This window comes from Grampus griseus (genome assembly GCF_964374135.1).
Source record: "Grampus griseus genome assembly, chromosome: 6".
NCBI lineage: Eukaryota > Metazoa > Chordata > Mammalia > Artiodactyla > Delphinidae > Grampus > Grampus griseus.
Window position 1 is genome coordinate 111,803,006 of NC_139000.1, and position 72,089 is coordinate 111,875,094.

The 72,089-nt window shown below is 40.7% G+C and overlaps 2 protein-coding genes across 4 annotated transcripts; both read left to right on the forward strand.

The window, feature by feature from the left end:
* Positions 1–9,573: 9,573 nt before the first annotated feature.
* On the forward strand, positions 9,574–36,221 carry LOC309824479 (kynurenine/alpha-aminoadipate aminotransferase, mitochondrial). The gene is made up of 13 exons (XM_082657407.1): positions 9,574–9,882; positions 10,451–10,619; positions 11,597–11,729; positions 14,950–15,024; positions 18,481–18,690; positions 19,956–20,021; positions 21,262–21,344; positions 21,755–21,851; positions 26,645–26,706; positions 26,974–27,038; positions 28,612–28,718; positions 34,679–34,780; positions 35,710–36,221. Exons 1-13 carry the CDS (start codon positions 9,816–9,818, stop codon positions 35,749–35,751), a joined length of 1,278 nt encoding a protein of 425 aa, XP_082513533.1. The 5' UTR covers positions 9,574–9,815; the 3' UTR covers positions 35,752–36,221.
* A 6,866-nt stretch (positions 36,222–43,087) lies between these two features.
* On the forward strand, positions 43,088–69,055 carry LOC309824394 (kynurenine/alpha-aminoadipate aminotransferase, mitochondrial-like). Of its 3 annotated transcripts, none has more exons than XM_082657269.1 (13): positions 43,088–43,355; positions 43,918–44,086; positions 45,279–45,411; positions 48,656–48,730; positions 53,745–53,954; positions 54,524–54,589; positions 55,830–55,912; positions 56,342–56,438; positions 57,656–57,717; positions 57,986–58,050; positions 59,346–59,452; positions 67,539–67,640; positions 68,552–69,055. In XM_082657269.1, the coding sequence occupies exons 1-13, from the start codon at positions 43,289–43,291 to the stop codon at positions 68,591–68,593; spliced, it is 1,278 nt and encodes a 425-aa protein (XP_082513395.1). In that variant the 5' UTR covers positions 43,088–43,288; the 3' UTR covers positions 68,594–69,055. The 3 variants fall into 3 exon arrangements, with proteins under 3 accessions (XP_082513395.1, XP_082513396.1, XP_082513397.1); XM_082657271.1 differs by lacking the exon at positions 43,088–43,355 and adding an exon at positions 43,459–43,561; XM_082657270.1 differs by lacking the exon at positions 48,656–48,730.
* Positions 69,056–72,089: the final 3,034 nt, after the last annotated feature.

A 72,089-nucleotide genomic window follows, 5' to 3' on the forward strand; every position in this document is an offset into this window, starting at 1 on the left:
CACTGCTCTCTCTGCCCCATGGTGGCTTCATCAGGTTCCTCCGCCCCGCCATGCTGCCCCCTCTCTGTACTCCCCTTCTGGTGCCCCACATGCTTAGTCATGTCTCTAACACGTAAATCCCTCCATCACATCCACCAGCACGTGTCCAGCACCAGATGTGTTCCTGGAAGATACCAAGTGCTCAGTAAACACTCTTTGAAATAATGATACAATGTAATCAAATTTCCTCAAGTCACATCAGACCAAATGTGATCAGATACATCTTTTCAGGAATCCAAGTTTCCACTCAGAATCCATTTTAAGAGAAATAATGTTTGAAACATCCAGTCACCATTCAGAACATTGTTTCCAGGGGGACAAAATGTTGTTTCGTTCAATCAGCCAAAAGATGAACTCCGGCCCACAATCTCTTTAAAATTAGGAACTTGCTCACCTCAACGCTTGTTCGTTAATCGCCACTTGCCTTTCCTCAAGCCAAATCTTCAAGCAAAACATGCACCCACATGTGCTCTGGGGATGCCAGGGGGAACCACAGGTCCCAACCCTTCCTGAGAGAGGCTGCCACACCCAGAGAGAGTAACGACAGGAAGGACAAGGGAAAGAAAATCAATATTCTCTGCCTGCCCGGGGACCCCTCTACTCCATCTCCCCTTCCTCCCATTCAGCCGGGAGCTGCGCACAAGCCCAATGCCCGCTGGTAGCCTTGAGGACAAGTTCATCTCTGCAGTTGAATGTGGTCACACTCCTCCTCTTCTTTACCACCACCATTCTAGGACTTGCCCAAATTAGCAACAAAAACCAATGGAAATCCACTTCTACCTTCTCCCCCAATCCATTCAATACATTTGTGATTGCAGTGTCCACCACCATTCTTTCCTCTGGGACACTGATTTATGTAAAACTAATAGGAGTCCTGTCATTCCTTCTAGACCCACAATCGTCCCACCTGAATCTAAGCCTCTTCCCATGATCCCTACCTCAGTAAACAGCACCACTGTCCACCTACCTCTGCCAACCAGAAACCTAGGAATCACTTGTGTCACTTCCTTCTCGCTGGAACCCATTTCCAATCCATCAAGTACTGTCAGTTTTACCTCCTAGTTTGTCCATTCCTCTCAATTTCCACCATCATAATTAATTCTCATCTAGATTATTATCGTAACCTCCTAATTGGTCTCCCTTCACCCACTTTTGCTTCTTCTAATTCATCCTGCGTGTCAAAGGCAAAAGGCACTTTCTGCAGCCCCACCCCACCGCCATCCTAACCTGTATCCTTCAACTTGAACCTTTCAATAGCTCCCTTATTCTTGGGATAAGAATGAAGATGTTGCCTGTAGCCAACAAGGACAGTATTATTTGGCCTCTGCTCTTTCCTAGTTTCATTTCTTCTCACTCAGCTCTTCAGCCTCTAGCCTCCCTTCCCCTCCGTGAATTCACCGTGTTTCCTTCCTCTGGGAAATCTTTGCACATTCTGTTCCTGCTGCTGGGAGTGCTCTCCCCTCATCCACTCTGTCTGCACCGACTTCTACTCAGCCTTTCGACCTCAGTGGAAAGATATCTTCCTCGGAGGACTATACCCCCCAAGACTGCACCCCTGTGTCATCCTATATCCTCAGGCACTGAGTGCCTTTCTGCTCAGCTCCCACCACTGCATCTCAAAGCACCAAACATAGGAAACGTAAAACAAACCTTGTCCAATTCAGTCTTTGCCCTGGAGGCTTCAACTTGCCAAGAAGAATAATACCTTGCTGCCCATCTTGAATCTTTTTTCCACTGCCACCTGCATACTTCTTCTTGCCCTTTCAACCCCCCACCTCCCCAAAAAAAGGCAACGGTAGGTGAGATAGTATCACATACCGCCCTTTACTACAGATATTAAGCCCAGAATGCTCACCAATAAGCTTGGTTGTCTAAAACTTAAATCTCTCTCAGATCATGGATAGATTCTGGGATAAACATGTTGGTGAGAAACAAGGATCTCTTTTAAAATTAAGCACTTGATCTTTGTGCTTTATATGTGCACTATGCTCAGACAATTTATACATTTCACTTTGTTCTCTCATTATTTTTTGACTTTTGGAAACCACACATATATTTACTCATCAATAATAGGAACTGTGTGTTATTTGTCTTAGTAAAATCAGTCCACAGTTTGCACTTGGTAAACATTTAATTATCATTTTTAATATAATGGATTTAGTCCCCTTAAGCTTGAGGGAAGAATTTGAGATACATCCTTCTTAAGTAGGATTTCTCAGAATATTCTGAGTTTCCCCTTTTATCATTATTAATATTGCTGATAAGAATGAAAACACCTGCCATTTATTAGCACTTATATATCAGACACTGCAAAGCATATTATGCATTTAATATTCATAATAAGCCTATGAAATAGGTAACATTTTTCACCTATTTTACAGCCTAGGTGATATAAAGAGGTTAAGTAATTTGTCCAAGGACACACAGAGTGTAAGTGATAAAGCTAAGATCTGAAACCAGGCAGTCTGATTCCAAAGCCGTGATCACTCACCACACCACACTGCCTTCTATCACTTTAAAAAGGCCACCACCATAGTTTTCCACTTTGGATAAAACCAACTATGCTCTTAGCTGACCCAAACTTCCTACAGATAACAAATATGAGTACTGTCCAAAGTAAAAAAGAGAAAGAAGGAAGGAAGGAAGGGAGGGAGGGAGGTGAATTCTACCAAACATTTAGAGAAGAGTTAACACTTATCCTTCTGAAATTATTCCAAAAACTGCAGAGGAAGAAGCACTTTCAAACTCATTCTATGAGGCCACCATCACCCTGACCCCAAAATCAAACAAAGATATGAAAAAAAGAAGAAAACTACAGGCTAATATCACTGATGAACACAGATGCAAAAATTCTCAACAAAATACTAGCAAATCAACTCCAACAATACATTAAAAAGATTGTACACCATGATCAAGTAGATTTATCCCAGGGATCCTAGGATTTTCAATATCTGGAAATCAATCAATGTGATATATCACATTAACAAATTGAAGAATAAAAACCATATGATCACCTCAATAAATGCAGAAAAAGTTTTTGATAAAATTCAATATACATTTATGAGAAACACTCTTCAGAAAATGGACATAGAGTGAACACACCTCAACATAATAAAGGCCATATAGGACAAACCCACAGCTAACATCATACTCAATGCTGAAAAGCTGAAAGCATTTCCTCTAAGATCAGGAACGAGACAAGGATGCCCACTCTTGCCACATTTATTCAACATAGTTTTGGAAGTTTTAGCCACAGCAATCAGAGAAGAAAAATAAATAAAAGGAATCCAAATTGGAAAAGAAGAAGTAAACCTGTCACTCCTTGCAGCTGACATGTTACTATAAGTAGAAAATCCAAAAGATGCTACCAGAAAACTACTACAGTTCATCAATTAATTCAGCAAAGTTGATGGATACAAAATTAATATACAAAAATCTGTTTAATTTCTATACACTAACAACAAAATATTGGAAAGAGTAATTAAGAAAACAATCCCATTTACCACTCCATCAAAAAGATTAAGATACCTATGAATAAACCTACTAAGGAGACAAAAACCTCTACTCTGAACACTTTAAGATGCTGATGAAAGAAACTGAAGACGACACAAACAGATGGAAAGATACACCAGATTCTTGTTTTGGAAGCATCAATGTTATTAAAATGATCATACCATCCAAGGCAATCTACAGATTCAATGCAATCTCTATCAAATTACCAATGGCATTTTCACAGAACCAGAACAAAAAATTTTTTAATTTATATGGAAACACAAAAGACCTCAAATATCCAAAAGAATCTTGAGAAAGAAGAATGAAGCTGAAGGACTCACGCTCCCTGACTTCAAACTACATTACAAAGCTACAGTCATCAAAAAAGTATGGTACTGGCAGAAAAACAGACATATAGATCAATGGAACAGAATAGAAAGCCAGAAATAAACCCACTCACTTATGGTCAATTAATCTGACAAAGGAAGCAAGAATATAAAATGGAGAAAAGACAGTCTCTTCAACATGTGGTGCTGGAAAACCTGGACAGCTACATGTAAAAGAATGAAATTAGAGCATTCTCTAACACCATACACAGAAATAAACTCAAAGGCACATGAAAAGATGCTCAACATAGCTAATTATTAGAGAAATGCAAACCAAAACTACAATGAGGTATCACCTCACAACAGTCAGACTGGCCACCATAAAATGTCTACAAATAATAAATGCTGGAGAGGGTGTGGAGAAAAGGAAATCCTCCTACACTGTTGGTGGGAATGTGAATTGGTGCAGCCACTATGGAGAACAGTATGGAGGTTCCTTAAGAAACTAAAAGTAGAGCTACCATATGATCCAGCAATCCCACTACTGGACATATATCCAGAGAAAACCTAATTTGGAAAGATACATGCATCCCAATCTTCACAACAACACAATTTCCAATAGCCAAAACATGGAGGCAACCTAAGTGTCCACTGATGGATGAATGGATAAAGAAGATATGAGATATATATATATATATATATATATACACACACACACATACAATGGAATATTACTCGGCCATAAAAAAGAATGGAATAATTCCATTTGCAGTAACACGGATGGACCTGGAGATTATCATACTAAGTGAAATAAGTCAGACAGTGGGTGACAAATATTATATGATATCACTTTATGTGGAATCTTTAAAAATTACACAAATGAACTTATTTACAAAACTGAAATAGACTCAGAGACATGGAAAACAAACTTATGCTTACCAAAGCAGATAGCAGGGGCATAGATTAGGAGTTTGGGATTAAAATATATACACTACTATATACAAAATAAGTTCCTACTGTATAGCACAAGGATCTATACTCAATATTTTTTAAAACCTATAATGGAAAAGAATCTGAAAAGAATATATATGTTTAACTGAATCACTTTGCTGCACACTTGAAACTACCCAAAATTGCAAATTAACTATACTTCAATTTTAAAAAAAGATACTTTGGAGTCTTAACTCCCAGTACCTAGGAATGTGACCTTATTTGAAGATAGAGTCCTTGCAGAGGTAACCAAGTTAACATGAGGCAATGAAGGTGAGCCCTAGTCTAACGTGACTGGTGTTCTTATAAAAAAACAGAAGTTTGAAAACAGGGACCTGCACACAACAGGGAGATGCCAAGTGAAGATGAAGACAGAGATCAGGGTGAGGCAACACAAGCCAAGGAACACTAAAAATTACCAATGGGCTTCCCTGGTGGTGCAGTGGTTAAGAATCTGCCTGCCAATGCTTCTTGAGCTAATTTCTAGGAAAATTTAGAGGCAACACTTTTTAAAATAGATAAACTCACAAAGATTCTTAATTGTGTACACGAATTAACTAAGGACATAATTTGCCTTAAAAATTTCCATTTGGAGGCTGAGTCCTTAAGTTTTGCTAAGAACATTGTTACTATTTGTAACAACAGCTAACAGTCACTGAATGCTTTTACAGTGAGCAGGTCACTGTGCTGAGAAGCTTCAGAGATTCTCTGATTTAATCCTGCTCACGGCCCTGTGAGCAAACGGATGCCCAGAAAGATTAAGTACCTTGTGCAAAATACCCAGCTGGCAAATCATTAAGCGGGATTTAAAACAGCAGTCCCCAACCTTTTTGGCAACAGAGACAGGTTTCGTGGAAGACAGTTTTTCCACAGAGTGTGGAGTGGGGTGGGAATTGTTTGGGGATGAATCAAGTGCATTACATTTATTGTGCACTTTATTTCTACTATTATTAAATTGTAATATATAATGAAATAATTATACAACTCACCATAATGCAGAATCAGTGGGAGCCCTGAGCTTGTTTTCCTGCAACTAGATGGTCCCACCTGGGGCTGATGGGAGACAGTGACACCCGAAGTGTGCTGTTTATGTCCAGTCTACTCCATGATCTCATTTTGGTTGCTGTCACTGCAGAAAACCCCGCTTCTCAAGGATAGGGTGCTGGAAATGGAAGCAGGCTTTTCAGTGCTTTTGTGACAATCTCAGGATACTCCACCTTGACTTTAATCCAGAACATAATGGAGATTTGACATTGTCTCAAACATACTTTTCAGGCAACCGTCACTTGCGATCTCAAGCAGTTGATCCTCTTCTAGCACGGACAAAGTCGATTCACCTGGCTTATTCACAAATGGGCCGCGGATCCATTCCTTCCCAGTTCAGGGGTCTATTGTGGTTGGGAGGTAAGGCTCAAACTCTTCTGAAAGCTGAGATAGGTGATCACGCACCAGGTGGGAGAAAGAAGGCCCTGGCTCAGTCTCTTTCAAAATCTCTGCTCATGTTTGAAACATGTCAAAAATCCCCGTGTTCACTCGCCGCCCCCATAATTCCAGCTGGGCTTTGAATGCAGCCACTTTATCTGCTGACTTGAACACAGTTGTCGTTCTCCCCTGAAGTGACAGATTGATGTCGTTGAGCAGGTGGAATATGTCACACGAGTAAGCAAGTTTTGCGACCCATTCTGTGTCACTGAAATGTGCTGCCAGTGGTGACTGTTCTTCTAAAAGAAATCTCTGGAGTGGCTCTCGTAACTCAGAAACTCTGGCCAGTGATCTACCTTTAGGAACCATCTCACTTCTGTGTATAAGAGAAGACGTGTGTGTTCTGTGTTCAAATCCTCACAGAGCTGCATGAACAGACATGAGTTAAGGGCATGTACTTTAACGTGGTTGATAATTTTAATCACATCCTGCAAAACGTTGTTAAATTAAGGTGACATTTTTTTAGCTAGCCGGCATTTCTCTACGATGACACGGTGTGTGGACTCACATTCAGAAGTGACCTCTTTGACCCGAGTAGTGAAACCAGAAAGCTGTCCAGTCATGGCAGCCGCTCTGTCCATACATATACCGATGCAAAATGACCCAATCAGTTTTCCTGTAATCATTCAAAGACTTGACTAGTTCTGCAGCTGTGCTGTGGTGTTGTTTGGCAACAAAAGCGCACATAACACATCCTCAGGCACATCCTCCTGAAAAATATATCACACAAAAGCAAGCATTGTTGCCTTGTTGTCAACAGCGGTAGACTCGTCAACCTGGATTGCGTACCACGGTGACTCATTGATCCTCTCTAACAATTGTGCCTCAATATCCTCTGCTATTTCATCAATTCGTCTAGTTACGGTGCTAGCCGAAAGAGGAACACGTGCCACCTTTTGAACTGCAGCCTCTCCTAAAAGTTCACGACAAATGTCCTTAGCGGCAGGCAGGATCGACTCTTCACCAACAGTAAAGGGCTTCTTAGCTTGAGCAATGTGGTTAGCCACTAAGAATGATGCTCTCAGGGCAGACACATGGGATGAAGGGGTGGCCTTCAGTAATTGCTTCTGTTCTTCGTGTTCATGTTTTTTTCTTTTGAAAAACTCCAAAGCCTTGTCTTTTAATGCAGGGTGCTTGGTCTCCATGTGGCGAACCAGTTTTGAAGGTTTCATGGCTTCGTTGGATAGCAGGTCACCACATAATATATAAAGCAGGCTTGGAGAATGTGAATCACCTGTTGCGATGAACCCGTAATGTAAGTAGGACTCTTGGTATTTTCTTTTAAATGCAGCTTTCTTTTTGTTGGCAGTCTTAGAGTCTTCTGCTGTCTCATCATCGGTTCTTTCCCCCTTTTCAAAGAAGCTCTCCAGTGACATTTGTTTTTTACTCATTTTGGCTAGGATTAGCTTGTGGGCTTACCAAAACTGTGACTGAGACAAGTGCGCAGTGCAGGAAAGAGGCACGGATGGAAGTGGTAAATAAAATAATGGGCGGGCCACACACGGACTCAAATAAGTGTCGGATTCTGACTTAAAGCCTGCCACCAGATGCAGCTGAACAACTGAAGTACATCAACTCACCTGCCACTATAAAGCCTGCCACCGGATGCAGCTTAATTGTCACTTGCCACTCACTGATAGGGTTTTGATGAGTCTGCAAGCAGTTGATTTATGATGGTCTCTGTGCCGTCAGACCTCTCTGCTAAGGATAATCTGTATTTGCAGCCGCTCTCCAGCGCTAGCATCACCGCCTCAGCTCCACCTCAGATCACCAGGCATTAGATTCTCATAAGGAGCGCGCAACGTACATCCCCCGCATGCGCAGTTCACAGTAGGGTTCGCGCTCTTGTGAGAATCTAATGCCACCACTGATCTGACAGGAGGCGGAGCTCAGGCGGCAATGAGAGCAATGGGGAGCGGCTGTAACTACAGATGGAGCTTCACTCGCTGGTCCGCCGCTCACCTCCTGCTGTTCCTAACAGTCCATGGACCGGTACTGGCCCGTAGGGAGTTGGGGACCCCTGATTTAAACCACTTGAAGTCTCTGAATCCAGAACTCCATCCCCGCTTGGGTTTCCAGTAGCTTTACTAATGATATTCCCTGTGTTCCTCAGCTGGGGGCATAAAGATTTCCCTGGGTTATCTTATCCTGTGGTTGCCAGGACCTACTAAGGGCAGAAGTGTCTCCAAGACCAAATTATTTATGTCTAAGAAAGCCCTTGGCCGAGGGTCAGTACTCACTCGTGCAGGAAGAACTCAATAATGCTTACCGAACGAATGAATCCAGGGTGGAATTTGGTGAAAAGAAATGATTCTTTAATACCCATTTAAGAATTAAAAAAGAGAGACTGTCTCCAAATCTTCTCTCATTCAGGGCTCACGTGGAACGCTGTGCATTCCAGCTGGATGATTCAGGAAGGAGAAATCACGGCTAAAACTGGTGTGAGTCTGAGGAAAAGGATTATTCTGTGAGAAAAGGGAACAAGGCGCTATTAGCCCCAAAGACAGGCATCTTTTTGGATGGACGCTTGCAACCTAAATCTACACTGAGTGGTCAAAAAAACCCAAGCGGAGGAAGGACGCTAAAATGTGAGGACAGCCTCAGAGTGATTCTCCCAAAATTTCTATCAGCACTCCATCCTCACTCTAAAACGCTCAGATCTTGAAAACAGGGGCTCTGGAAATCACCCGCGACGCTTTGGTGACTCCCCAGGAGACTGTCTGTAGTTATCCTTCTGAGAGGAGAGTTTTGCGCCCTGTTGCTCAGGCACCCAGGCCGTGCGGCTGGCCCTCCAGGACCTGGGCACAGAGGACTCAGGCGCCTCCACCAGCTCCTCAGGGAGATCCGCCAACCCGACGCTTTCCTGCGGCGACTCCAGCTGCAGGGTCAGGAGTCAGACCGGGTTTTGAATTGCCTCAGGCCCTGGTTCAGGCAGGCGGCCAGCCTCCCCGCACCTCCTGTGCCAAGACGGATGGCCAGGTTGGAGGCTCGTGGCCAGGTCTCCAGGCGGAACCGAGGCCTGGGGCGGAGGCCAGTCTGCAGGCGTGGAGGGCGGGGCGCGCCGTGAGGCGCTGCTGGGGGCGGGGACGCGCTGGATGCCAGGCCGGGGGTGGGGATCGGCCAGGAGGGCCGAGGCCAGTGGGTGTGCTGAAGGGCCTTGGAGGCGTGGTCACAGGGCTGGAAACCCGCCGGAGGGGAGGCCGGTGGCCATAGGCCGCGTCGCGCAGGGCGGGAGGGGCACGCATCCTAACCTGCCAGTGGACTTTGCCAGTCCTGCTACGCGCCAGGCCGGATCCTAACCAGGCTCTCGCGCAGCCAATAGCCGGGCCTTCGGCGGCCTCTCCTAGCTCCGCGCGCCAGACCACACGCGGGGGACAGCAGAGGTGGCCTTTCCAGGGCAGGGATTAGGGGGCAGGATTGACGCGGATCCTTGGTTTTCCCAGGCTTCAACCACATAAGGCGGGGCCTGCCGCTTGGAATCCGAGAATGAATTACACACGGTTCATCACGGCTGTGAGCGCGGCCAGAAAGCCTTCTGCCATTCGAGTCATGAGTGAGTGCGGGCCCTGCTCTCCCACTGGAGGGGGCGGTCCCCGCAGAGCTGCTCCGGGCGGCCTGAGCCCAGCTCTGCGCAGACCTGGCACAGAAGGCGCGCTGGAACGGGCACGAGTGTGGGCCATCAGCAGTAGAGAGAGGGCAGGCCGCCGTGGACACGTCCTGCTTAGGCTCCAGAGGGCTCTTCCGGGCACAGGAGTCGGGGTTCGGCTCAGCGTGCGGGCGCGTGCGGAGTGGGGAGGGCGGGTTCGCCGGAGAGAGAGGGGTGCGCGCGGAGCCGGGCACGGACGGGCCGAGTGGAAGCCCGTCTTCTCCTACTGTGACCCTTGGCTTGTCTGCCTGATCACTCCGCCTTCTTAGATGCACGTGTCTATTCCTTAGTTCCTCCACCGGTGAGGTCGGCCCACAAAAAAGGCATCTTCTGTGTTTCTTTCGGACTAGCATTCTATCACTAGAAATCGTTACACTTTAAAGTTTTACTGACTTTAATGCAGCATGCTGAACCATCTCTGTTTAGGAAAGTCTTCACTGAAAGTGTTTCTTCTTCTCCTCCTTATTTGTTGTAGCTGAGATATTGGGCAAGTCATCGAAATCTGTCCTCTCCCTGGCGACTGGAGCACCAAACCCCAACACGTTCCCTTTCAAGACTGCGGTTATCACCACAGACAACGGAGAGACCATCCAATTTGATGAAAACATAATGAAGAGAGCACTGCAGTATTCTCAGAGTGCTGGGTACTGATCAGTAGATAATGTAACCTTGTTGGTTCATTTTCATGAGCAATATTCTACAGCTCGCTGATAGAGTGACGTGTGCGTTTTTTAACTGGGTATTCAGCAGTGAGGAAGGTTTGGGGAAGAGTTTTAGAAGAAAAAATAATTGCAGCAATGATACTGAATGCCTAAGATGCCAGGGACTGCTTCTCAACCTTACACGACTAGGAGAGGGAAAGAAGGCTTTTGAAAGTAGGTACCATTTGAGCTGAGACTGGAACAAAAGAGAGAGAGAGAATATAGCTTGGTGAAGCAGCAGGGTAGGAGAAAGGAGGAAAAGGATGACCCAGGAAGCAGCCAGTTTAGGTCCTGGGGAATTTTTTTAATGATTATGTTCCCTTTCTAAACAGGCAGCTATGTAAGTGTGTTGCCCTCAGTTCAGATGTGTTTAATTTCATAAAGGCAACTGGAACACATATTCTAAGGCTTTCCTCAGCTGGTCTTCTTCCAGTGATAAAGGGTAACTTGCAGAGTGTCTATGAATTATACTTTATTAAAGCCTGTTTGCTCTGTGATTGAAGAATAATGCATGTTGGGTGCATAAAAATTGTATTGTATATAATGTATACCTAGGCTTTTCTTTCCATGATGCAAAGAACTTACTGAACCTGCACTTCTAGGTATCCTACAGAAATCTCCCTAAGGGAAACAAAAACTGAATTACGCAGTGAGAGCTCTAATGTAAAAGAAGAAGTACAGGCTTTGGAATGAGAAAGCTGTAGATTCAAATCTCAGCTCTTTTAATCACCAACTGATTAACTTATGTGGATTTCTTAATCTCTAAGTCTGTTGCCTTGTCTTTTAAGTAAAGATATTAATATTGGCAAAAAGCATTTGAGGACCTTTACAGTGCCTGCTATAAAGCCACCATCTAGTCCCTGTCTACTATTATTATGATTTTCACTACTCTCAATTTTTACGTGCATTTTATGCTTTAGACTCCCAGAGCTGTTATCCTGGCTAAAACAGTTACAAGTAAAATTGCATAATCCTCCCACCATCCATTATCCACCCAGCCAAGGACAAATGGACATGTGTGTCACCTGTGGCAGCCAAGAAGGTCTCTGTAAGGTAAGACTGGAAGGAAAGGCACCCGCGGGAAGCATCCAATACTACGTTCACCCATACGGCCATCTCTCCCTTAGCCACAGAGCATCATGTTCTGTGGGTTATGAAGGCTTCCTTGTCTTCACCTAGAATCATAAGTGGAACTTAAAGACATTCACCAACCTGATTTCTCTTAAACAGAGATCGCACCATCAATGACCTGGAGTTCTGAGTCATTAGGACAAGATTCCCATTCAGGAAGAACTCAACCCCTACCTGCAGCTTAGTGAGCACTGCTTACTTTCATCTAGCTCGGAGATTCAGGCTACATTTCAGTTATGTTTGTGGTTATGACATTTCAACACATGACTTTTAAATTCTTTGAGGGTGTATCCTGATACTCCTGAGATGAAACGTCATTCCTTTGTGTGTCTGCTGGTGTCATCGTCTGTGCCGGCTGCCCGTTGTGCCCTGACTCCCTCTTGGCTGTGCTTCTCCAGGTCTACGTATATGTCTGTGTCTGTGGCTGACTTCTCCTCTGGGTTACTTTCTCTCTCTCTTTCCCTCTCTCTCTCTCTCTGCCTCTCTCCTGGGTTCCAGGAACTCCACAGAGGTAACCATCACTGGGGGGTCCCCCAATAAAGAGACTGCATATATGGTTCTCAGCTTCATCTATTTGTTTCTTTTCTTTTTCATGAATAATTAGTCCTGGATAAGGAGGCTCTACATTCAGTCCTCACACCTAGATGAAAGTATGACTCTTGTTTATCTCAAAGCAGAGTAGCTTTCTTGCTCTTCTTTTTTATGTAAATGTGAAAACTGGTTAGTTTTCATGAATTTTCATTAAATTATTATTACATAATAATGTATTAAAGTAATAAGACTATAATTTTCCTCCTTCTTTTTGGACTTAATTAGGAAAAACAAAAGGATTAGCTGCTGTTTCAATTTTATTGTTGAAGAGAAATATTTGTGATGCCCCAGACAAGTAGGGAAAAAAAGGACTTTAGTGAATTTCTTTGCTTAGGTGCCTTTTTTTTTTTTTCCAGAAAGATGCACAAGAAAGTTTCTTCTTTGTCTCTTGCAACATCAGTCATATCAAAGAGGAAGAGAGCATAGATGGCCAAATGCATCAGTAACTCACTGGCTTATAGCCATGCTTGTTCCAGAGGCCTCCTGGGAATCCGGTTTACTATTTCTCCCACTTTGTTCCCCAGGATGGATATTATTTTAGGTGTCCGTGTCTCAGATAATAAACAGCCCTCCCTCCTCATTTAGGATATTTGACTTTCTCATGTCCCCTAACTGACATGGGAAATGAATGTGATGAGGTTTTCATCTGATCCACAGATGATACACAAGCCACCTCAGCGATCTGTTTGGTCCTAGGATGTCCTGTAAATCCTGAACCAATGAACTTGTCAGAGGAAGATACTGGTTGTCATAAAAGGCCAAAAGCCCATAAGGAAAAGTAAATCGAACATCCTAGTCCAAATTGGAAAAAGATGTCACATCTTCTGTCTCAATGGATAATGGCCGTGCTGTGTGTCAAGAGCTCTAGTTTGTTAAAATGATATAGGGAGGAGAGGCTTGACCTGGGGACTGTGAGATGTCACAGGCTGGGAAAGGATTATTCTCTGACTCATGTAAGATTTAGTCAGAATGGACCCCTCTGACTTAGGCTGGAAAAATCTCTTGTGTGGCTCTACTGATGTCACAAGGCATCATACTGTCCTCAAGATCCCCCGAGACTGTGGGCCTTGTCCTCCCTGACCTCTGAGTCTCCTTTACCCTTGCTGAGCCCCCCTCCTTTCTGGAATGCTCCCCTTCCTCCTTGCCCTGCCCCACTTGCAGTGTCCCTTATGTATGGGAGCCCCATGAGGCTGGGCCCCCAAACCTCTTTCCCCTTCACACACACACCCCTTCCCTGGGCATCACACCTCGGCGATCACGTCCATGCCATTAACTCCAGGCTCCCTGCACATCCACGCGTCCACCAATCCACCTGATCCATCCCAGGCTGTTTCAAAGGCACCTCACACCAAAACACACTCATCTGCTTCTCCCTCAGAACAGACAGCATCGGAGGTGTTTTTCAGTCAGTGGCACTCCTCCCCCCACCTCCCCACCTGCACAGTCAGAAATCCAGGGGTCCCTCCTGACACCTCTCCTTCCTCGCGCCCCCTCAGTCCACAGTTAGGTCTGCTGGTTCTGATTTCCTAAATGCCGCTCAGTTCTCTCCAGCCCCACCATCATCAACCCATCCAGACCACCCTTACCTTTCCCAAGGACTGCAGCAAATACCTCCCAAATGAGCCTGAAAACTTCCCAGACTCCACCTGTACTCTCATTCCTTTTTGATACTTTGAGTTGCAGCCAGAATGACTTTCTCAAATGCCTGTCTGGTCACCTGACTCCCCGGTCCCGCCCTCTACTTAAAATTCTCCCTGGGCTCACTTGGCCCAAAGGCCTCCCTGGGATGCTCTCTGCCCACTTCCCTCTGAGTCCTTCCACTCTCCTCTTCACACTCCACCTCAAGCCACAGGATTCTTTCAGTTTCTCAAATTGTGTACGTATTGTCACCCCTCCTCCTACTCATCACTTCCTCAGGGAAGCCCTCCCTGAATGCTCTAAGTTCCCTGAGTGCCCAAGTCCTCCTATAATGAGCACGTAGAGCCTTGGCATCTATACGTAATAGCGCGTATCACCGATTTTACATATGCATTTATCTGAGTAGTTATTTGATTAGAATCTAGCTTTCAATGAACTAGCACCTCCACGAGGATAAAAACCATCCCACTATACTCATCAGTTTGTCTCCATAGGTCCTGGCTTATAGCAAAGATTTTTAAATTATTCAAAGAAGGAATACATGAATTTTAGGAGCCAAACCAGTTATGTGTATATATATATATATTTTTTAAACCCAGAACGGAGGTTTGCAAACTGTGGCTTGAGAGCCAAGCCAGCCCTTGTCTGATTCTGTAAATAGAGTTTTATTGGAACTCAGCCACACCGTCGGCTGATGTATTGTCTACAGCTTTCTCACCATAGAGGCAGAGATGAGTAGTTGCAATGGAGACACCAGGGCTCACAACATACGTCCCATCTGGCATTTACAGGAAACTTGCCAACTCCTCTAGAATCCTAGTGAGCCCAAACTAAAACAAAAAAAGGGGGGGGGGAGGTGTTTTCTAAGAATGGAAACCAGACTAATGAAGTTAACCTATGCTTCTTTTGTTAGGTATTTGAGATGATCGTTAATCCTGGAGATAATATCCTCGTAAATGAACCTATTTATTCAGGAACAATTCATGCTGTGAGTACACATGTCTACAAAAGGCAACTCTCTTTTCTTCTAACAAATAAGAAACCACTGCACCTTGAGAATTCTCTGCCCACTGAAACATAAAATAGCATCTTTCTTCTTAAACAGGAGAATCATTAATATATGCAAAATATGTGAAATGTACCCTCTGCTTTATACATTTCTCCTTACAAGGTCTAAATGCAGAGGTGCTAAAATTGGGTTGTGCAAAATCAGGTCCAGATTTGTTAATATTCCACCTGAAATGTGACTTAATTTACAAAGACATTTTTTCACTACCATCTATATGACCACATGCCTGCTCTGCTGTGCCCTGGTCAGAACACACCACTGTCGGGGGCACAATACTTTTGGGTCGATGTGAATACAGGCTGGAGCACAGTCGGAGAAAAGCGACCAGAGTGAACAAAGAAATGGAAATAATACCATAGGTTGAATTGTTTTAGGAACTATGCTCTTTTCCGCAGAGAGACAAGACTCCACGGGGGCATGAGAATTGTCCTCAAGTACATTAAAGCTAGCCACGTGACAGAGGAGTTAGATTTGTCTGTGCATGTCCTCAGGTTCATAGAACTTTAGCCAAAGGGTGGAAACTACAGGGAAACAATTTCAACTCAATGTAACAACTGTCTAACCATCAGCCTTACCAGCTCTCTGAGGAGTAAAGCACTGCCCATCACTGCAGGGGCTCAAAGAAAGAAGCCAGACACAAAAGGACAAATATTGTATGATTCCACTTGTACTAAATACCAAAAATAGGCAAATTCATAGAGACAGGAAGTTGATGAGAGGTTACCAGGGCCTGGGGGAGGGGGAAATGGGGAGTTGTTGCTTAATGACTACAGGGTTTCTGTTTAGAGTGATGAAAAGGTTTTGGAAATTGATAGTGAGAGATGCACACATTATGAACGTAATTAATGCCACTGAATCCCACACGTTAAAATGGCAGATTTTTTGTTATATATATTTTACCACAATTTTAAAAACTAAAGTAAAATAATGGCCTTAATCATTGGCTACTAATTATGCATTATTTTCCTGAACTCCAAAGATGTAAGATTACGCAATGCCTGTAAATGTGAAACTTGTATCTATGTAAATAGCACGATTAACACACGTTTTCACATGCCCAAACAGAAACCAGTGCCACGCTGTGAGGGAATACGCCAACGGTCTTGGGTGTTTATCTCGTGGCCCAAGATGAACTTGCTTTATTCATGTACCTGTGTTTTTAAAGTCTAAGGCCTTTTAAATTTGCCACAAGTAGGGTCTGGATTATTCTCACTTAGTGCATAAGTCTACGTTTGAGGACTAATATGAGTGTTTGCATATTCTTTGAAAAATTTTTTTCTGAGAACTTCACTCAATTATTGGTTTTTTTTTCTTAATTTTTATTGAAATATAGTTTACTTACAATGTCATGTTAGTTTCAGGTATACAGCAAAGTGATTCAGATATATATATATATCTGTTCTTTTTCACATTCTTTTCCATGATAGGTTATTACAGGATATTGAGTATACACTTCCCTGTGCTATACAGTAGGAACGTGCTGTTTATTTATTTTATATATTGTAGTGTGTACATGTTAATCCCAAACTCCTAATTTATCCCTCCCCACCTTTCCCCTTTAGTAACCGTAAGTTTGTTTTCTATGTCTGTGAGTTTGTTTGTTTTGTAAATAAGTTCATTTGTATCCTTGTCTTAGACTCCACATATAAGTGCTATCATATGATGTTTGTCTTTGTCTGAGTTACCTCACTTAGTATGATAATCTCTAGGTCCATCCATGTTGCTGCAAATGGCATTATTTCATTCTTTTTTATGTCTGAGTAATATTCCATTGTATATATGGACCATATTTTCTTTATCCATTCATCTGTTGATGGACATTTTAAGTTGCTTCCATGTCTTAACTATTGTCAATAGTGCTGCTATGAACATTAGGGTGCATGTATCTTTTTGAATTATACTTTTCTCCATATATATGCCCAGGAGTGGGATCACTGAATCATATGGTAACTCCACTTCTGGTCTTTTAAGAACCTCCATACTGTCTGTTCTCCATAGTGGCTACACCAATTTACATTCCCACCAACAATGTCAGAGGCCCTTTCCTCCACACCCTCTCCAGCATTTATTATTTGTAGACTTTCTGATGATGGGCATTCTGACTCATTTGAGGTGGTACCTCATTGTAGTTTTCATTTGCATTTCTCTAATAATTAGGGATGTTGAACATCTTGTCATGTGCCTGTTGGCCATCTGTATGTCTTCTTTGGAGAAATGTCTACTTCAGTCTTCTGTCCATTTTTTGATGGGGTTGTTTTTTTTTTGTTTTTTGATATTGAGCTGTATGAGCTGTTTGTATACTTTGGAAATTAATCCCTTGTCAGTTGCACTGATGGCAAATATTTTCTCCCAGTCTGTAGGTTGTCTTTTCATTTTGTTGATGGTTTCCTTTGCTTGTTGTTAATAAGTCCCAATTTTTTCTTTATGAACATAAAACATAAAAATACAAGACTTTTATAAAACTATGTCTATAAGCAAGGCCACTACTTTCAGCTTCAGCCTCTGCAATTGGTACAGTATTGAAACACTTCCACATGCCTTGATGAGCCACTGCCACTATGCTCCCTGGCTCCTCTCCTAAGACCACCCTGAACCCCGCATGGTACAGAGCTAATGCTGACCTGGCATGGGGCCTACAGAATGCACCTGAAGTGCCCGTGCTACACCACCTGTCCAATATTTTGAATATCACCTCTGCTTATAACTATTTTATGTATTAGCATCACAGATGCTGTATGTGATGAATTTACTTTGTAAAAAAATTCCTTAATAAACTCCTATTTTATGAAGCAGTCCTAACCATAATTATAAAGATGATACAGTCAGAAGAGGCTGGGTTATGCTGTGGAATAGCTGACTCCTTATCTCGCTGGCCTATGGCTGCAAAGTCCTGTCTTTCTCTCACACACCGTGTCCACGGTCAGGCCACCAAGCTCTGTGCCATGCCATCTTCATCCCAGGCCCCAGAGTGACAGAACCAGCCTCATCTGGACCGCTGACAGTCTTAGAGCAGAGGGAACAGGGAACGAGAGACCCAAGCTGGGATTTAAAGCTTCTGCTTGGAAGGAACACCCATCACTGCTGCACGCAATTTATTGACCAAAGCCAGACCCCTGGCCAAGCCTGACATATATGAGCAGGGATGTCTACCCTTCCTCTAGGAATTGACAGGGAATATTTTTGAACCATAATGGAAGCTTAACCGGGGCAACAGTGGAATCAGAAAATACCTCCTCAGCCCTTGGGTGTAGGGCTGAGTGCAGGTTTGTGTTTAAGGGTGTAAATGGTAACATTTTCGTTACTGTAAGAGCCAGTGACTATGATATTTGGTATCATGTCTGAGTCTTGGGTTTTCTTTTTTCCTGTCCTCCACAGGTGCAACCACTGGGCTGCAACATTATTAACATTTCCAGTGATGAGCACGGGATTATTCCAGACTCCCTCAGAGAAATACTTTCCAAATGGAAACCAGAAGATTCAAAGAACCCCAAGAAAAACACCCCCAAATTTCTTTATACTGTCCCAAATGGCAACAACCCTGCCGGGAACTCATTAACAACTAACCGCAAAAAGGAAATCTACGAGGTATTTTCAAAGATTGTGTTCCGTGGCTGTGTTCTTGTTTCTTTCTGACCCTTTAGAAGAGTGCTCTCAAGTTCCTTCTCTGATTAGCCTCTTGCTCTCAAGGAAGATGATTTTTTTATTTTATTTCATTTTTTGCGGTACGCGGGCGTCTCACTGTTGTGGCCTCTCCCGTTGCGGAGCACAGGCTCCGGACGCACAGGCCCAGCAGCCATGGCTCACGGGCCCAGCCGCTCTGTGGCATGTGGGATCTTCCCGGACCGGGACACAAACCCGTGTCCCCTGCATCGGCAGGCGGACTCTCAACCATTCGCTACCAGGGAAGCCCAAGGAAGATGATTTTTAATAAAAGGGTCCCCATAAATTTAAACTCAAGAAACTATTACGCTCTTGCTATGAGGTTTTCCTTTCCCTTTAATTGATATTTTGGTTGAAAGAGACGTTACTGTTGGTGTAGTGTTAAACTCACCTCTTCCTCCCCTCTCTTCCTTCTGTCTTCCCCTCACCCCCACCTCCAATGCATCCCGTGGCTCCCACCACCAACGTTATCCAAACCCACCGTCTCCTTGGCCGCCCGCCCGCCCTCCCGCCCTCCCGGACCCCGTGACTGCCCCCCTCCTCACAGCTCCCGCCCCCGGCTCGTGGCGTCCTTCCTGCTCAAGTGTAGATCTACAACCCCTCCTCCAGCTGCTTCCCTGCACTTAAAACAAGATCAGAGTCCTTCACCTGCCACGCACAGTTATGCGACCTGGGCCTCGGTTCTCAGGTCTCTCTCATCCTTCTTGTTGCAGCTACAGAGCCTTCCTTCTGTCCCTGACACACCTATGCCTTCTATAAACGTCTATCTCTTAAACATGCCAAGTATTTTCTCACCCCCAGGGCCTTTGCTCCTGGTCCCTCAGTCTAAAATCTTCTGCCCTGTCATCTGCACGCCTGGTCCTTCCTGCCGGCCTGAGCTCTCCTGGAGCTTCCATGTCACTCTCTCTCTCTCAGACATCCACCCTCTTTAACCTTCTGCCCAGCCCTCTAAACCTCCCTCCTGACCCTCTGTTCACTATCCACTGGCTCACGTTCCTTCTGTCTTTCCCACCAGATCGTAAGTTCCCTGAGGACAGAGCTTTTAGGGCTGGCTCCTGTCCTCCTAGGACACGGAGTCCTCAGTAGCTTCTTGGATGAATGAATGAATGAGTACAAAGAACTGTGGTTCCAAGTGATTTTCATCTTCGAGCGCTCTGAAGAAATAAACATGCTTCTTTAACCTTTTTTAGCTCGCAAGAAAATACGACTTTCTCATCATAGAAGACGATCCTTACTATTTTATGCAGTTCAACAAGGTAAGTGCAGTGTCAACTCAGCCCACAATCAGTAGACAAGTGGCTGTAGGTTACTGTGCTGATGTGAGTTTAGCCGGGCTGCCGAGCATTTTCATCTCTGGTATTACTGCTCTTTCCAGAAATTCCTTTCCTTTAGAATAGCGGCTGGCTCTCTGTGCCAGGCACGTGGAGGGTCGAGTGAGTCAAGGGTGAGGGTCGTCTGGACTCCAAATCCAGGTCGTGGCTCCTTAGACATCGTGCCAGGGTTACGGAGTGGGTGTCTCCTTGGATGTCAACCTCAGTCTCTCGGGGGTGGCTGACGGGCGGAGGACTTGGGAGGCGTGTCCAGGCGGAAGGAGAAGGACGGCCGCGCTCGGTCATGAGGCGGTGGTGGGCAGAGGAGGGGCGTGCCTAGCATCATGCTGCCCGCTCGCCATCCCTGTCACTTAGGGTCGGGGACTTTCCTGCAGAATCATGGGCTTTTAGATCCTTTCCCACTATATATGTACACCACTGTCCACGAGCACGGTTTCCCAGGAGACAACAGTAGTGGTACAGACTCCCAATGCCCAACTCCGCAAAATCCAACACTGTATTTGCTCTCAGGCCTGCACAGAACAAACACACGCACTCAGTCCCCACTCTATATCTACGGAGAAGAAACAGAACTCTTGGCTTTTTATCTAGTTTGCCTGAATACCATGTCTGCCTGCCGCGCACCTTCAACACGACCATGGCCCCCTTTCTTGTTGGCATTTACGTTTGAAGTAAATATGGAAGTTTCAGCATTGCAGACCGACTACTCTGCTCGTCTTCCCTTGCACCTTTGTTGTGTTTCTAGTTGGTCTAAGGCTCAGCATCTCTTCCTAAACAGCCCTGAATGCTGACGGCCCTCTACGTTTTGGTCTTTTCCAAACTAGTTTTTCTTAAATCCTTCCTCGAAATCTGTTCATCCTGGATCTCAAGCTTTGGGACGAGGAGGTCCTGTGTGAGGTTCCTCTAAACTCACGGGAGTGGCAGCGTGAGCAAGTGCGAGGACGTGTGTGTGTATTTGGCAGAAAAGCCGTGAAGATCGGCAGATACGAATAGAAGAACGTGCATCTCTGGTTCTTACTCCATTTCAAAGGGCTGAGATGAAGACAAGGAAAAGGATGTTTGTCCTACTGTTTTCCAAATCCATTCCTCCCCAGTCTCTGCACAAAGTAGGGATACGGGCTCTAACAGACTTCCCAAACCAACAGTATTTTTCTTCCATTTCAAGCCCCGGGCACCGACTTTTCTCTCCATGGACGTTGATGGGCGTGTCATCCGAGCTGACTCTTTTTCCAAAGTCCTGTCCTCTGGGTAAGGCCCTGGCTGTGCCTGCAGGCTGCATCTAAAGGTGACAGAGGCTGCACCTCAGCTAACAGTTCTCATTTAAGATACCTGTATTCCCGTTTGATTTTATCTATTAATACCAGGCTTTTCTCCCAATCTGTCCCCAGTGGTCAAAGATAGTTGGCCATTAAATTTACAGCTGTAGGGGGACTGGTCAGGTTTTTGGTTACATATATGAAAGAGCACATTTAGAAATACGTGGTCTATTTTAAGTGTACAATTAAGTTTAAATGTGTATTTTAAATAAGTAGTTTTATTAGAATGTGTTAACTAAGTGTGTTTGTCCCCAGGTCACAACTTTCTTCCCCATGAAATCACTAACAAGGTATTAATTGTTAATGCAGGGTTGGTATTGTGCCTTTTCTCTCTTTGTGCAGGTTGCGAATAGGGTTTATAACTGGTCCAAAGCCCTTGATCGAGAGAATTGTTTTACACATACAAGTTTCAACGATGCACCCCAGCACTTTTGCCCAGGTATGGACAACTTAGGAAATAGGAATTTTTTTGACTCAGATCATAAAACAAAATAGATGTTGGCAAATAAGACTGAGTGAACATGACAGGGAGAGAAATCACTGATTGCATCTCTAGTTCCGCATGCACTGAATTAGGAGACCACGCACAGCAGATGTTTGCTCTAAAAGCCAAAAGAGATTTGAATGGACCTGGTACTGTTTCACAGTGTAGACCAAACTCCTTGAGGGTCAGAGATCTTATTCAGCTGTGTCCTGGCATCTAGCCCAGGAATCCCATGAAAACTGTGTTGGACTCGACAGAAGAGTTTTGGTGAAGTAACACACCGTTAGCTTCGCTGTCCTGGAATCTGAGAGCAAGGGTTCCAAACCCACATCGTGGCCCGATCTCTCCCTTCACTGCCCATGTGCTAAGCTCCCTACAAACAGAGGCTGGAATGTATTTTAATTAAATACAGTAAAATTATTTGTGGCGAATGTATAAATTTCTTCACAAGCTTTGAGAAATGATTGGAGCCATCCCTAAGGCAATCTTGAGAACCAACCATGAGGACAGGACTGCTACCTAACAACTCAAAAGGGGTAGTTTATGTAGAATGGACATTTCTTTGACATTATGCATTCCACAAAGTGCACGTGTCCCCGTGTTTTATCAAGTTGGGGACTTTTCCATATTTTCTGTATCTGTTATCAAACAAATTTCACTATCCATTTACATTTAGAACTTCCATTTTGGATAGAAAATCTCTGAATATATTGTATAACTTCATGTATCGACTGTACATGGGGGGGAGTTGTTTATTTTTTGTCAATTTTTCTCTTTATTTTGATCATAACATTTGTTCAATTTCTGGAACTAATTTTTTTTTAATATCTTTATTGGAGTATACTTGCTTTACAATGTTGTATTAGTTTCTGCTGTATAGCAAAGTGAATTGGCTATATGCATACGTATATCCCCATATCCCCTTCCTCTTATATGTCCCTCCCACCCTCCCTATCCCACCCTCTAGGTGGACACAAAGCACCGAGCTGATCTCCCTGTGCAATGCGGCTGCTTCCCATTAGCTATCTATTTTACATTTGGTGGTGTATATATGTCCATGCCTCTCTCTCACTTTGTCCCAGCTTACCCTTCCCCCTCCCCACGTCCTCATGTCTATTCTCTATGTCTCCATCTTTATTCCTGTCTTGCCCCAAGGTTCTTCAGAGCCTTTTTTTTTTTTTAGATTCCATATATATGTGTTAGCATACGATATTTTTTTTTCTCTTTCTGACTTACTTCACTCTATATGACAGACGCTAGGTCCATCCATCTCACTACAAACAACTCAATTGCATTTCTTTTCATGGCTGAGTAATATTCCATTGTATATATGTGCCACGTCTTCTTTATCCAGTCATCTGTCGATGGACACTTAGGTTGCTTCCATGTCCTGGCTATTGTAAAGAGAGCTGCAATGAACATTGTGGTACATGTCTTTTTGAGTTATGGTTTTCTCAGGGTATATGCCCAGTAGTGGGATTGCTGGGTCATATGGTAGTTCTATTTTTAGTTTTTTAAAGAACCTCCCTACTGTTCTCCGTAGTGGCTGTATCAATTTACATTACCACCAACAGTGCAAGAGTGTTCCCTTTTCTCCACACCCTCTCCAGCAGTTATTGTTTGGAGATTTTTTGATGATGGCCATTCTCACTGGTGTGAGGTGATACCTCATTTTACTTTTGATTTGCATTTCTCTAATGATTAGTGATGTTGAACATACTTTCATGTGTTTGTTGGCAATCTGTATATCTTCTTTGGAGAAATGTCTATTTAGGTCTTCTGCCCATTTTTGGATTGGGTTGTTTGTGGGGTTTTTTTGATATTGAGCTGCATTAGCTGCTTGTATATTTGGAGATGAATCCTTTGTCAGTTGCTTCATTTGCCAATATTTTCTCCCATTCTGAGGGTTGTCTTTTTGTCTTGTTTATGATTTCCTTTGCTGTGCAAAAGCTTTAAGTTTCATTAGGTCCCATTTGTTTATTTTTGTTTTTATTTCCATTCCTCTAGGAGGTGGGTCAAAAAGGATCTTGCTGTGATTTATGTCAAACAGTGTTCTTCCTATGTTTTCCTCTAAGAGTTTTATAGTGTCTGGCCTTACATTTAAGTCTTTAATCCATTTTGAGTTTATTTTTGTGTATGGTGTTAGGAAGTGTTCTAATTTCATTCTTTTACATGTAGCTGTCCAGTTTTCCCAGCACCACTTATTGAAGAGGCTGTCTTTTCTCCATTGTATACTCTTGCCTCCTTTGTCAAAGATAAGGTGTCATATGTGCATGGGTTTATCTCTGGGCTTTCTATCCTGGTCCATTGATCTATATTTCTGTTTTTGTGCCAGTAACATACTATCTTCATTACTGTAGCTTTGTAGTAGAGTCTGAAGCCAGGGAGCCTGATTCCTCCAGCTCCATTTTTCGTTCTCAAGATAGCTTTGGCTATTCAGGGTCTTTTGTATTTCCATACACATTGTGAAATTTTTTGTTCTAGTTCTGTGAAAAATGCCATTGGTAGTTTGATAGGGATTGCATTGAATCTGTAGATTGCTTTGGGTAGTGTAGTCACTTTCACAATGTTGATTCTTCCAATCCAAGAACATGGTATATCTCTCCATCTGTTTGTATTATCTTTAATTTCTTTCATCAGTGTCTTATAGCTTTCTGCATACAGGTCTTTTGTCCCCTTAGGTTGGTTTATTCCTAGGAGTGTAAATTGGAGTGTTTCTTTAATTTCTCTTTCAAATTTTTCATCATTAGTGCATAGGAATGCAAGAGATTTCTGTGCATTAACTTTTTATCCTGCTACTTTACCAAATTCATTGATTAGCTCTGGTAGTTTTTTGGTAGCATCTTTAGGATTCTCTATGTATAGTATCATGTCATCTGCAAACAGTGACAGCTTTACTTCTTATTTTCCAATTTGGATTCCTTTTATTTCTTTTTCTTCTCTGATTGCTGTGGCTAAAACTTCCAAAACTATGTTAAATAAGAGTGGTGAGAGTGGGCATCCTTGTCTTGTTCCTGATTTTAGAGGAAATGGTTTCAGTTTTTCACCATTGAGAATGATGTTGGCTGTGGGTTTGTCATATATGGCCTTTATTATGTTGAGGAAAGTTCCCTCTATGCCTACTTTCTGGAGAGTTTTTATCATAAATAGGTGTTGAATTTTGTCAAAAGCTTTTTCTGCATCTATTGAGATGATCATATGGTTTTTCTCCTTCAGTTTGTTAATATGGTGTATCACATTGATTGATTTGCGTATATTGAAGAATCCTTGCATTCCTGGTATAAACCCCACTTGATCATGGTGTATGATCGTTTTAATGTGCTGTTGGGTTCTGTTTGCTAGTATTTTGTTGAGGATTTTTGCATCTATGTTCATCAGTGATATTGACCTTTAGTTTTCCTTCTTTGTGACATCCTTGTCTTGTTTTGGTATCAGGGTGATGGTGGCCTCGTAGAATGAGTTTGGGAGTGTTCCTCCCTCTGCTATATTTTGGAAGAGTTTGAGAAGGATAGGTGTTAGTTCTTCTCTAAATGTTTGAAAGAATTCGCCTGTGAAGCTATATGGTCCTGGGCTTTTGTTTGTTGGAAGATTTTTAATCACAGTTTCAATTTCAGTGCTTGTGATTGGTCTGTTTATATTTTCTATTTCTTCCTGGTTCAGTCTCAGAAGGTGGTGCTTTTCTAAGAATTTGTCCATTTTATTGGCATAGAGTTGCTTGTAGTAGTCTGTTAGGATGCTTGTATTTCTGCGCTGTCTGTTGTAACTTCTCCTTTTTCATTTCTAATTTTATTGAGTCCTCTCCCTCTTCTCCTTGATAAGTCTGGCTAATGGTTTATCAATTTTGTTTATCTTCTCAAAGAACCAGCTTTTAGTTTTATTGATCTTTGCTATTCTTTTCTTCTTGTTTACTTGAGATTTTTCTTGTTTCTTGAGGTGAGATTGAACTTAGTATGATTTTAGGCAGCCTCTCTGCTAATGGGAGGGGTTGTGCCCCTGTCTTTCTAGTTGTTTGGCATGGGGCATCCAGCACTAGAGCTTGCTGGCCATTGGGTAGAGGTGGGTCTTAGCATTGAGACAGAGATCTCTGAGAGAGCTCTTGCCAATTGATATTACGTGCAGCCAGGAAGTCTCTGGTGGTCCAATGACCTGAACTTGACTCTCCCATCTCAGAGGCTCAGGCCTGACAACAGGACGGAGCACCAAGACCCTGTCAGCCACACAGCTTAGGGAAGCCTTCAGCCAAACAGAAACATGGTGAACGGAGCACATGCCTGTAGAAACCCTCTGCGACTGTATGTGTTTTATATTTAGAGACCATCCAGGGCGGCAGTTATTGGGTGGATCTCAGACTGGACAGTCTGACTTAAGTCCAGGCTCTTTGACGAGCAGTGACCTCAGGAAAGTTAACTTCGTCTCGTGCCTCAGTCTCTTACTCAGTATATTAGAAATCAAGACCTGCCTAATAAGGGTATTACGAAGATCAACTTAGCTTAAATACGTTCATATGGTACAGCAGTTTCCGGCACATAGCAAGGACCACATAAATACTTTGTTATTTTTACTATTATTCTTGTCATTGTTAATAATCAATCTTATTATAAATCGCTGGCTCTACAAAGCTTGGTACAGCCTGTAGCATCCTCTTAGGGTGGTTTGCACATGATCAAGAGTGGTTTGCTTTTACGTTTGGGCAAAAAACACATTTCAGAGGATGAATGATGACCTTATTACTGTCTCATCCCGTTTAGCTCCTGGTATCACAGCTTCTGTACCAATGGGGAGAAGAGGGCTTCCTGGCTCATGTAGACAGGTATTGTATTTTAGGTTCCATACTTTACATAGAAATGGACTTCACTCTATTAATTTTCATTTTTGAATTATTCCAAAATAATGGAAAAACCACAATGGTAAAAAGTTTACCACCCAACAGATCAAATAAATATGCTCTATTCCCTCATCAAGAATTCAACATTTTCATCAAGATAGAAAATAGATTCTTACAGAATGGACTCCAGAGCCTTTTAGTGTCTGCAATCAATGTAGCAAACACATCCTTTTCATTGTTTTCTTCTTCTAGGGTTACTGATTTCTATAGGAAGCAGAGGGATGCATTATTGGCAGCTGCAGACAAGTGGTTAAGTGGTGAGTGGAACTTACATCCTGTCCTGGGATGAACAGTAGCCCTTATATGAGTAAGTGATACACACCACAGAGTATTGTTAATAACCCTGGGGAAGGAAACAGGGTCCAGGAGTATTCTTGTCAAGAAAATGTTACCCTATGAATGATCTCAGAAGTAAGAGCACAAACCCTGGCACGATTCTACGCGTTTCTACTATAACTGACTGCTGCAAAGTAACTGTGGTTTGAAGAAAAACGACCAATTAGTCTAACATCAGCAATAATCTACTTAAAGCTAAATAATACCTGTACTCTAAAGGTTTTCAAAATTTTGCTCCAAATAGAAGAGGAATTGTGACATAACATATTCCTTTTCTAACTAGACTCTATAAAGACAAAACAGTACAATAGTACAAACTAAGTACAGTCTAAGGTGGATTTCTCATTACAGATGATTTGCCTTTTAATCATGAACCTCATTAATCAGTAGTATTTCTATTGCTAATTTGATTTCAAAATGCTTTAGATTTTTTTTTTACTATTTTTTTTTTTAATTTTTAAATTACTTTTTTGTTAGTTTCTGCTTTATAACAAAGTGAATCAGTTATACATATACATACGTTCCCATAACTCCTCCCTCTTGTGTCTCCCTCCCTCTCATCCTCCCTATCCCACCCCTCCAGGCGGTCACAAAGCACCGAGCTGATCTCCCTGTGCTATGCGGCTGCTTCCCACTAGCTATCTACCTTACGTTTGGTAGTGTATATATGTCCATGCCTCTCTCTCGCTTTGTCACAGCTTACCCTTCTATTAAGGAAGAAAGTAAAATGAATTACCCGGCTTTAATTACACCACTAAAAATGCCTTTTGTAGGAATAATAGTAAATACAAAGTATTCACTTATTTCCCTCATATCTTGTTCCCTATGTAGTCGTGGTAAAAACACAATTACTATCTTTTTGATAAGAGTACTATTCTACCATTTCCTATGGTGAAGTTGAAAAAAAGGTTTTAATCAACATCAAGGTTTTTTTTTTTTAAAGGTAAAAATCAAAATAACTCTTGTTCCTTCTTGGTTTCTCTATCCTTATGTTCAATGAAATATAAAGCCTACAAATACACCAGGAATTCCTGAATTTTAAGTACTTCTTAACTACATTGCAATAAAAACTTCAATTCATTGGACTTCTGAACGATTATGTAAACGATAGGATTTACTGAAACACTAGAAGGCTCTAGAAAGGGTGGAGGAATCCTCTTCTAAAATTGAAAGAGCCACATTTGGCTTAGGGACAGTTCTAAGAAAGGGAGGCGGGCATGGCACTGGATTTCCTGCACTGCCCTGAGACCCACTAAAATCAGAAATATACATGAGTCCCCTCTCTCCCTTTCAAACCCTCCCCTTACTTTTTAAAATAAAACTCAGAACACCAATTTTCAGGACTCCTAAAACTATATTTTTAAAAAATGCTATCACCAAAGGAACTTTTTTGGAAATACTAGTTTACAGTTACTGCAATTTGTCATTTCAGCGATATAGCTGACATCATCAAAAATGGTCTCGGGAAAATTTCTTCTGTTCTTTTGTTTGTAGGTTTGGCAGAATGGCATGTTCCTACTGCTGGAATGTTTTTATGGATTAAAATTAAGGGCCTTCATGATGTAAGAAAACTGATTGAAGAGAAAGCCTTTAAGAAAGAGGTAAAACAGGAAGAAAAGCTATATTTTTTCTTTAAAGTAATAATAAAAATGGTGAGAGATGTTGATCACTGCCCGCCAACCCAAGGCATAATGTTTGCCTATCAGATACATGAACTCCTTACTAAGAACAGAATAGATTTTGGGTTATGGAATTAGTCTCCTGGTCTAAACCAGGGGAAATACAGTCATTCAGCTCAGCTACTGATTAGCTTAGTGGCTAAGAGCACAGTCTCTGGAGCCACGTCCTTGGGTGTGAATCCCAGCTCCAGCCCTGCCCCGATATGTGGCACTGGATGAGCTGCCCTTCCTGAGTTTCATCTGGAAAATGCAGATAATAAGAATCCCTCCCTCTTAGGGTTGCTATGATGAAAGCAGTCAATATGGATAAAGCACTTAGACTAACACCTGGCATATAGTAAATGCTTGATAAATATAAGCCATTAGTATTTACAATAGAAGGATTTTTTTTCCTGATTATGAAAGTAAAGCATACTCATGATAGCATTATACTTCAGTAAAGCATAATGAAAAAATTTTAAATAGCCCATAATTTTACCACCCAGATTTTATGACCACTTGTGATACATTTTCTTGAAGAGGTTGTATACATCTAGTATTTTGGCTATGAAATTATTTTTTTATTAAAGCATAGTTGATTTACAATATTACATTAGTTTCAGGTATATAACATAGTGATTCAGTATTTTTAAAGATTAGACTCCATTTAAAGTTATTATAAAATATTGGCTGTATTTCCTGTGCTATATAATAAATCCTGTATCTTCTTTATTTTATACATAATAGTTTGTACCTCTTAATCCTCTACGCTTCTTTTGTCCTTCCTCCCTTCCCTCTTCCCACTGGTAACAACTAGTTTGTTCTGTATTATCTGTGAGCCTGTTTCTTTTTGTTGTATTTATTCATTTTATTTTTTTAGATTTTGCATATATGTGATAACATGTTATTTCTCTTTTTCTGACTTATTTCACGAGGCATAATACCCCTCAAGTCCATTCATGTCACAAATGGCAGGACTTCATTCTTTTTTATGGCTGAGTAGTATTCCATTGTGTGTGTGTGTGTGTGTGTGTGTGTGTATACACACATATCACATCTTCTTTATCCATTCATCTGTTGATGGACACTTCGGTTGTTTCTATATCTTGGCTATTATAAATAATGCTGAAATGCATATTGGGGTGCATGTATCTGTTCAAATTAGTGTTTTCTTTTTTCCGGATATATACCCAGGAGTGGATTGCTGCATCATATGGTAGCTCTATTTTTAGATTTTTAGGAACCTCAATATTGTTTTCAATAGTGGCTGCACCAATTTGCACTCCCACCAACAGCGGAGGAGGGTTCCCTATTCTCCACATCCTCGCCAACACTTGCTATTTGTGTTCTTTTTGTTAATATCCATACTTACAGGTAAGAGGTGATATCTCTTTGTTTTGATTTGCATTTCCCTGTTGATTAGTGATGTTTAGCATCTTTTCATGTACCTGTTGTTCATCTGCATTTCTTCTCTGGAAAAACATCTATTCAGGTCTTCTGCCCATTTTTTAGTCTGGGTTTTTTTTAAATAATGCTCTGCAATTATGTTACATGATTAAAATTACACAGAAAAGTTTATATCATGTTTTTTTCACTTAAAATTAATCCGCAAGGATTTCTTCTAGGTTTTTTTTCTCCTTTTGTACTTAAATCATGTCTACTTAGATTTCATTCAGAGGCACTAATTAAGCTGAGACGTCTAAATATGCTTCTGTGTCGCTTCCCAATTTAGCAAATCAATCAACCGTTCTCCATTAATTAATTCCTTTATCATGTTCGTCACTCTTTTGTAAACACCAAGTTCTGTTTCTAGTATCACTTCTGTCTTGAGGCAGTGAGTACAAAGAACAGATCGTGTTGTTGTTGGCAAACTCCTGTGCTAGAGCATAAGAGACAGTCTAGAGGTCAGAACTGGGAACTGGCTGCCTGGACCCAAGAGCCAATCCACTCCCCTGGGAAAGTCACTCATTCCCTGTAATCATCATACTTGACCGCAGGACTCATGCTTTATTAATTGTTTTAATGCTAATAACAGCACATAGAAAGTGCTTAATAAATACTTAAATGACTTAACTCATATAAGTGCATTTTAGTGCAATAAATCAATTTTATTACTTTTTTTTTTGCTTTCTTATCAATGCCATTATTCTCCAGAACATTTGATGTGTGTATCCCTGAACTAGGAGCTAAGGATACAGACTTCATATCTATTGTCATTTTTTTTCAGTCCCTTTCTTTTACTCCATATACCCTGTTGCACATACCTTTCTTTACCTTTTCTAAGTAATCTCTAACACTGCTGCCTTAGCCCAAATTTTGGTTATCTTGCCAGGAGATTATTACCATCCCCTCCTTCTCTACAGAAACTTGCTTCTGGCACATCCCTAAACTGTTCCACAATATTGGTAGAAATTATGGTTTTCATTTCATTGTTAATCAGGACAAAAAAAAAAAACCACTCATCTTCGGCCTTGAAATTTTCTCCCCAGAATGCCCCCAAATCATTTCATTCCCAGTTCATCTAACTTCAACAACCAGGGGCCAGATCTACACCATGAAAAAACAAGCAGTTTCTTAAAGTTCTGAATGTCATGATTTTACTAGACAACAATCTCGAAGACTTAACACAACCCAGCTTAGTTCTGACTCATGCACAGTTTTCAAAGACGTGGTCTATAACCTCTTCTGCTCCTGCCGTGAGTCAGAGACCCAAGTTCCATTTTAGTTTCATTGATCTTTTCTATTGTCTTCTTAGTCTCTATTTATTTCTGCTCTGATCTTTATGATTTCTTTCCTTCTACTAACTATGGGTTTGGTTTGTTCTTCTTTCTCTATTTGCTTTAGGTGTAAGGTTAGGTTATTTATTTGAGATTTTTTGTTTCCCAAGGTATGACTGTATTACTATAAACTTCCCTCTTAGAACTACTTTTGCTGCATCCCATAGGTTTTGGATCATCATGTTTTCATTTTCATTTCTCTCTAGGTATTTTTTGATTTTCTCTTTAATTTCTTCCACGATTCATTGGTTGTTTAGTAGCACATTGTTTAGCCTCCACATGTTTGTATTTTTGCAGTTTTTTTCAATATCCACAAATCAATCTGTGTGACACACCACGTTAACAAATTGAAGAATAAAAACCATATGATCATCTCAATAGAGACAAAAAAGCTTTTGATAAAATTCAACATCCATTTATGATAAAAACTCTCCAGAGAGCGGGTATAGAGGGAATACACCTTAACATAATAATGGCTATATATGAAAAACCCACAGCTAACATCATACTCAACAGCGAAAATCTGAAAGTATTTCCTCTAAGACTGGGAGCAAGACAAGGATGCCCACACTCACCACTTTTATTCAACAAAGCTTTGGAAGACCTAGACACAGCAATCACAGAAGAAAAAGAAATAGAAGGAATCAAAAGTGGAAAAGAAGAAGTAAAACTGTCACTGTTTGCAGATGATGCTATACATAGAAAATCCTAAAGATACTACCAGAAAACTACTAGAGCTCATCAATGAATTCAGTAAAGTTGAATGATACAAAATAAATACACAGAAATTTGTTGCATTTCTATATACTAACAACAAAAGATCAGAAAGAGAAATTAAGGAAAAAATCCCATTTACCATCACATCTAAAAGAATAAAATACCTAGGAATAAACCTACCTAAAAAGGCAAAAGACCTGTAATCGGAAACCTATAAAATGCCGATGAAAGAAACTGAAGACAACACAAACTGATGGAAAGATACACCATGTTCTTGGATTGGAAGAATCAATTTTGTCAAAATGACTTTACTATCCAAGGCCAATTACAGGTTCAGTGCAATCCCTATCAAATTACCAAGGTCATTTTTCACAGAACTAGAACAAATAATTTTAAAATTTGTATGGAAACACGAAAGTCCCCTAACAGCCAAAGCAGTCTTGAGAAAGAAGAACGGAGCTGGAGGAGTCACATTCCCTGACTTCAGACTACACTACAAAGCTGCAGTAATCCAAACAGTATTGTAGTGGCACAAAAACAGAAATATAGATCAATGGAACAGTATAGAGAGCCCAGAAATAAACCCACACACCTATGGTCAATTAATCTATGACAAAGGAGCAAGAATATACCATGGAGAAAAGACAGTCTCTACAATAAAGGATGCTAGGAAAACAGTACAGCTACATGTCAAAGAATGAAATTAGAACATTCTCAAAGATCATATACAACAATAAACTCAAAATGGTTTACAGACCTAAATATAAGACTGGATATTATAAAACTCTTAGAGTAGAACAGTCAGAACACTCTTTGACATAAATCATAGCAATATCATTTTTGCTCTGTCTCCTAGAATGGAAATAAAAACAAAAATAAAGAAATGGGAGCTAGTTAAACTTAAAAGCTTTTGCACAGGAAATGAAACCATAAAGAAAACAAAAAGGCAACCTACGGAATGGGAACAAATATTTGCAAATGATGTGACAGACAAAGGATTAATTTCCAAAGTATAGAAACAGCTCATACAGCGCAATATAAAGAAAAAAACCACAAATAACCCAATCCAAAATTGGGCAGAAGACCTAAAAAGACATTTCTCCAAAGAAGACATACAGATGGTCAACAGGTGCATGAAAGGATTTTCAATATCGCTAATTATTAGAGAAAATCAAATCAAAACTACAACGAGGTATCACCTCATAGCAGACAGAATGCCCATCATCAAAAAGTCTACAAATAATAAATGCTGGAGAGGGTGTGGAGAAAAGTGAACCCTTGTACACTACTGGTGGGAATTTTAATTGGTGCAACCAGTATGGAGGTTCATTAAGAAACTAAAAATAGAGTTACCATATGATCCAGGGATCCCAATCCTGGGAATATATATATGGAGAAAGGTGCAATTCAAAAAGATACATGCACCCCAATGTTTCATTGCAGCACTATTTACAATAGCCAAGACATGGAAGCAACCTAAATGTTCATCGAAAAATGAATAGATAAAGAAGATGTGGTACATATATCCAATGGAATATTATTCAGCCATAAACAAAGAATGAAATAATATCATTTGCAGCAACATGGATAGACCTAGAGATTATCACAAAAAGTGAAGTCAGACAGAAAAAAAACAAATATCATATGATATCACTATATGTGGAATGTAAAAAAATTATACAAATGAACTTATTGACAAAATGGAAATAGACCCACAGACATAGAAAACAAACTTATGGTTACCAAAGGGGAAAGGGGAGAAGGGATATATTAGGAGTTTGGGATTAACATGTATACACTACTATGTATAACATAGATAACCAACAAGGTCCTACTGTATAGCACAGGGAACAATACTCAATATTTTATAATAACCTATAAGGGAAAAGAATATGAAAAAGAAAAGATAGATAGATTGATATACATATACATATACACATATGTATAACTGAATCACTATTCTGTATACCCAAAACTAACACAACATAGTAAATCAGCTATAGTTTAACTTAAAAAAATGAAATAAAATAAATTTTTTAATGATATTTCATTGTTTGGATTTATATTACTTTTCTAGTTATGTTAAACATTTATTCATGTTTATTACCATTTCTATTTATTGAATAAGCTGTCCTTGTCCATTTTAAAGTTTTTCCTCTGTTTCTGTGCATTTTTTATAATATATGGAGAAGAAGTAGAATTGCTGTATTTATTGTAAACACTGATTTCTATGCTTTTAGTTTTATTGTACGACACGCAGTAATTTTATATAAATTGATTTTTCTCTTGTGATTTCTTTCATTGCTTTTTAAGTTTAAAAGTCATCCTCCACTCTGAGATTAGATTCACCTATATTTTCTTTTCGTTTTCTTTAATGGTACATCACCTGTTTTCCATAAACTCTCTTAGATATTCATGCTTCCTGGATATCATTTCTACCTTGATAGTTCAGCTCCTTGCCCCTACTTCAGAGCATCCTTCTCTTTAGCTTCTCCAGAGCAGATGGACATGGTGAGTACCATATTCTCTTTAGAGTAAAAGTAGATATCCATTTATTTTTTGTGTTCATTCTGTGAGTTACAACATTATTTGATATCTTCTTGGGTTTCTGCAAAATGGGTATTGGTTGGAAAGTCACAAACTACCATTCAGAGAAGTTGCCAGGCTTCTATAGATAAATGATGCGACCAAATTGGAGTTGAATTTTATTGCTTTCATGAATACATGACAGACCTGCTCAACAGTGTTGGCAGATTATCAACAAGTTACAAAGAGAACCTCTTTCGCTCCTTCTTGGAATTAACATGAGCCATAGTACAAATTCATGAAGCCATCCATCTCTATCTCTTGAGGAAGGGTCAAATAGAATAATATGAATGATTGGAGTTAAGTAATTGCTTAATCACAAAGTCCAGCTTTAACCAGGATTACAGGAAACCAAGAAGCAAGTTCCTAAGAACTGTATGTCGGGAACCCACAGAAGAGCCATAAACTGAAGAGTCCAGGAAGTGTAAGAAGAGTGTATACTTATCCTTGGAGATGGGTTGTCTCCGGCTGTGTTCTTGATTGACTTCCTTTCTCATGTCATTAAATATGCTTTTCATAAGTTATATATGCATAGAGCTGGACAACTGAAACTATACAGAAGGCATGTGCAGGTGAGAGAGTATATGAAAAAAATAATTCAAGTTCTGAGAGAAAATGATGATCTTGAGGGAATAAGGATTTGAAAAATTTCCTGGGCCTCTGATGTGCTTCTGTCTACGTATATTAGTGGACATGACAGCCTCTGACCCAGATAAAACTGAGGTTAATCCTGACTTTTCACTGTCTGATCTCAACCTAAGATGGATACTCTTTGTTTAAATTTCTCAAGTTATGACAGACTTTTCCTAAACAGCATCCTAATTTTATTAATTCTTCTCTCTGTTCGCTTTTAGGCCTTCCAGGGATTAGCCCAACTTATAAAGGAATCTTTATGAAGAAATCGAACTCTTCATAGCACTCACAGTTTTCAGATAAATTATTTCTATGTTTTAGCAGGAAGAAATGATTGTTGGTGTCAGACTTACAGATTGGGTTTCACCAAATACGTCATATCTGTAGTAATTTAACTAGACAACTTTTAAAGTGCCCTTGAATGCATCAGATTGCCGAAATATATTTATAATCCACATATACATGTTGATAAATTTTCAATCCACAAAAAAATATTTTTATCCTGGATTTTATTGTAAAGATTTTTGTAGTTGCTTTATCATTTCCCATAAATTTTCTTTGAAAATAACATTTTTACAGCAAATTATTTGTAAGCAAACAATCATGTTCAAAATGGTATGTAATGTGAACTTCTCCTATTTTGAAGAAAATGTAATGAGAGCTTTTTGCAAAAATTGTTAGAATTTGACCGTTATACATAATTTTTAGTAAGAGTATCACAGACATTATGTTATGGCACAGAAATCTATTTAAAATAAAATTCTGAATCTAAACATACCTAAACGTCTGCCTATTAATTCTAAGTAAGGAGGAGAGATTAAGGACTGAGTAAAAGGTACTACATTGTATTTTTATGAAACTACACAACTTTCAAAAGCACGTTCTTATCAGTTACGTAATTTCAATCTACTAGACTCCTTTGAGGTACTTAGGATATACTTCTAATGATTTTCTTTCTCACCTTTAAGATCTTTATTTTCCCCATCTGATTATTAAATATATGCTCACTTAATTTTTTTCAAACAACCCAATAAGTATAAGGAATAAAGTAAAAGCCACTGGGTGTCTCACCCCCAACATTCAGATCCATCCTTATAGATGTTTTCTATGCATGTACATGTAATATGTACAAGGATGGGATCTCATTAGGACAGTATCATAAATACCCTGTATCCATTTTCTATTGCTGTAGAACAATTTACCAGCATTCCAAGCCCCATCCTTGTAAGGTCATCAGGTCCTTTAAGGAACTAGGAAGTTTATGTCACTGTCATTCTCACCATCCTTGTGTATGTAAACATTTCCATCACAGTTAGTATTTTCCCAGCATATGAATGAGCTGCAGTGTTTGGTCCTGGTGGGAATCAATATGGCTCTTTCAAGTTGACCTAAAATGAACAGTTGTCAGGAAGCACAGAGAGTCCCAGGCAGGATAAACCCAGGGAGGAACACGCCAAGAGACAGTAATCAAATTGACAAAAATTAAGGACAAAGAAAAAATATTAAAAGCAACAAGAGAAAAGCAACAAATAACATGCAAGGGAATTCCCATAAGGGTACCAGCTGATTTCTCAACAGAAACTTTGCAGGCCAGAAAAGAGTGGCATGATATCTTTAACGTGATGAAAGGTAAGAACCTACAACCCAGAATACTCTAGCCAGCAGAGACTCTTATGCAGATTCAATGGAGAAATCAAAAGTTTACAGACAAGCAAAAGCTAAGAGAATTCAGCACCACCAGACCAGCTTTGCAACAAATGCTAAAGGAACTTCTCTAGGCAGAAACGAAAAGGCCACAACTAGAAACACGAAAATGATGAATGGAAAAGCTCACTGGTAAAGGCGAACATACAGCAAACATAGGAAATCATCCACAAACACGTATGATAGCAAAACCACCAATCATGAGAAGAAAAGAGCACAAATGCAGGATATTGGAATGCATTTGAAATTAAAAGACCAGCAACTTAAAACAATCTTGTTTATATACAGACTGCTATATCAAAACCTATGGTAACCTCAAACCAAAAATCTACAATAGATACACACACAAAAACGAAAAAGGAATCCAACCACAGCACTAAACTTAGTCATCGAATCAGAGGAGATGAGAAAAAGAGGAAGGGAAGAAAAATGACCTACAAAAACAAACCTCAAACAATTAATAAAATGGCAATAAGAACATACATATCCATAATTACCTTAAGCATAAACAGAATAAATTCTCCAACCAAAAGTCACTGACTGACTGAATGGAAATGAAAACAAGACCCTTATATACACTGTGTACAAGAGACCCACTTCGGATATAGGGACACACACAGACTGAAAGTGAGACGTTGAAAAAAGGTATTTCATGCAAATGGAAATCAAAAGAAAGCTGCAGTAGCAATTCTCATATCAGACAAAAGAGACTTTAAAATAAAGACTATTACAAGAGATAAAGAAGGACACTACATAATGATCAAGGGATCAATCCAAGAAGAAAATATAACAATTGTAAATATATATGCACCCAACATAGGTGCACCTCAATATATAAGGCAAATAGGAACAGCCATAAAAAGAAAACAGCTGTCATTTGGCATGGTTTCCTTCTGAATTAAATTTAAATATTGACTTGTCCACTTTAGGAAACTGCCCCACCCCCCCGCCGCCCATGTAAGAAAGTCGTTAATGCTTCCCTATTGATCAATGAAACTAAAAGCTGGTTCTTTGAAAAGATAAACAAAATTGACAAACTGTTAGCCAGACTCATCAAGAAAAAAAAAGGGAGAGGACTCAAATCAATAAACTTAGAAATAAAAAAGGAGAAGTTAACAACTGACACCAGAGAAATACAAAGGACCATAAGAGACTACTACAAGCAACTATACACCAATAAAACGGACAAAGAAACGGACAAATTCTTAGGAAGGTACCAAGCCTGTACCAGGAGGAAATAGAAAATATGAACAGACCAATTACCAGTACTGAAACTGAATCAGAAACTTTAAAACTTTAAAGTCCAGGACCAGACGGCCTCACAGGTGAATTCTACCAAACATTTAGAGGAGGGTTAACACCCATTCTCTGAAACTATTCCAGAAAAAAATGCAGGGGAAGGAACACTTACGAACTCATTCTATGGGGCCGCCATCACCCTGACACCAAAACCAGATAAAGATATCATTAAAAAAAAAAAAGAAGAAATTTACACGCCAATATCACTTAAGAACATAGATGCAAAATTCCTCAACAAAATACTATCAAATCAACTCCAACAATATATTAAAATGATCATACACCATGATCAAGGGGATTTATCCCAGGGATGCTAGGATTTTTCAATATTCGGAAATCAGTCAATGTGATACGTCACATTAACAAACTGAAGAATAAAAACCATATGATCAGCTCAATAGATGCAGAAAAAGCTTTTCATAAAATTCAACATCGATTTATGATAAAAACTCTTCAGAAAGTGGGCATAGAGGGACCATATCTCAACATAATAAAGCCATGTATGACAAACTCACAGCTAACATCATTCTCAACAGTGAAAAGCTGAAAGCATTTCCACTAAGTTCAGAAACAAGACAAGAATGCCCACTCTCACCACTTTTATTCAACATAGTTTTGGAAGTCCTAGCCACACCAACCAGACAGGAAAAAGAAACTAAAGGAATCCAAATTGGAAAAGAAGATGTAAAACTCTCACTGTTTGCAGATGACATGAAGTATACATAGAAAATCCTAAAGACACCACCAGAAAGCTACTAGAGTTCATTAATGAATTCCATAAATTTGCAGGGTACAAAATTACTTTACAGAAATCTGTTGCATTTCTATACATGAATAAGGAAATATCAGAAGAGAAATTAAAGAAACAATTCCATTAACTACAGCACCAAAAAGAATAAACTACCTAAGAATAAACCTACCTAAGGAGGCAAAGACCTGTGCTCTGAAAACTATAAGATGCTGATAAAAGATATAGAAGACAACACAAACAGATGGAAAGATATACTGTGTTTTGGACTGGAAGAATCTATATTGTTAAGATGACCATACTATGCAAGACAATCTACAGATTCAACACAATACCTATCGAATTACCAATGGCATTTTTCACAGAACTAGAACAAATAATTTTAAAATTTGTATGGAAACACAAAAGACCCCTAAGAGGCAAAGCAATCTTGAGAAATAAGAACAGAGGCAGAGGAATCATGCTACCTGACTTCAGGTTTTACTACAAAGCTACAGTCAAAACAGTATGGTATTGGCACAAAAACAGAAATATAGATCAATGGAACAGGATAGAAAGCCCAGAAATAAACACACAAACTTATGGTCAATTAATCTACGACAAACAAGGCAAGAATATACAATGGAGAAAAGACGGTCTCTTCGGTAAGTGGTGCTTGGAAAACTGGACAGCTACATATAAAAGAATGAAATCAGAACACTCTCTAAACCATAAACAAAAATAAATTGAAAATGGCATACAGACCTAAATGTAATACTGGATACTATTAAACACCTAGAGGAAAACATAGGCAGAACATTCTTTGACATAAACGGCAGCAATATCGTTTTGGATCCTCTCCTAGAGTAATGGAAATAAAAACAAAAATAGACAGGTGGGACCTAATTAAACTTAAAAGATTTTGCAGAGCAAAGGAAACCATGAACAAAACAAAAAGACAACCTACAGAATGGGAGAAAATATTTGCAGAAGATGCTACTGACAAGGGATTAATTTCCAAAATATACAAAGAGCTCATACAGCTTAATATCAACAAAACAAACAAGCCAATCAAAAAATGGACAGAAGACCTAAATAGATACTGCTCCAAAGAAGACCTACAGATGGCCAACAGGCACATGAAAAGATGCTCGACATCGCTAATGATTACAGAGGTGCAAATCAAAACTACAATGAGGTACCATGTCACACCAATAAGAAAGGCCATCATTAAAAAGTCTACAAATAATAAATTTTGGAGAGGGTGTGGAGAAAAATCAACCCTCCTACACTTTGGTGGGAATGTAAACTGGTGCAGCCACTAAGGAGAGCAGTATGGAGGTTACTTTAAACACTAAAATGGAGTTAATATATGGTCATGCAACCCCACTCCTGGGTATATATCTGGAGAAAACTCTAATTCAAATAGACACATGAACCCCAATGTTCATACCAACACTATTTACAATAGTCAAGACATGGAAGCAACCTAGCTATCCCCTGACAGATGACTGGATAAAGAAGATGTGGTACCTATTACTCAGTCATAAAAAAAAGAATGAAATAACACCATTTGCAGCAACATGGGGAGACCTAGAGATTATCATATTAAGTGAAGTAAGTCAGACAGAGAAAGACAAATATCATATGATATCACTTATATGCGGTATCTTAAAAAAGAAAAAAAGATACAAATGAACTTATTTACAAAACAGAAACAGACTCACAGACATAGAACACACACTTATGGCTACCAAAGGGGATCCCGAGGGGTGGCGGCAGAGGGAGGGGGAGGATACATTAGGAGTTTGGGATTAAAATGTACACACTACTATATCTAAAATAGATAAACAATAAGGTCCTACTGTATAGCACAGGGAACTATATTTGAAATCTTGTAATAACCTATCATGGAAAAGAATCTGAAAAAGAATAGATACATATGTATAACTGACTCACTTTGTTGTACACTTGAAACTAACAGAACATGGCAAATTAACTATACTGCAATTTAAAAAAAAAAAAAGATACTTTGGAGTCTTAACCCCTAGTAACCAGAAATGTGACCTTCTTTGAAGGTACAGTCCTTACAGAGGTAACCAAGTTAACGTGAGGTGATGAAGGTGAGCCCTCGTCTAATGTGACTGGTGTTCTTATAAAACAGGGAAGTTTGAACACAGACATGCACACAGCAGGGAGACACCACGTGAAGATGAAGATGCAACCAGAAGCCAAGGAACATTAAAAATTACCAGCAAACCACCAGTATCTAGCCGAGAGGCCTGGAACAGGTTCCTGGTCACAGGTCTCAGGGAGAACCACCCCTGCTGACACCTTCATCCTGCACTTCCAACCTCCAGACCTGTGGCTGGTCTCCACCATCTCTTTAGACGTGTTACAGCCCCCAGCACAGAGGAAGCATTCAACAATTGTTTAGAGGATGACTGGGTCCACAAGCCCTGGCCCTTTCATACATTCTGTCCCCAGGAGTCCTAAGCCAAGTCTTTAAAAGGTAGCCTGAGCTGTGACCTTGCTCACTCACCCCACACCCGGGAAACAACTCCTTCTGCGGTTGCTCCTGACAATTTCAAAGTCTGGTCTGTTGGATTTCTCTGGCAATCAACTATCTCTTCAGTTTTCAGCTTCTGTCAGGTAAGCTGTCCCCAACTCAGCCCTTGCCTACCCTTTCCCACCACTGTGGTCATCCTCTGCCTGCATTTTCTAAGCACAACCCTCAGGTCCCCTGCGTTCCAGTAGCCGCCCTGATGGGCCACTTCTCTGCCTCCCTACCTGACCTAAATCATCACCACCTCATAATGAATCAGCACCCTCAGCCTCTCACCTGTCCAACTCCAGCAGCCAAGTAGAAAATTCAGCAAACCCATGAAGCTTGAGAGCCTGCACCTTATGATGAGCTGGCCTGAAATCTCTTTAGTTTTTGATCCTTTAGTTTTATTGCTATTGATTGGAAATATGGGCGGATATTAGTTCCGTACTTAAAAAAAAAAAGTCTCTATGTAATAAATATTATAAGCAGCATAGACCTGAGAACACGAAAGACCTTTCACAAACAGGTTCCTACAACCAAAGGGAAGAAGTTTAAGTTTGTGTATCCAAGGTATCTAAGTATCCAAGGGAACCACACTAAGGGGGTGGGAGGGGAATCCTGAATCTCCAGTAACATCAAAATCTCCACTTTTATTTAATAATTAACTATGGTTTATAATTTAGAGGTTAGTTAGAGCTTCTTGAGCTAATTTCTAGAAAAATGCAGAGGCAACACTTCTTTAAATAGGTAACCTCACAAAGACCCTTAATTGCCTGCATGAATGAACTAAGGACATAATCTGCCTTAAAAGTTGCCAGTTTCTCCAGCAAAAACCATTAGGAAACTGAGTCCTTAGTTTTGCTAAGAACGTTGTTACTAGTCATAATAATAGCTAACAGTTACTGAAGGCTTTTGTAAGATCAAGTCACTGTGCTGAGGAGTGTCTGAGATTCCCTGATTTCATCCTGCCCACAGCCCTGTGAGCAAACTGATGCCCAGAAAGATTAAGTACGTTATGCAAAACACCCAGTGGTAAATCATTAAATGTGGCCTCCCGCACTGCCTGCGCCAACAAAGAGAGCAGGCTGCAGGCGCGTGGTTAGGTCCCCAGCAGGACAGGCGGTCACGAGCTGGACGGGCTAAAGGCACACGAGGGCGGGGGCGGGATGGAGGGGCGTGTCAGGGGCGTGGCCGGAATCGAGGGGCGGGGCGGGCGGGGCTGGGATGGAGGGGCTCGGCACGGGGAGGTACCAAAGAGAGTGGGGCGGGAGGGGCACGCAAGCTAACTTGCCAGTGGACTTTGCCAGTCCTGCTACGCGCCAGGCCGGATCCTACCCAGGCTCTCGCGCGGCCACCAGCCGGGCCTTCGGCGGCCTCTCCTGGCTCCGCGCGCCAGACCACACGCGGGGGACAGCAGAGGTGGCCTTTCCAGGGCAGGGATTAGGGGGCAGGATTGACGCGGATCCTTGGTTTTCCCAGGCTTCAACCACATAAGGCGGGGCTTGCCGCTTGGAATCCGAGAATGAATTACACACGGTTCATCACGGCTGCGAGCGCGGCCAGAAAGCCTTCCGCCCTTCGAGTCATGGGTGAGTCCGGGCCCTGCTCTCCCACTGGAGGGGGCGGTCCCCGCAGAGCTGCTCCGGGCGGCCTGAGCCCAGCTCTGCGCAGACCTGGCACAGAAGGCGCGCTGGAACGGGCACGAGTGTGGGCCATCAGCAGTAGAGAGAGGGCAGGCCGCCGTGGACACGTCCTGCTTAGGCTCCAGAGGGCTCTTCCGGGCACAAGATTCGGGGTTCGGCTCAGCGTGCGGGCGCGTGCGGAGTGGGGAGGGCGGGTTCGCCGGAGAGAGAGGGGTGCGCGCGGAGCCGGGCACGGACGGGCCGAGTGGAAGCCCGTCTTCTCCTACTGTGACCCTTGGCTTGTCTGCCTGATCACTCCGCCTTCTTAGATGCACGTGTCTATTCCTTAGTTCCTCCACCGGTGAGGTCGGCCCACAAAAAAGGCATCTTCTGTGTTTCTTTCGGACTAGCATTCTATCACTAGAAATCGTTACACTTTAAAGTTTTACTGACTTTAATGCAGCATGCTGAACCATCTCTGTTTAGGAAGGTCTTCACTGAAAGTGTTTCTTCTCCTTATTTGTTGTAGCTGAGATATTGGGCAAGTCATCGAAATCTGTCCTCTCCCTGGCGACTGGAGCACCAAACCCTAACACGTTCCCTTTCAAGTCTGCGGTTATCACCATAGACAATGGAGAGACCATCCAATTTGATGAAGAGATGATGAAGAGAGCACTGCAGTATTCTCAGAGTGCTGGGTACTGATCAGTAGATAATGTAACCTTGTTGGTTCATTTTCATGAGCAATATTCTACAGCCCGCTGATAGAGTGACGTGTGCGTTTTTAAACTGGGTATTCAGCAGTGAGGAAGGTTTGGGGAAGAGTTTTAGAAGAAAAAATAATTGCAGCAATGATACTGAATGCCTAAGAGGCCAGGGACTGTTCTCAACCTTATACGACTAGGGGAGGGAGAGGTTTTAGGAAGGTGGTTCCATTTGATCTGAGACTGGGAAAAGAAAGAGAATATAGCTTGGTGAAGCAGCAGGGTAGGAGAAAGGAGGAAAAGGATGACCCAGCAAGCAGCCAGTTTAGGTCCTGGGGAAATTTTTTTTTTTTTTTTTTTTTTTTTGGTGGTACGCGGGCCTCTCACTGCTGTGACCTCTCCCGCCGCGGAGCACAGGCTCCGGACGCTCAGGCTCAGCAGCCGTGGCTCACAGGCCCAGCCGCTCCGCGGCACGTGGGATCTTCCCGGACCGGGGCACGAACCCGTGTCCCCTGCATCGGCAGGCGGACTCTCAACCACTGCGCCACCAGGGAAGCCCCTGGGGAAATTTTTTAATGATTATGTTCCCTTTCTAAACAGGCAGCTATGTAAGCATGTTGACCTCAGTTCAGATGTATTTAATTTCATAAAGGCAAACTGGAACACGTATTCTAAGGCTTTCCTTAGCTGGTCTTCCAGTGATAAAGGGTAACTTGCAGAGTGTCTATGAATTATACTTTATTAAAGCCTGTTTGCTCTGTGATTGAAGAATAATGCATGTTGGGTGCATAAAAATTGTATTGTATATAATGTATACCTAGGCTTTTCTTTCCATGATGCAAAGAACTTACTGAACCTGCACTTCTAGGTATCCTACAGAAATCTCCCTAAGGGAAACAAAAACTGAATTACGCAGTGAGAGCTCTAATGTAAAAGAAGAAGTACAGGCTTTGGAATGAGAAAGCTGTAGATTCAAATCTCAGCTCTTTTAATCACCAACTGATTAACTTATGTGGATTTCTTAATCTCTAAGTCTGTTGCCTTGTCTTTTAAGTAAAGATATTAATATTGGCAAAAAGCATTTGAGGACCTTTAAAGTGCCTGCTATAAAGCCACCATTTAGTTCCTGTCTACTATTATCATGACTTTCACTACTGTCAATTTCTAAATGCATTTTATGCTTTAGACTCCCAGAGCTGTTATCCTGGCTAAAACAGTTACAAGTAAAATTGCATAATCCTCCCACCATCCATTATCCACCCAGCCAAGGACAAATGGACATGTGTGTCACCTGTGGCAGCCAAGAAGGTCTCTGTAAGGTAAGACTGGAAGGAAAGGCACCCGCGGGAAGCATCCAATACTACGTTCACCCATACAGCCATCTCTCCCTTAGCCACAGAGCATCATGTTCTGTGGCCTACAAAGTCTTCCTTGTCTTCACCTAGAATCATAAATGGAACGTAAAGACATTCACCACCCTGGTTTCTCTCTTTCTTTTTTTCACATCTTTATTGGAGTATAATTGCTTTACAATGTTTTGTTACTTTCTGCTGTACAACAGTCAAGCAGCCATATGTATACATATATCCCCATATCCCCTCCCTCTTAAGCCTCCCTCCCACCCTCCCTATCCCACACCTCTAGGTGGTCACAAAGCACCGAGCTGATCTCCCTGTGCTATGCAGCAGCTTCCTACTAGCTATTTATTTTACATTTGGTAGTGTGTATATGTCCATAACACTTTCTCACCTCATCCCAGCTTCCCCTTCCCCACTCTGGGTCTTCAAGTCTGTTCTCTACATCTGCATCTTTATTCCTACCCTGCCACTAGGTTCATCAGTACCGGTTTTTTTAGATTCCATATACATGCATTAGCATACGGTATTTATTTTTCTCTTTCTGACTTACTTCACTCTATATGACAGACTCTAGGTCCACCCACCTCACTACAAATAACTCAATTTTGTTCCTCTTTATGGCTGAGTAATATTCCATTGTATATATGTGCCACATCTTCTTCATCCATTCCTTTGTCGATGGACATTTAGGTTGCTTCCATATTCTGGCTATTGTAAACAGTGCTGCAGTGAACATTGTGGTACATGTTCCTTTTTGAATTACAGTTTTCTCAGGATATATTCCCAGTAGTGGGATTGCTGGGTCGTATGGTAGTTCTATTTTTAGTTTTTTAAGGAACCTCCATACTGTTCTCCATAGTGACTGTATCAATTTACATTCCCACCAACAGTGCAAGAGGGTTCCCTTTTCTCCACACCCTCTCTGACGTTTACTGTTTCTAGATTTTTTGATGATGGCAAGAGGGTTCCCTTTTCTCCACACCCTCTCTGACGTTTACTGTTTCTAGATTTTTTGATGATGGCCATTCTGAATGGTGTGAGGTGATAACTCATTGTGGTTTTGATTTGCATTTCTCTAATGATTAGTGACGTTGAGCATCTCTTCATGTGCTTCTTGGCCATCTGTATGTGTTCTTTGGAAACATGTCTATTTAGGTCTTCTGCCCATTTTTGGATTGTTTGTTTTTTTGATATTGAGCTGCTTGTATATTTTGGAGATTAATCCTTTGTCATTTGCTTCATTTGCAACCTGATTTCTCTTAAACAGAGATCCCATCATCATTGACCCGGAGCTCTGAGTCATTAGGACAAGATTCCCGTTCAGGGAGAACTCAACCCCTACCTGCAGCTTAGTGAGCGCTGCTTACTTTCATCTGACTCAGAGATTCAGGCTAAATTTCAGTTTTGCTTGTGGCTATAACATTTCAGTGTATGACTTTTAAATCCTTTGAGGGTGTATCCTGATACTCCTGAGATGAAACGTCATTCCTTTGTGTGTCTGCTGGTGTCGTCTGTGCCGGCTGCCCCTTGTACCCTGACTCCCTCTTGGCTGTGCTTCTCCACGTCTACGTATATGTCTGTGTCTGTGGCTGACTTCTCCTCTGGGTTACTTTCTCTCTCTCTTTCCCTCTCTCTCTCTCTCTCTGCCTCTCTCCTGGGTTCCAGGAACTCCACAGAGGTAACCACCACTGGGGGGTCTCCAGATAAAGAGACTGCATATATGGTTCTCAGTTTCATCTATTTGTTTCTTTTCTTTTTCATGAATAATTAGTCCTGGATAAGGAAGCTCTACATTCAGTCCTCACATCTAGATGAAAGTATGACTCTTGCTTATCTCAAACCAGAGTAGCTTTCTTGCTCTTCTTTCTTACGTAAATGTGAATGTTATAATCCGGTTAGTTTTAATGAATTTCAATTAAATTATTTTTACAGAATAAGGTATTAAAGTAAGACTTTATAATTTTCCTCCCCCTTCTTGGACTGAATTAGGAAAAATAAAAGGATTAGCTGCAGTTTGATTTTTTTTCTTGAAGAGAAACATTTGTGATGCTCCATACTAGTAGGACAAAAAAGTTCTTTTCAGTGAAATTCTTTTCTTAGGAAGGGACATTATGTGCATTTTTTTTTCCAGAAAGATGCACAAGAAAGTTTCTTCTTTGTCTGTTGCAACATCAGTCATATCAAAGAGGAAGAGAGCATAGATGGCCAAATGCATCAGTAACTCACTGGCTTATAGCCATGCTTGTTCCAGAGGCCTCCTGGGAATCCAGTTTACTATTTCTCTCACTTTGTTCTCCAGGATGGATATTATTTTAGGTGTCCGTGTCTCAGATAATAAACAGCCCTCCCTCCTCATTTAGGATATATGACTTTCTCATGTCCCAATGTATGTGATGAGGTTTTCATCTGATCCATGGATAATAATACACAAGCCACCCAGTGATTTGTTTGGTCCTAGGAGGTCCTGTAAATCCTGAATCAATTAGAAACTTGTCAGAGGATGACACTGTCATAAAATGCAAAAAGCTCATAAGGAGAAGTAAATGGAATATCCTAGACCAAATCAGGAAACAAAAGTCCAATCTTCTGTCCCAATGTATAATGGCCATGCTGTTTATCAAGAGCTCTAGGTTGTTAAAATAATAGGGAGGAGAGGCTTGACCTGGGGATTGTGAAACATCACAGGGCAGGAAAGAATGATTCTGTGACTCGTATAAGATTAATCAGAATGGTGGACTAGTATCTCCGTGAGGGTAAAAACCATGCCTTTAGGCTCATCATTTATCTCCATCCTTTACACAGGCCTGGCTTATAGCAAATATTTTAAAATTTTTCAGAAAAGGAATAAATAAATTTTAGGAGCCAAAGCAGTTATGTTTTTTTTTTTCCAACCTAGAACGGAGGTTTGCAAACTGTGGCTTGAGAGCCAAGCCAGCCTCTGTCTGATTCTGTAAATAGAGTTTTATTGGAACTCAGCCACACCGTCGGCTGACGTATTGTCTACAGCTTTCTCACCATAGAGGCAGAGATGAGTAGATGCAATGGAGACACCAGGGCTCACATCCCATCTGGCAAGTTACAGAAAACTTGCCAACTCCTCTAGAATCCTAGTGAGCCCAAACTAAAAAAAAAAAAAAAGGGGGGGGGGGTGTTTTCTAAGACTGGAAACCAGACTAATGAAGCAAACCTATGCTTCTTTTGTTAGGTATTTGAGATGATCGTTAATCCTGGAGATAATATCCTCGTAAATGAACCTATTTATTCAGGAACAATTCATGCTGTGAGTACACATGTCTACAAAAGGCAACTCTCTTTTCTTCTAACAAATAAGAAACCACTGCACCTTGAGAATTCTCTGCCCACTGAAACATAAAATAGCATCTTTCTTCTTAAACAGGAGAATCATTAATATATGCAAAATATGTGAAATGTACCCTCTGCTTTATACATTTCTCCTTACAAAGTCTAAATGTAGAGGTGCTAAAATTGGGTTGTGCAAAATCATGTCCAGATTTGTTAATATTCCACCTGAAATGTGACTTAATTTACAAAGACATTTTTTCACTACCATCTATATGACCACATGCCTGCTCTGCTATGCCCTGGTCAGAACACACCACTGTCGGGGGCACAATACTTTTGGGTCGATGTGAATACAGGCTGGAGCACAGTCGGAGAAAAGCGACCAGAGTGAACAAAGAAATGGAAATAATACCATAGGTTGAATTGTTTTAGGAACTATGCTCTTTTCCGCAGAGAGACAAGACTCCACAGGGGCATGAGAATTGTCCTCAAGTACATTAAAGCTAGCCATGTGACAGAGGAGTTAGGTTTGTCTGTGCATGTCCTCAGGTTCATAGAACTTGAACCAAAGGGTGGAAACTATAGGGAAACAGTTTCAACTCAATGTAACGACTGTCTAACCATCAGCCTTACCAGTTCTCTGAGGAGTAAAGCACTGGCCATCACTGCAGGGGCTCACAGTAACTCTCAATGGCCACCTGACATAAATGCTAGCAAAGTAATTTTAGCTTAGAGTAGGGGATTTAATGAGATGACCGCTATGCTCTACTGAATCTAACTTCATGGATTATCTTTTTTTTTAATTTAACATTATCTTTGTGAAAAATGAATATATATAGAAAGCAATTAGCTAGTCTTGATGAAAGCCATATTCCCTCAACACTCCCAAGTAGGGGTAAAAACATATTATAAACATTGCTTTTCTAATGAACAATCTGAAAAGGAAATTAAGAAAATTCCATTTGTAATAGCATCCAATAGAATAAAATATCTGGGAATAAATCTAACAAAATGGGTGAAAGACTTCCTCATTAAAAACTAAAAAACATTGCTGGAAGAAATTAAAGGAGATGCCAATAAACCGAAAGGCATCACCTTCTCCTGGGTTGGAAGACTTAATACTTCAGGTGTCAATACTACCACAGCAATTTACAGATTCCATGCAATCCCTACCAAAATTCCAATAGCCTTTTTTACAGAAATATAAAAGCCAATCCTCAAATTCATTTGGGATTGGAAAGGGTCCAAATACGCAAACCAATCTTGAAAAACTGCAAAGTTAGAAGATTCTCAGTTCCCAATTTCAAAACCAACTGCCTTAATCTGCAGTAATCAAAACCGGCTGGTACTGGCATTAAGGATAGATACATATCCCAATGGGATAGAATTGAGCGTTCAGAAATAAACCATACAGCTGTGACCAACTGATTTTGACAAGGGTACCAAAACCATTCAACAGGAAAAAAAAAAAAGGTCTCTTCAACAAATTTCGCTGGGATAACTGTATTTCCACGTGCAAAAGAAAGAAATTGGACCATATAAATCTTCAAATCTTCTTGACCTTGGATTTGGCACTATTCTTAGATATAACAACAAAAATACAAGCAACAACAAAAATATAGATAAACTGGACTTCATCAAAAATTAAACTCTTTTGAGCGTCAAAGGACATTATGAAGAAAGTGAAAAAACAGCCTACAGAGTGGGAGAAAATACATGCAAATCATATATATATGGTAAGAGTTCAATATCCAGAGTATATAAAGACTTCCTACAATTAAAATACAAAGAAATTAATTTAAAAATAGACAAGGGGGGCTTCCCTGGTGGTGCAGTGGTTGAGAGTCCGCCTGCCGATGCAGGGGACGCGGGTTTGTGCCCCGGTCCGGGAAGATCCCACATGCCGCGGAGCGGCTGGGCCCGTGAGCCATGGCCGCCCGTGAGCCTGCGCGTCCGGAGCCTGTGCTCCACAACGGGAGAGGCCACAACAGTGAGAGGCCCGCGTACCGCAAAAAATAATAATAATAATAAAAATAGACAAAGGACTTGAATAGACATTTCTGCAAAAAAGATATATAAATGGCCAGTAAGTATATGAAAACATGCTCAACATCACTAGTCATTAGAGAAATGAAAGTCAAACCATAGTGAGATACTACTTCACACCTACTAGGATTACTATTATTTTTTTAATGGAATATAGCAAGTAATGGTGAATATGTAGAGAAATTGGAACCGCAGTACATTGCTGGTGGAAATGTAAAATGGTGCAGCCCCTGTGGAAAACAGTTTATCAGTGCCTCAAAAAATTAAACATAGAATTACTGTGGACACACAAATTCCACTCCTAGTATGTACCCAAAAAGATTTGAAAACTGGGACTCAAACAGAAACATAAACGTTCATAGCAGCATTATTCACAATAGCCAAAACATGGAGCAGCCCAAAGTGTACAATGCATGAATAAAATGTGGTCCATTCACACAATGGAATATTATTCAGCCAGAAGAAGGAAGTTCTGACACCTGCTACAACATGGATAAACCTTGAAAGCACTATGCCAAGTGAAAGAAGCCAGACACAGAAGGACACGTATTGTATGATTCCACTTGTACAAAATATCTGAAATAGGCAAACTCATAAAGACGGAAAGTTGCTTAGTGGTTACCAGGGGCTGAGGGAGGGGGAAGTGGGGAGTTACTGCTTAATGGTACAGGGGGTCTGTTTGGAGTGATGAAAAGATTTTGGAAATTAATAGTGACATGGATGCACACATTGTGAATGTAATTAATGCCATTGAGTCTCACACTTTAAAATGGCAAATTTTTGTTATTTTGCCGTAATTTAAAAAACTAAAATAATTACCTTTTCTTAGTGACTGGATACTAATTGTTAATTATTTTCCTAAACTCCTAAGTCATAAGATTACACAATGCCTATAAATAGGCATTTTGTCTATGTAAACAGCACACATACACACACGTTTTCACACACCCAAACAGAGACCAATGCCAGGCTGTGAGGGAATATGCCGACCGTTCATGTGTGTTTATCTCATGGTCCAATATTGACTTCTTTTATTGCATGTTTATGTGATTTCTAAGTCTAAGACCTTTTAAATTTACCATAAGTGGGGTCTGGATTATTCTCAGTGCATAATTCTACATTTGACTGCTAAGAGAAGTGTTTGCTTATCCTTTGAAAATATTTTTTCTGAGAACTTCACTCAGTTACTGCTATTTTTTTTTAATTTTTATTGAAATATATTGTACTTGATTTACAATGTTGTGTTCATTTCAGATGTACACCAAAGTGATTCAGTTATACATATACATGTATAACTTTCAGATTCTTTTCCATTATAGGTTATTACAAGATACTGAGTATAGTTCCCTGTGCTATACAATAGGTTCTTGTTGGTTACCTATTTTATATATAGTACTGTGTATATGTTAATCCCTAACGCCTAATTTATCCCTCCACTCCTCTTTCCCTTTGTAGCCAGAAGTTTGTTTTCTATGTCTGTGTGTGTCTATTTGTTTTGTAAATAGGTTCATTTGTATCATTTTATTAGATTCCATATATAGGCAATATTGTATGATATTTGTGTTTCTCCATCTGACTTACTTCACTTACTATGATAATCTCTAGATCCATCCATGTTGCAGAAAATGGCATTATTTCAATCTTTTTGTGGCTAATATTCCGTTGTGTATATATATGTGTGTGTGTGTATATATATATATATATATGTATATACATACATACATATACATACCACATCTTTATCCATTCATCTGTCAATGGACACTTAGGTTGCTTCCATGTCTTGGCTATTGTAAATGCTGCTGCAATGAACATTGGGGTGCACGTGTCTTTTAGAAGTATGGTTTTCTCCAGGAAGGGGACTGCTGGATCATAAGGTGAACCTCCATACTGTTCTCCATAGTGGCTGCACCAGTTTACATTCCCACCAACAGTGTAGGAGGGTTCCCTTTCCTCCACACCCTCTCCAGCATTTATTATTTGTAGACTTTTTGATGATGGCCATTCTGACCGGTGTGAGGTGGTACATCATTGCAGTTTTCATTTGCATTTCTCTAATAATTAGTAACATTCAGCATCTTTTCATGTGCCTGTTGGCCATCGCATGTCTTCTTTGGAGAAATGTCTATTTAGATCTTCTGCCCAATTCTGGACTGGGTTGTTTGGTTTTTTTTTGATATTGAGCTGTATGAGCTGTCTGTATATTTTGGAAATGAATCCCTTGTCGGTTCCATTGTTTGCAAATAGCTTCTCCATTCTGTAGGTTGTCTTTCCATTCGTTGATGATTTCCTTTGCTTGTTACTTATTAAGTTCCGATTTTTTTCTTTATGTTTGTCCACAGACATAAAACATAAAAACACAAACCTTTCATAAAACAATGTCTATAAACAAGGCCACTATCTGTGACTTCAGCCTTTGCAATCGGTACAGTATACTATCCCCCTGCCTTGGTGAGCCACTGCCCTGACGCTCCTTGGTGCCCCAGCACCACCCTGGCTCCCCTGGTCCCTCTCCTAAGACCAACCTGAACACCCCATAGTACAGAGCCAATGCCGACATGGTAGGGGGCCTCCAGGACCCCATTCCAGCCTGCTCTGTATCTGATGTGCCCATGCTACACCACCTGTCCAATATTTTGAATATCACCTCTGCTTATAACTATTTTATGTATTAGAACCATAGATGCTCTATAAGATTAATTTACTTTGTCAAAAAACATTCCTTAATAAACACCTATTTTATGAACCAGTTCTAACCATAATTATAAAGATAACGCACTGTGGGCGTAGAGCTGAGTGCAGGTTTGTGTTTAAGGGTATAAATGGTAACAGCTTTGTGTTTAAGGGTATAAATGGTAACATTCTCCTTAGTGTAAGAACCAGTGACGCTGATATTTTGTATCAAGTCTGAGTCTCTGGCTTTCTTTTCTCTTTGTACTGGACAGCTGCAACCCCTGGGCTGCAACATGATTAATGTTTCCAGTGATGAGCACGGGATTATTCCAGACTCCCTCAGAGAAATACTCTCCAAATGGAAACCAGAAGATTCAAAGAACACCGAGAAAAACACCCCAAAATTTCTTTATACTGTCCCAAATGGCAACAACCCTGCTGGGAACTCATTAACAACTAACCGCAAAAAGGAAATCTATGAGGTATTTTCAAAGAATGTGCTATGTGGCTGTGTTCTTGTTTTGTTCTGACCCTTTAGAAGAGTGCTCTGCAAGTTCCTTCTCATTACCCCTTGCTCTCAAGGAAGATGATTTTTAATAAAAGGAAGTCATCTATGCCAGGGTCGCCATGAATTTAAATTCAAGAAACTATTACGCTCTTGTTGACTATGAGATTTTTCTTTCCCTTTAATTGATATTTTCATTGAAGGAAATGTTACTCTTGGTGTGATGTTAAACTCTATGAGGCTATTTAATAATTGGCCCCAAGTTTGATTTTCATTATTTTATGTTTGTATTTTCATCCTGTCCCTTCCCTTTCCTACTTCTTGTCATTTCAGGTTACAAAGACATTCCTTTAAAATAGGAGGCAGGCTCCTTTTGTAAAGTCTCCTCTAGGTAGCTGAACATGATGCCTAAGATTTTCACTATAAACACTGTTCTAAAATCACATATAAAGCTACACAGAAACAAGTACAAAGAACTATGATTCCAAGTGATTTTCATCTTCGAGCGCTCTGAAGAAATAAATATGCTCCTTTAACCTTTTTTAGCTCGCAAGAAAATACGACTTCCTCATCATAGAAGACGATCCTTACTATTTTATGCAGTTCAACAAGGTAAGTGCAGTGTCAACTCAGCCCACAATCAGTAGACAAGTGGCTGTAGGTTACTGTGCTGATGTGAGTTTAGCCGGGCTGCCGAGCATTTTCATCTCTGGTATTACTGCTCTTTCCAGAAATTCCTTTCCTTTAGAATAGCGGCTGGCTCTCTGTGCCAGGCACGTGGAGGGTCGAGTGAGTCAAGGGTGAGAGTCGTCTGGACTCCAAATCCAGGTCGTGGCTCCTTAGACATTGTGCCAGGGTTACGGAGTGGGTGTCTCCTTGGATGTCAACCTCAGTCTCTCGGGGGTGGCTGACGGGCGGAGGACTTGGGAGGCGTGTCCAGGCGGAAGGAGAAGGACGGCCGCGCTCGGTCATGAGGCGGTGGTGGGCAGAGGAGGGGCGTGCCTAACATCATGCTGCCCGCTCGCCATCCCTGTCACTTAGGGTCGGGGACTTTCCTGCAGAATCATGGGCTTTTAGATCCTTTCCCACTATATATGTACACCACTGTCCACGAGCACGGTTTCCCAGGAGACAGCAGTAGTGGTACAGACTCCCAATGCCCAACTCCGCAAAATCCAACACTGTATTTGCTCTCAGGGCTGCACAGAACAAACACACGCACTCAGTCCCCACTCTATATCTACGGAGAAGAAACAGAACTCTTGGCTTTTTATCTAGTTTGCCTGAATACCATGTCTGCCTGCCGCGCACCTTCAACACGACCATGGCCCCCTTTCTTGTTGGCATTTACGTTTGAAGTAAATATGGAAGTTTCAGCATTGCAGACCGACTACTCTGCTCGTCTTCCCTTGCACCTTTGTTGTGTTTCTAGTTGGTCTAAGGCTCAGCATCTCTTCCTAAACAGCCCTGAATGCTGACGGCCCTCTTCGCTTTGGTCTTTTCCAAACTAGTTTTTCTTGAATCCTTCCTCGAAATCTGTTCATCCTGGATCTCAAGTCTTGGGACGAGGAGGTCCTGTGTGAGGTTCCTCTAAACTCACGGGAGTGGCAGCGTGAGCAAGTGCGAGGACGTGTGTGTGTGTTTGGCAGAAAAGCCGTGAAGATCGGCAGATACGAATAGAAGAACGTGCATCTCTGGTTCTTACTCCATTTCAAAGGGCTGAGATGAAGACAAGGAAAAGGATGTTTGTCCTACTGTTCTCCAAATCCATTCCTCCCCAGTCTCTGCACAAAGTAGGGATACGGTCTCTAACAGACTTCCCAAACCAACAGTATTTTTCTTCCATTTCAAGCCCCGGGCACCGACTTTTCTCTCCATGGACGTTGATGGGCGTGTCATCCGAGCTGACTCTTTTTCCAAAGTCCTGTCCTCTGGGTAAGGCCCTGGCTGTGCCTGCAGGCTGCATCTAAAGGTGACAGAGGCTGCACCTCAGCTAACAGTTCTCATTTAAGATACCTGTATTCCCGTTTGATTTTATCTATTAATACCAGGCTTTTCTCCCAATCTGTCCCCAGTGGTCAAAGATAGTTGGCCATTAAATTTACAGCTGTAGGGGGACTGGTCAGGTTTTTGATTACATATACGAAAGAGCACATTTAGAAATACCTGGTCAGATATGCATTCTATTTTAACTGTACAATTTAATTTAAATGTGTATTTTAAATAAGAAGTTGTTTTATTAGACTGTGTTAACTGTCTAGGTCCATTTGTCCCCAGGTCACAACTTTCTTCCCCATGAAATCACTAACATGGTATTAATTGTTAATGCAGGGTTGGTATTGTGTCTTTTCTCTCTTTGTGCAGGTTGCGAATAGGGTTTATAACTGGTCCAAAGCCCTTGATCGAGAGAATTGTTTTACACACAGAAGTTTCAACAATGCACACCAGCACTTTCACTCAGGTAGGAATTTTTTGAATCAGATCATAAAATAAAACAGATGTTGGCAAATATGACTGAGTGAACATGGCAGAGAGAGAAATCACTGATTGCATCTCTAGATCCGCATGGACTGCATTAGGAGACCACGCACAGCAGATGTTTGCTCTAAATAGCAAAAGAGATTGGAATGGACCTGGTGCTGTTTCACAGTGTAGACCAAACTCCTTCAGGGTCAGAGATCTTCTTATTCAGCTGTGTCCTGGCATCTAGCCCAGGAATCCCATAAAAACTGCGTTGGACTCAACAGGGCGGAAGAGGTTTGGTGAAGTAATGCACTGTTAGCTTCGTTGTCCTGGAATCTGAGAGCAAGGGTTCAAACCCGTGTGGTGGCCCGATGTCTGCCTTCACTGCCCATGTGCTAAGCTCCCTACAGACACCAGCTGGAATGTATTTTAACTAAAATAGAGTAAAATTATTTTTGGAGAATGTATAAATTTCTTTACAAGCTTTGAGAAATTATTGGACCCATCCCTAAGGCAATCTTGAGAATCAGACCTTAAGGACAGAACTGCTACCTAAGAACGCAAAAGGGGTAGTTTATGTAGAATGGACATTTCTTTGACATTATACATTCCACGAAGTGCAGATATCCCATGTTTTATCAAGTTGGGGGCTTTTTCTATATTATCTGTTATCAACCAAATTTCACTATCCATTTAGAACATTTAGGACTTTCATTCTGGATACAAAGATCTCTAAATATACTGTATAACTTCATATATAGACTGTATGTGTTTTATATTTAGAGAGGCCATCTAGGGCGGCAGTTATTGGGTGGATCTGGGGCTGGACAGTCTGACCTAAGTCCAGGCTCTGTGATGAGCAGTGACTGCAGGAAAGTTAATTTCACCTTGTGCCTCATTCTCTTTATCAGTAGAGTGGAAATAATGACCTGCCTAATAAGGGTATTACGAAGATCAACTTAGCTTAAATACGTTCATATGGTACAGCAGCTTCCAGCACATAGCAAGGACCATATAAATATTTGTTATTTTTACTATTATTGTTGTCATTGTTATTAATCAACGTTGTTATAAGTCGCTGACCCTATAAGGCTTCGTGCAGGTTGTTGCATCTCCTTAGGGTCGTTTGCACATAATCAAGAGTGATTTGCTGTTATGTTTGGCAAAAAAACACATTTTAGAGGATGAACCTTATAACTGTCTCATCCCTTTTAGCTGCTGGTATCACAGCTTCTACACCAATGGGGAGAAGAGGGCTTCCTGGCTCATGTAGAGAGGTACTGTATTTTAGGTTCCATACTTTACATAGAAATGGACTTTGCTCTATTAATTTTCACTTTTGAATTATTCCAAAATAATGGAAAAACCACAATGGTAAAAATGTTTACCATCAGACAGGTCAAATAAATACGCTCTATTTCCTCATCAAGGATTCAACATTTTCATCAAGATAGAAAATAGATTCTTACAGAATGGACTCCAGGGCCTTTTAGTGTCTGCAATCAATGTAGCAAACACATCCTTTTCATTGTTTTCTTCTTCTAGGGTTATTGATTTCTATAGGAAGCAGAGGGATGCATTATTGGCAGCTGCAAACAAGTGGTTAAGTGGTGAGTGGAACTTACATCCTGTCCTGGGATGAACAGTAGCCCCTATATGAGTAAGTGATACACACCACAGAGTATTGTTAATAACCCTGGGGAAGGAAACAGGGTCCAGGAGTATTCTTGTCAAGAAAATGTTACCCTATGAATGATCTCAGAAGTAAGAGCACAAACCCTGGCACGATTCTACGCGTTTCTACTATAACTGACTGCTGCAAAGTAACTGTGGTTTGAAGAAAAACGACCAATTAGTCTAACAATCAACCAGCAATAACCTACTAAAAGTTAAATAATACCTGTACTCAAAAGGTTTTCAAAATTTTGCTCCAAATAGAAGAGGAATTGTGAAATCAACAACATACTCCTTTACTGACTCTATAAAGACAAAACAGTACAATCTAAGGCAGGTTTCTCATTACAGACAATTTGCCTTTTAATCATTAACCTCATTTATCTAATATTTTCTATTGCTAATTTGATTTCAGAATGGTTTAGATTTAATTTTCTATTAAGGAAGAAAGTAAAATGAATTGCATGGCTTTAATTACACCACTAAAAATGCCTTTGGCAAGAATAACAGTAAATACAAAGTATTCACTTCTTATTTCCCTCATATCTTTTTCCCTACGTAGTCCTGGTAAAAACACAATTACTATCTTTTTGATAAGAGTACTATTCTACCACTTCCTACAGTGAAGTTGAAAAAAAGGCTTTAATCAACATCAAGGTTTTTTTTAAAGGTAATAATCAAAATCAAAATAATTATTCTTCCTCTTGGTTTCTCTATCCTTATGTTCAATGAAGCATAAAGCCTACCAATGACCAGAATGTCTTAACTTTATGTACTCCTTTCATAATTAACTACATTCTGATAAAAACTTCAATTCATTAGACTTATGAACAATTACATAAATGATAAGATTTATTGAAACACTAGAAGCCTCTAGAAAGAGGTGAGGAATCCGCTCCTAAAACTGAAAGAGCCATGTTCGGCTTAGGGACAGTTCTAAGGAAGGGTGGTGGGCATGGCACTGGATTTCCCGCACTGCCCTGAGACCCACTAAAATCATAAGTAAACACACGAGTCTCCTCTCTCCCTTTCAAACCCTCACCTTACTTTTTAAAATAAAACTCAGAGCATCAATTTTCAGAACTCATAAAACTATATTTTTAAAAATGCTATCACTGAAGGAACTTTTTTGGAAACACTAGTTTATAGTTACTGCAATTTGTCATTTCAGCGATATAGTTGACATCATCAGAAATGGTCTCGGGAAATATTTCTTCTCTTTTGTTTGTAGGTTTGGCAGAATGGCAAGTTCCTACTGCTGGAATGTTTTTATGGGTTAAAATTAAGGGCCTTCATGATGTAAGAAAACTGATTGAAGAGAAAGCCTTTAAGAAAGAGGTAAAACAGGAAGAAAAGCTACATTTTTTCTTTAAAGTAATATCTTAATAAAATGGCAAGAGATATCTATCGTTGCCCACCAACCCAAGGCATAATGTTTGCCTATCAGATACATTAACTCCTTACTAAGAACATAATAGATTTTGGGTTACGGAATTAGTCTCCTGGTCTAAACCAGGGGAAATACAGTCATTCAGCTCAGCTACTGATTAGCTTAGTGGCTAAGAGCACACTCTCTGGAGGCACGTCCTTGGGTGTGAATCCCAGCTCCAGCCCTGCCCTTATATGTGGCGTTGGGTAAAATGCAGATAATAAGAACCTCTCCCTCTTAGGGTTGCTATGATGATGAAAGCAATAAATATGGATAAAGTACTTAGACCAATACCTGACACATAGTAAATGCTTGATGAGTATTAGCCAGTAATATTTTTTATTATTTTTAAAAAATTTTTATTGGAGTATAGTTGATTTACAATGTTGTGTTAGTTTCAGGTGTACAGCAAAGTGATTCGGTTATACATCTACCTATATTCATTCTTTTTTAGATTCTTTTCCCATATAGGCCATTACAGAGTATGGAGTAGAGTTCCCTGTGCTATACAGTAGGGCCTTATTAGTTATCTGTTTATATATAGTAGTTGTATATGTCAATCCCAAACTCCCAATTTAACCCTCCTCCCCTTACCCACTGGTAACCATAAGCCATTAGTATTAAAATAAAAGGATTTTTTTCCTGATTAGGAAAGTAAAGCATACTCATGGTAACATGATTCTTCATTAAAGCATATTGAAAATTTTTTAAATAGCCCATAATTTTACCACCCAGATTTTATGACCATTTGTGAAATATTTTCTTGAACAGCTTGTATATATCTAGTAGTTTGTCTATGAAATTGTTTTTTTATGAAAGTATAATGCTTTACAATATTACATTAGTTTCAGGTGTACAACATAGTGATTCAATATTTTTAACAATTAGACTCCACTTAAAGTTATTATAAAAAATTGGTTATATTCCCTGTGCTGTACAATATATCATTGGATCTTCTTTATTTTATACATAATAGTTTGTACCTCTTAATCCTCTACCTCTGTCGTGCCCTTCCCCCTTCCCTCTTCCCACTGGTAAGCACCAGTTTGTCTCTATTATGTGTCTCTTTCTTTTTGTTTATTCATTTTATTTTTTTAGATTCTGCATATAAGTGCATATTTGTCTTTCTCTGACTTATTTCACTAAGCATAATACCCTCCAAGTCCATCCATGTTGTCACAAATGGCATTATTTCATTCATTTTATAACTTTGTGTATCACATCACTATATATATATATATATCACATATTCTTTATCCATTCATCTGTTGATGGGCACTTAGGTTGTTTCCATATCTTGGCAATTATAAATAATGCTGAAATGAACACTGGGGTGCATCTTTTTTTTTTTTTTTTTTTTTGTGGTACGCGGCCTCTCTTTTTTTTTTTTTGTGGTACGCGGCCTCTCACTGTTGTGGCCTCTCCCGTTGCGGAGCACAGGCTCCGGACGCGCAGGCTCAACGGCCGTGGCTCACGGGCCTAGCTGCTCCGCGGCATGTGGGATCTTCCCGGACCGGGGCATGAACCCGTGTCCCCTGCATCGGCAGGCGGACTCTCAACCACTGCGCCACCAGGGAAGCCCCAAGCATGTATCTTTTTTATTTAGTGTTTTCATTTTCTTTGGACATATACCCACAAGTGGATTGCTGGGTCATATGGTAGTTCTATTTTTCGTTTTTTGAGGAACCTCCATCCTATGTTCCATAATGCTTCACCAATTTACATTCCCACCAACAGTTTACAAGTGTTCCCTTTTCTCTGCATCCTCGCCAGCATTTGTTATTTGTTGTCCATTTGCTGGTTGCTATTTTAATAAGTGCGACGTGATATCTCATTGTGGTTTTGATTTGCATTGATGATTAATGGTTAATGATTGGCATTAACCTGATGATTAACGATGTAGAGCATCTTTTCATGTGCTTTTTAGCCATCTGTATGTCTTCTCTGGAAAAACGTACATTCAGGTTTGTGCCCATTTTTTAATCGGGTGGTTTGTTTGTTTGATATGGCTGTGCAATTATTTTACAGGATTAAAATTACACAGAAAAGTTTATATCCTGTTTTTTTCACTTAAAATTAGCCCACAAGGATTTCTAATTTTTTTTCTCCTTTTATACTTAAATCATGTCTACTTAGATTTCATTCAGAGGCACTAATTAAGCTGAGACGTCTAAATATGCTTCTGTGTCGCTTCCCAATTTAGCAAATCAATCAACCGTTCTCCATTAATTAATTCCTTTATCATGTTCGTCACTCTTTTGTAAACACCAAGATCTGTTTCTAGTATCACTTCTGTCTTGAGGCAGTGAGTACAAAGAACAGATCAAGTTGTTGTTGGCAAACTCCTGTGCTAGAGCATAAGAGACAGTCTAGGGGTCAGAACTGGGAACTGGCTGCCTGGACCCAAGAGCCAATCCACTCCCCTGGGAAAGTCACTCATTCCCTGTAATCATCATACTTGACCGCAGGACTCATGCTTTATTAATTGTTTTAATGTTAATAACAGCACATAGAAAGTGCTTAATAAATACTTAAATGACTTAACTCATATAAGTGCATTTTAGTACAATAAATCAATTTTATTACATTTTCTTTGCTTTGTTATCACTGCCATTATTATTCACAATATTTGATAAGTGGCTCTTTGTTTGTATCCCTGAGCTAGGAGATAAGGATACAGGCTTCATATTTTATTATAGTTTTTTCAGTTCCTTTTATTTATTCCATATACCCTGTTGCATGGACCTTCAACTTTTCTAAATAACCTCTATCTTTAACACAACTCTCTTAACCCAGATTTTGGTCACCTTGCAAGATTCTTACCACTCCCTCCTTCTCCACAGAAACTTGCTTCTGGCACATCCCTAAACTGTTCCCCAATATTGGTAGAAATGACAGTTTTCATTTCACTGTTAATCAGGAAAAAAAAAAAAACCTCATCTTCGGCCTTGAAATTTTCTCCCCAGAATGCCCCCAAATCATTTCATTCCCAGCTCACCTAACTTCAACAACCAGGGGCCAGATTTACACCATGAAAAAACAAGCAGTTTCTTAAAGTTCTGAATGTCATGATTTTACTAGACAACAATCTCAAAGACTTAACACAACCCAGTCACAACCCTGTTCTGACTCACGCACAGTTTTCAAAGATGTGGTCTACAGGCTCCTCTGCTCCTGCCGTGAGTCAGAGACCCAGGTTCCTGCCACCTTCTTGCTCTGAGTTTTTCAACACATGGATCCATGATGACCGCAGCATTGAGGGCATGGTGGGTCACACAGGGAGACGTTCAGGGCCAGGCCAAGAAGTAGCACCACAACTTCCCCTCTCCTGGCTAGGATTCAATCACGCAGCCACAGGCATCTAGAAAGAGGCTGCGGACAGTGTGTTTTCATGCATAGGAAGCAGGAGACACATGCTCTGGGGCAGCGAGCTGTTGGCCACAGAAGTCACCAAGAAGAGCAGGTGTCCCACCGTTTTGACACCATTACCTATCATTTTTATTCCTTCACTCTATGTATTAAGCGTTTCCACCTCTATGAGTGACCAATTTTCTTTGCACCTTGGGGACACTACACTCTGTATCTTCTCCCTGACAGACTCTTCCCCTACTTTTTGCTTGGCCTATGCCTACTTATCTTTCAACTCCAGGCTGAAAGGTCACCCCCAAATTTGATAACTCTAAAAGGGTATTTAACACTGATTGATTTGCAGATGTTGAAAAATCCTTGCATCCCTGGGATAAATCCCACTTGATCATGGTGTATGATCTTTTTGATGTGTTATTGGATTCGGTTTGCTAGTATTTTGTTAAGGATCTTTGCATCTATGTTCATTAGTTATATTGGCCTGTAATTTTCTTTTCTTGTGGCGTCTTTGTCTGATTTTGGTGTAGGGTGATAGTGGCCTCATAGAATGAGTTAGGAAGTGTCCCTTTCTCTGCAATTTTTTGGAATAGTTTCAGAAGGATAGGTGTTAACTCTTCTCTAAATGTTTGATAGAATTTACCTGTGAAGCCATCTGGTCCTGGACTTTTGCTTGTTGGAAGTTTTTAACTCACTGGTTCAATTTCAGTGCTGGTAACTTCTCTGTTCATATTTTCTCTTTCTTCCTGCTTCAGGTTTGGAAGGTTGTACCTTTCCCAGAATTTGGCCATTTCTTCTAGGTTGTCCATTTTATTAGTATATACTTGCTTGTAGTAGTCCCTTATGGTCCTTTATATTTCTGTGGTGTTGGTTGTAACTTCTTCTTTTCATTTCTGATTTTACTGAGTTGGGCCATCTCCCTTTTTTTCTTTTTTTTTTTTATGGTACGTGGGCCTCTCACTGTTGTGGCCTCTCCCGCTGCTGAGCACAGGCTCCAGACGCACAGGCTCAGAGACCATGGCTCACGGGCCCAGCCGCTCCGCGGCATGTGGGATCTTCCTGGACCGGAGCACGAACCCGTGTCCCCTGCAACGGCAGGCAGACTCTCAACCACTGCGCCACCAGGGAAGCCCTCCCTTTTTCTTGATGAGTCTGCCTCAAGGTTTATCAATTTTGTTTATCTTTTCAAAGAACCAGCTTTTAGTTTCATTGATCTTTTCTACTGTCTTCTTAGTCTCTATTTAATTTATTTCTGCTCTGATCTTTATGATTTCTTTCCTTCTGCTAACTATGGGTTTGGTTTGTTCTTCTTTCTCTAGTTGCTTTAGGTGTAAGGTTAGGTTGTTTATTTGGGATTTTTGTTGTTTCCTGAGGTATGATTGTATTGATATAAACTTCCCTCGTGGAACTGCTTTTGCTGCATCCCACAGGTTTTAGATACTTGTGTTTTCATTTTCATTTATCTCTAGGTATTTTTGATTTTCTCTTTAATTTCTTCAGTGATCCATTGGTTGTTTAGTAGCATATTGTTTAGCCTCCACATGTTTGTGTTTTTTGAGTTTTTTTCAATATCCACAAATCAATCCATGTGATATACCACATTAACAAATTGAAGAATAAAAACCATATGATCATTTCAATAGAGGCAAGAAAAGCTTCTGATAAAATGCAACATTCATTTATGATAAAAACTCTCCAGAAACTGGGTATAGAGGAAACACACCTTAACATAATAAAGGCTGTATATGAAAAACCCACAGCTAACATCGTACTCAATGGTGAAAATCTGAAAGGATTTCTTCTAAGGTGAGGAACAAGACAAGGATGCCCCACTCGCCACTTTTATTCAACAAAGTTTTGGAAGACCTAGACACAGCAATCAGAGAAGAAAAAGAAATACAAGGAATCCAAAGTGGAAAAGAAGAAATAAAACTGTAACTGTTTGCAGATGAGATGATGCTATACATAGAAAAATCCTAAAGATACTACCAGAAAACTACTAGAGCTCATCCATGAATTTGGTAAAGTTGCAGGATACAAAATAAATACACAGAAATTTGTTGCATTTCTATACACTAACAACAAAAGAGCAGAAAGAGAAATTAAGGGAAAAAAATCCCATTTACCATCACATCTAAAAGAATAAAATACCTAGGAATAAACCTACCTAAAAAGGCAAAAGACCTGTAATTGGAAACCTATAAAATGCTGATGATTGGGCTTCCCTGGTGGCGCAGTGGTTGACAGTCCGCCTGCCGATGCAGGGGACACGGATTCGTGCCCTGGTCCGGGAAGATCCCACGTGCCGTGGAGCGGTTGGGCCTGTGAGCCATGGCCGCTGAGCCTGCGCGTCCGGAGCCTGTTGCTCCGCAACGGGAGAGGCCACAATAGTAAGAGGCCCGCTTACCGCAAAAAAAAAAAATGCTGATGAAAGAAATTGAAGGCAACACAAACTGATGGAAAGATACACCACGTTCTTGGATTGGAAGAATCAATTTTGTCAAAATGACTTTACTATCCAAGGCCAATTACAGGTTCAGTGCAATCCCTATCAAATTACCAAGGTCATTTTTCACAGAACTAGAACAAATAATTTTAAAATTTGTATGGAAACACAAAAGTCCCCTAACAGCCAAAGCAGTCTTGAGAAAGAAGAGTGGAACTGGACGAGTCACATTCCCTGACTTCAGACTATACTACAAAGCTGCAGTAATCAAAACAGTATGGTACTGGAACAAAAACAGAAATATAGACCACTGGAACAGGAGAGAAAGCCCAGAAATAAACCCATGCACCTATGGCAAATTAATCTACAACAAAGGAAGCAAGAAAATACAGTGGAGAAAAGACAGTCTCTTCAGTAAGTGTTGCTGGGAGAACTGGACAGGTACATGTAAAAGAATGAAATTAGAACATTCTCTAACACCATAAACAAAAATAAATTGAAAATGGCATACAGACCTAAATGTAAGACTGGATAATACAAAACTACAGCAAAACAGGAAGAACACTGATTTTTGACATAAATCAAAGCAGTATCTTTTTCATTCTGTCTCCTAGATTAATGGAAATAAAAACAAAAATAAAAAAATGGGACCTACTTAAAAGCTTTTGCACAGCAAAGGAAAGGATAAAAAAACAAAAAGGCAACCTACAGAATGAGAACAAATATTTGCAAATGATGCAATTGACAAGAGATTAATTTCCAAAGTATACAAAGTATACATATTAATTTCCAAAGTATACAGCTCATATATAACAGCTCATACAGCGCAATATCAAAAAAAAAAAAAAACCAATCCAAAATTGGGCAGAAGACCTAAAAAGACATTTCTCCAAAGAATACATACAGATGGCCAACAGGCACATGAAAAGATGCTCAATATCACTAATTATTAGAGAAATGCAAATCAAAACTACAATGAAGTATCACTTCATACCGGTCAGAATGCCCATCGTCAAATTGTCTACAAATAATAAAGGATGAAGAGGGTGTGGAGAAAACATGACCCTCCTACACTGTTGGTGGGAATGTACAATAGTGCAGCCACTATGGAAAAAAGTATTGAGGTTCATAAGGAACCTAAAAGTAGAGTTACCATATGATCCAGTTATCCCACTCCTGGGAATATATATGGAGAAAAGTATAATTCAAAGAGATACATGCACCCCAATGTTCCTTGCAGCACTATTTACAATAGCCAGGACATGGAAGCAACTTAAATGTCCATCAACAGAGGAACAGATAAAGAAGATGTGGTACATATATACAATGGAATATTACTCAGCCAGAATTACTCAGAATGAAATAATGCCATTTGCAGCAACATGGATCAACCTAGAGATGATCATACTAAGTAAGTCAGACAGAGAAAGACAGATATCATATGATATCACTTACGTGGAATCTAAAAAAATGATACAAATGAATTTATTTACAAAATGGAAATAGAATCACAAACATAGAAAGCAAACTTATGGTTACCAAACGGGAAAGTGGGGAAGGGATAAATTAGGAGTTTGGGATTAACATACATACACTATTATGTATAAAATAGATAACCAACAAGGACCTACTATATAGCACAGGGAACTATACTCAGTATTTTATAATAACCTATAAGGGAAAAGAATATGAAAAAGGATAGATCGATAGATATACATATACACATACGTATAACTGAATCACTATGCTGTATACCTGAAACTAACACAACATTGTAAATCAACTATAGTTTAACTTAAAAAAAATGAAATATTTTTAAAAATGATATTTCATTGGATTTATTTTACTTTTCTAGTTATGTTAAACATTTATTCATGTTTATTACCATTTCTATTTCTTGAATAAGCTGTCCTTGTCCATTTTAAAGTTTTTCCTCTGTTTCTGTGCATTCTTTATAATATATGGAGAAGAGGTAGAATTCCTGTATTTATGTAAACACTGATTTCTATGCTTTTAGTTTTATTGTACGACATGCAGTAATTTTATATAAATTGATTTTTCTCTTGTGATTTCTTTCATTGCTTTTTAAGTTTAAAAGTCATCCTCCACTCTGAGATTAGATTCACCTATATTTTCTTTTCGTTTTCTTTAATGGTACATCACCTGTTTTCCATAAACTCTCTTAGATATTCATGCTTCCTGGATATCATTTCTACCTTGATAGTTCAGCTCCTTGCCCCTACTTCAGAGCATCCTTCTCTTTAGCTTCTCCAGAGCAGATGGACATGGTGAGTACAATATTCTCTTTAGAGTAAAAGTAGATATCCATTTATTTTTTGTGTTCATTCTGTGAATTACAACATTATTTGATATCTTCTTGGGTTTCTGCAAAATGGATATTGGTTGGAAAGTCACAAACTACCATTCAGAGAAGTTGCCAGGCTTCTATAGACAAATGATGTGACCAAGTTGGAGTCGAATAGATTTCAGACCTGCTCAACAGTGTTGGCAGATTATCAACAAGTTACAAAGAGAACCTCTTTCGCTCCTTCTTGGAATTAACATGAGCCATAGTACAAATTCATGAAGCCATCCATCTCTATCTCTTGAGGAAGGGTCAAATAGAATAATATGAATGATTGGAGTTAAGTAATTGCTTAATCACAAAGTCCAGCTTTAACCAGGATTACAGGAAACCAAGAAGCAAGTTCCTAAGAACTGTATGTCGGGAACCCACAGAAGAGCCATAAACTGAAGAGTCCAGGAAGTGTAAGAAGAGTGTATACTTATCCTTGGAGATGGGTTGTCTCCAGCTGTGTTCTTGATTGACTTGCTTTCTCATGTCAGTAAATATGCTTTTCATAATTTATATATGCATAGAGCTGGACAACTGAAACTATACAGAAGGCATGTGCAGGTGAGAGAGTACATGAAAAACATAATTCAAGTTCTGAGAGAAAATGATGATCTTGAGGGAATAAGGATTTGAAAAATTTCCTGGGCCTCTGATGTGCTTCCGTCTATGTACATTAGTGGACACGATGGCAACTGACCCAGATAAAACTGAGGTTAATCCTGACTTTTCACTGTCTGATCTCAACCTAAGATGGATACTCTTTGTTCAAATTTCTCAAGTTATGACAGACTTTTCCTAAACGGCATCCTAATTTTATTAATTCTTCTCTCTGTTCGCTTTTAGGCCTTCCAGGGATTAGCCCAACTTATAAAGGAATCTTTATGAAGAAATCGAACTCTTCATAACACTCCATCTTCAGATAAATTATTTCTATGTTTTAGCAGGAAGAAATGATTGTTGGTGTTAGACTTACAGATCGGGTTTCACCGAACATGTCATATCTGTAGTAATTTAACTAGACAACTTTTAAAGTGCCCTTGAATGCATCAGATTGTCGAAATATATTTATAATCCACATATACATGTTGATAAATTTTCAACCCCCCAAAAGTATTTTTATCCTGGATTTTATGTAAAGATTTTTGTAGTTGCTTTATCATTTCCCATAAATTTTCTTTGAAAATAACATTTTTACAGTAAATTATTTGTAAGCAAACAATCATGTTCAAAATGGTATATAATGTGAACTTCTCCTATTTTGAAGAAAATGTAATGAGAGCTTGTTGCAAAAATTGTTAGTATTTGACTGTTATACATAATTTTTAGTAAGAGTATCACAGATATTATGTTATGCCATAGAAATCCATTTAAAATAAAATTCTGAATCTAAACATACCTAAACATCTGCCTATTAATTCTAAGTAAGGAGGAGAGATTAAGGACTGAGAAAAAGGTACTACATTGTATTTTTATGAAACTACACAACTTTCAAAATTGCATTCTTATCAGTTACGTAATTTCAATCTACTAGACTCCTTTGAGGTACTTAGGATATACTTTTAATGATTTCCTTGCTCATCTTTAAGATCTTTATTTTCCCTATCTGATTATTAAATATATGCTCACTTAATTTTTTTCAAACAACCCAGTAAGTATAAGGAATAAAGTAAAAGCCACTGGGTGTCTCACCCCCAACATTCATATCCATCCTTATAGATGTTTTCTACGCATGTACATGTAATATGTACAAGAATGGGATCTCATTAGGACAGTATCGTAAACACCCTGTACACATTTTCTATTGCTGTAGAACAGTGTACCAGCATTCCAAGACCCAGTCCTTGTAAAGTTATGTGGTCCTCTGAGGAATTAGGAAGTTTACCTCTTTATCACTCCCACCATCCTTGTGTATATAAACATCTCCAGCATGGTTATTATTTTCCCAGCATCTGAATGCCATGTTATACCTCTGGCAGCTAAAGTTCTTGAACAAAAACCTTACCTTAAAGCTCAAATCCAGTCGGCTGGCTCCAAGCCTGGATCCCCTTTCTAGGACAAGCGGTGGTGGTCCTTTGGGAGACTGGAGACACGCAGGCAGCAGAGGACAGCTGAGATGGGGGAGCTGACGAGCCTGTGAAGTGGGACAAGAGAGAGGAAAGTGCAAATTAATTCGTAAAAGTAAAACCGGCCTTCCATGTATTTTATTCAGTAGTTTCCAACAAGAGCCAAACTGCTCAGCCTGGGCTATACACAGGAGGACCTAGTTTTTCTTGTTAAGTCCCCGACATAGGGGAGTTGATGTACAGCCCCCTTTCAAGCTGGGAAACATGCCCTCTAACGACAGTCTATGGGAATCTGCTTCTTCACAGGAAAATAGAAGGGCAGAGACAGGACGCACAGGAGATGCGCAGGCTGCCCCTTATCACTCAGGGTTCACTTTCATTGCCAGAGATTTCCTGCCTCTCAAACGTTAAAGCACCATAGACAGGAGCCTCGCCTGGTGCCTTTGCCCTTGTGCGTCTTTCCAAGCTGGGAACGCTGTCTGGCAGGATCCAGAAACACTAACAGGTTTGTAGTCTTTGACACAGCGTATCAGATGCTGTGGCTTGGCTCAGAGGCTGAGCTCCTTCCTGTGTCTTTGAGCTCTGGAAGGTGAAATGCCACATTTCCAGATGGCCTTGCAGACACAGCCCCAGGTGTGAGCTCTGTCCCCCAGACGCCTGCGTTCAGAACTGAGTCAGGAGGCGAGCGGGCAGGATATGGGGTTCCCGTCTCCTGGCACAGCTAAGGCAGCAGGACCTCACAGCAGGCCGCTGCCCGGCTGGGTGGGTCTGCTTCTTCTGGCAGAAACAGGGAAATGCGGGGCTAGAAATTGTCCCCAGCCCTGTGGAAAACGCTCCACCCACATTTTCAGTCATGCCAACCATCTGGAAACCACGGAATACATGATAAAAATGTTTTTTGCTTAAACTAGCCAGAGTAGTTTCCATTATCTGCAACTGAATGCCCACCAGCCCAGGTATGCCGGGGTCTCTAAGACCACCCTTGGGCTTCATGGGTCGCTGGAAGGACTCAGAGGAGCAGAAGTTGTTCTATTCACAGTTACAGGTTATTATAGCAGAAGGATAGAGCAAAATCTCAAAGGGAAAGTCACGTGGGCAAAGTCTAGGGGAAACCAGACACAAGCTTCCGAGAGTCCTCTCCCAGCAGTGCCACGGGACTCACTTAATTCCTTCAGCAAGGATGGCTGACGCCGTGGCTGCAAGACTGCCCCACCTGCCGCAGAGGGAGAGCAGGTGTTCAGCATAAACCACCTGCAGAAACCATGACAGCAGGGATCAGCCCCCAGGCATGCAGAACACTCCTCCAGTCCATGTACCCCGAGAGCTCGGTCGCCAGGAGCCAGCCAAGGGCGGACATGGAAGCAGCCCGTTCCTGGGTATGTGCACGGTCCCAGGGACCCAGAGCTGCTGCCTTAACCCTCTCCTGCCCACGAGGAATTCCACTTCTGGACAGGTAAAGAGTTACCCGAAATATGCAAGACACTAAAAACTACAAAGAGAGTAACTGTAATTTAAAACAGCCAAAAGCTGGGGGTGGGAGTAGAGGTTTGGTGACTAGAGGTCTCACAATAGGAAGATGTTACATCAATTATGGTTCATCCACTTAACTAAGTTTTAGGCCACCACTAAACACCAGTATGGTAAAATGATTATATGGGATGAAAAGTCAGGGTATAAAAGTGTACACAAACTGTTACCTCACTGCCCGATGTACAGTGAGGCCAAACAATACCAAAACATTGGAGTTTGGAGCAGACAAAGGTTTACTGCAGGGCACCGCAAGGAGACGCATGACTCAAGCCTTAAAAACCGTTATGTCCCTGAAAGCTTTCAGCAAAGCCCCCTTACAGGAAAGGTGAGGGAGGGGCGTAGTTAGTTGTTGCAGGCTTCTTGGTGTCAGATACGTTGTTGTTGAGGTCGGGTCATGGTCAGGTCACAATGTTCCTGTAAACCTCCCCCACATGCCGCGGAGCTGCTGGGCCCGTGAGCCATGGCTGCAGAGCCTGCGTGCCCGGAGCCTGTGCTCTGCAACGGGAGAGGCCAGGGCAGTGGGAGGCCCGCGTACAGCACAAAAAAAAAAAAAAAAAGGGCAAGGTCCCAAGGCTCGACTTTCGCCCTCCGAGGTCCAGGCCCTGGCTAAGAGGAAGGGGTCCCTGCGGGGGGCTGGGGAGGGGGTGCATACCCTGCCCTGGAGCCTTCGTCCAGCACCAGGTCTGGGTCCTCCCGCCAGTGCCCAGGCTCTGCTGAAGAGGCAGATCTCAGCTGGCGGCACCCTCAGGGCCGGGTCCCCAGACCCTGCCCAGCCGTCATCACGGAGG

Excerpts from the sequence above, each read along its gene's own strand:
- LOC309824394 (XM_082657269.1), top strand. The coding sequence starts at position 43,289 with ATGAATTACACACGGTTCATCACGGCTGCGAGCGCGGCCAGAAAGCCT. Across the intron at positions 43,356-43,917 it reads TTCCGCCCTTCGAGTCATGG|CTGAGATATTGGGCAAGTCA; the intron begins GTGAGTCCGGGC and ends TATTTGTTGTAG. Across the intron at positions 53,955-54,523 it reads GCAAAAAGGAAATCTATGAG|CTCGCAAGAAAATACGACTT; the intron begins GTATTTTCAAAG and ends AACCTTTTTTAG.
- LOC309824479 (XM_082657407.1), top strand. The coding sequence starts at position 9,816 with ATGAATTACACACGGTTCATCACGGCTGTGAGCGCGGCCAGAAAGCCT. Across the intron at positions 9,883-10,450 it reads TTCTGCCATTCGAGTCATGA|CTGAGATATTGGGCAAGTCA; the intron begins GTGAGTGCGGGC and ends TATTTGTTGTAG. Across the intron at positions 18,691-19,955 it reads GCAAAAAGGAAATCTACGAG|CTCGCAAGAAAATACGACTT; the intron begins GTATTTTCAAAG and ends AACCTTTTTTAG.